Source organism: Pinus tabuliformis, chromosome 2_1 (genome assembly GCF_031772625.1).
Source record: "Pinus tabuliformis cultivar Carrire ecotype Pingquan chromosome 2_1, CPIR1, whole genome shotgun sequence".
NCBI lineage: Eukaryota > Viridiplantae > Streptophyta > Pinopsida > Pinales > Pinaceae > Pinus > Pinus tabuliformis.
In genome coordinates this window covers 133,459,664-133,531,752 of record NC_142299.1, presented here as the reverse complement: position 1 = coordinate 133,531,752, position 72,089 = coordinate 133,459,664, and positions in this window count along the sequence as shown.

Genomic DNA, 72,089 nt, shown 5'->3' with positions numbered 1-72,089 from the left:
TGTTTGAACAACTTTCAGGGTACGTAGAGTTCAAAGAGGACTTACACCACGTATACATTTGGGCACGAAAGGATCCGAAGCACAAGTGGTTCGACCTACCCTACCTTGCCATAGATGACGCTATCGAGGAGGTCATCAAGCACTTGCTAGTAGACTGAGATTCTCCTTCTGATCTAGTCGTAGGGACTAGCAAGTCCACGGAGAAGAAGTAGAAGGACACGACCAAACAGAAGGTTCAGCAGTTGGCTAAGAAAAGAAGGAAAGAGGTCAAGGAGAAGGCTCGAGTAGAAGTGGAGTGCGCTGCGAAGAACCAGGCAGAGCAGGAAGAGCGCGACTCAGAGCAGAGTGAGAAGTCCCCTTTGCCCTAGACGGAGGAGGAAGAGCAGTCAGAGCAGGGCAGTGGTGATCAACAGGAGAGCACTCCCTTTTGAGTGAAGCAGTATAGGGAGCAGGAAAAGTCAGGGTTGTGGAAGAAAACAAAAATGACCAAGCCATCACTAGATCTGATTACTTTAACGAATGGTGACCTAGATGAAATTGGAGACAAAGTGCGGGATGTTATAGTAGAAATGATGCAATAGTTTGAGCAGTAGCAAAATTAGGCGTTGAGCACCATCCAGAAGGATCTGCGCGAGCTACAAATCTAGGCCAATAGGATTCAGGTAGGCGCAGGGCAAAGCAACGTTGCATTAAGAAGGTTGGCACCAGGGACCACTCAAGCAGCTGAGATGGTCCGGTCACTTGATCTCCTAGCAGTTGCATTGCCAGATGGATCGTTAAGCATGGAGGCAGCCACTGACAAGGCTATTGTCAGCTCTCTAACAAACATTGGCCTCAACTTGGTGTGATCGCAGAAGTTAAAGCACGGGAGTAGCGTGCACTGAGCCTTATAAGCGAGTATCGAGTAAACAATGAACATATGTTCGTTCAGAGATCAACATCACTGGAGGCATAGAAGAAACTCCAGGCACAAAAAGACCATCTTGCATCCGTGATGGCAAAAGCCTACAGAACAGTGCCCGAACTATCTATACCTAAGGAAGCACCGTTGGAGGCGAAGATCAGAAAGTTGGCAGCAGACATGCGCGACGCCAAGATAGAAACGACTAGAGTTTAGTTTGAGCTGAACTTGAAGATCACAATGTTAGAGTTGAGGTCACAACCTTCAACCCTGCCAGAGGTCAGGGAACAACGCGAAGCTGCTGTAAAGGATGGAGTTGCGACAATGGATGTCGGGTGGTAGACTGCACTGTGCTTTTTGAGAAAGCAATGGAGGTAGTCATGGCTCTGCAGGAAGATCCCACCCTGTAGGCCTTGAATACACAAGCTCACGAACTCTAGCAACAGTATGATGAAGTCAGAGCAACAACGTGCACTGTTGCTGCCACACAATGCCTTGCTAAGTTGTAGGAGGCCAGGCAATTGAATCTACAGGTGAAAGCAGCACAAACGAAAGAGACAGTCCTTAAGGCCAGATTGGTGCCTTGGCTAAATCGAGCCTACATTATCTCGACCAACATTTAGGAGAAGTTGGCGAGCCTACAGAGCACGTAGCAGAAAATAAAGGAAGACAATGCAGGATCAACAATAGAGCAGCTGGTGGAGCATATCAAATAGGCAACCACGCAGAGCGCAACTGAAGTGGCAGTGGCACAAGTAGAGTTGAGGGGTCTTCGCAGTAATTTTCAAAATTAAGAAAACTAAGATGCAAATGTTCAATTACTGATTCAATTATAATTTTTAGAATGAGGACTAGAACAACAATTCATCCAAGAGATCAACAACGAAACGAAAAAAGTTTGCAAGCAACCAAGTTATAAGAACAGAGAAAAATTAAAACCAATTCTTACCAAAGGAAAACAACACAAATTCAAACCCAATGAAGGCTTTAGAGAGACCAAAAGACACTAAAGACTCAAGGAAGTTTAGCTGGAAGTAGGCTAACCAAATATAGACTCAAGAACCAAGGCAAACTTCATGCAAAAACAGTGGCCAACGTCAGTGCAAAAAAGGCACCAGTGCGTTGCAACGTTGGTGCAAAGTGGGCAAGGGTGAGGTGCAATGCTCTATCAAAGACATAGAGGGTGCATTGGGCCTGGGAAATAGAATTCCGGCACAAAAACTACAAAAACGGCTCAATGAAATCACTTCCTGGGTTTGTTCTTGGTTTGATGATACAAAAAAGGTCTTTCAAGGAGGTAATCAAACACAATGGACAAGGGTAGCACCAAGGGAATTCTATGTTCCCCAGTATGGTCGCCAATTTTTTATACAAGATTTATGATTGTGGACAAAAGTATCTCCCCTAGGTTGGTGGCTAACCTATAACATCAAAGAGACAATGAACACAATGTTTTTCCTTAAAGTAAATAGATGATAGAGTGAGGCGTACCTGGAATCCTTCGCGCACTTTTCTCCTTATTTAGCTTGGAAGTTCCAATTCTAGCCTCGATTGCCAAAATTAGAACCTTCACAGTTAGATAACACAACCCAAGAAACTACGAGATCTATGCAATATCATCTAAGTACTTCATTCAATATATATACATGGTATTGAAATAAGTGAAATAACAACATCACATATAGGAAACAATGAATTACTTTCATTAATATAAATGGAAGGAGATTACAACCATAAGCAACTGCTAATCTTGTAGAAGAGCTCGTCCAAGTTTTTGAGTTGTCCTTTCCTTGCCAAAATATGAACCTCCAATCACCCTAAATGCATGAGATGATGGCCACTCACTACAGAAGCATAAGGGTGGAATCACTCTCCAAAATCCAACCCCTAACCACATAGAAGGTTGGGAATATATAGAGAAGTATGGTAAGTTGGGAGTTCTTATCCAATTACCAATCTAGGGTAAGAGGTCCACCTTTGATGGAGGGATGGGATCAAAGGATAAGTGGTGAAAACTCCAATGTAAGGAAGGATAGGATCCAAATGTTTTATCCATGGTAATTAGTTGAAGCAACTTCTGAAAACTCATAGATGGGGAACCTTCTAGAATCCTGATAATTGAACCAATGCAGGGGCAAAGAGGATCAACCTGTTGGTGACCAACAAAGGACATAGTGGAGAAACTTGTTGGTGAGCGCACCCTAGTAGGCTTACAGGGAGCGTTGGTCCTCAAACTGGCTCAAATGATGTAATTTAGGGCTGAAATTATTGGAAATGAAAGGTACATGCTTAGGCATTTTTGCAAGATGGTGACAAAGGGGGAATAGGATGTTGATTGATCCCAATAGAAGGCTCACTGATCAGACGTGACAAAATGGACTATAACAGTAGTCGATCAAGATTGTATCTAGTGTTCTATCATCTGACTAGTATTGCATAAAAGTATTTGGAAATTGCACATCAAATCGTCGAATCATTTCTATATCAAATAAAACATCAATGAATTAAAGTTTTTGTTCCCTACTCCACATAGTAAATTTTCCTTCTCTAGAGTGCAATGGAGAAATCTTGACTCGATATAGTCCCGTCTCTTTAACAAATTCCACTGCACATAGTTTCTCCACACACCCTTTATCCTTCTATAGAGTGCAGTGGAGAAATCTTGACTCGATATAGTCCCTTCTCTTTAACAAATTCCACCGCACATAGTTTCTCCGCACACCCTTTATCCTTCCTCTGCATATCATAAAATTAGTCTTTGTTGTATATGCCTCGAATCTGCATAACCAACAATTTTTTTTTTCGCACTTCCGCATTCATTCTCCCTCCTCACAATTCTCCCACACACCTTCCTTTCACACATAATTAGTTCTTAAACCATGTTTCATGTCATCTGTAACACAATTTTTCTAAAGCTCTTTTACATCCCAGTATCCAATAATATAAGCCCATGTCGACATAATAATGCAAACATATGATATAAGGTTCGCAAGGTGTTATATTTTGTAAATATATACACATAACCCAAACTTTTCATGCCCTAACCTTTTGTAGTTATTTTTGTTATAGAAGAAGATATGCAAAAATGTATCAAGAGATACGAAACATTATGCAACCTACTTCAAACCTACTATATCCCCGTCTCCTTCAAACTTACTATATCCAGTGGCTTTGTATCTTTTAAACCCCTCTACAACTGCAGAACTGCTTCTCTGCACTCCCTTATCTCCACCCATATCCCTTCACCCACACATCCTTCACTCCACACACATTCACAACTCTATGCACATGTTCTCTCGCACAACGAAACCTGAAAATGTTTAAGATGAAAAAAACATAAAACTAAATAAGAAAAAAACGCACTAGCAATACGTGTCATAGTGTCAATGTCATTGTGAGTGTCAGAGCACTCAACGATGAAACGTCCCACCCCACTCCCCCTCTTTCACTTATGTAAAAGACCTGCTCAAAGTATAGTGTAAATGTCAATGTCAGAGCACTCACTCATAGAATGGTCACTTAGAAAATTAACTTTTTTATTTTAAAATGATCTATTAGGCACTAACAAATATTGAAAATAAATCGCCTCCCACCAGGGGAATTATGTCCCATCACAAGTTGCTCAACCAATAAAAAATTAGAAATAAAATTTCCATAAATTAAAAAAATATTTTTGAATTTACAAGAAAAATAAAAATATTCGACATTTTCCCGAAACTTTAGTTAAAATTGCAAAAAACATAACAAAATAATACAAAATTAACGACATTTTAACTGGAAGACAAATACTATAATCACTAACCAAACAAAACAAGCACTGATAAAGTGGAAAGAGATATAATATTAACTGGAATAAAAAAATAAAAAATAAAAAATAAAACATTATGATAAAAAAATAACGTTCAGTGATAAAATCACAAAGCTTCAATGTGATCTTGACCGGAAGCACACTAGGCAGCCCAACCCAAAGCATGAAGAAAACGTATTAAAGTATTAAAAAAATATGAAACATTGAGTGGTAAAATCGTTAAACAAAAAACAAAAGAAAATATTAATTTGTGTGGAATTGCGGGAGACACTATCCAATCCGGAGGTGTAAACGCACATGCATCAAGAGTGATGTGACCCCAAAGTCTGAAACTGCCGTTTTCGACGGAGACAAGGAACGCACTACGTGAGAGTTAATATTAATCTATGTTTTGATAGAGATATTCTTATTTTATTTTAGGTTTTGATAGAGATATTCTATATTAACACTATTTATTTTTTATTTCACATGGTCTATGTTATTGGGATGGGGTGGGATCCGCATTTGATTAATTTTCAATTCCTATTTCAAATGGTCTACGTTATTGGGATGGTGCTGGATAAGCATTTGATTAATTTTCAATTCTTATTATTCATTTGTCGTTGGTTGCGTTTATTTTATTTTTTTGGGATGTTGAATTTAATTTAATTTTATTGAATTTTTTTATCATTAATGGTTATAATAAGATTTAATTGATGTCATGTATTTTTATGTGAGTAATTTAAAAGTAATTTTATTTTCAACTCACTTCCACCAATGGTATAACCATATTTCAATTTATATAACAAATTTACCACTTTTATATGTGTTAATAATTGGTATTTTTTAATTTTTAAATATTTATTTTAGATATACAATTTGTTTTTCATGAGTAAAATTAAAGATTAAATATGCACCAAGTAGATAATGGCAAATGAATGTATGAATGAGCATAACACATTATTGGTTAAATGCATAAAGTTACTTGGTTTATGTGTCTTTTTCCTTCCTGTGGACTTTGTGATATTCATATTTCATATCTAATTTTGTGGGGTATCTTACATATTGCAATTAATCCAATAATTCATTTATTTGGCTAAGGATACTAATTCTTGATTGCGGTCTCGTTCAAAGTTTTATAGTCAATTCATATTCTCTAAGTCTCATCATTCTTTGTGACTAAAATATCTAAGGAATCACATGATGAGGTACTTGGTCTTATGACTCCTTTAATAATTCTCGTGATTACTTTTTCACCTTGTTTCTCTCTGATATGGATTGTGTTGTATTGTACAATGTTTGATAAAGAAAAATATGGTAGTAGCTATATCTTATTTGTGACTTCCCTTTTGCGTCACTTGTTTTTTGGTTCTTGGAATACTTATTTGTATGCATATAAAATACCAACAACTAGTACCTATATTATTTGGTACATCCTCCTCGTGTTTCCTTCACAACCACTAAATTGAAATGCCTTCGGTTATGCCATAAGAAGAGAACTACATGCTTCTTTCTTGAGCTAATCAATCACTTTACTTAGTGGGCACTCATGAAAGACATCATAGACTTCCCCTTATACACATTGATGATAAAAAAAATATTTACAACCATTCGCTATGAAGTATTGGTTTTTCCTTATAATTAAAACAATATGACTCTTGTACTTATTAGGACTACTAAACACTACATTACAAGGATTAAGGGATAGTGCATGTATTTGACATGTTGAATGGTGACAGAGGTGGTGGTGCTATGAGAGAAGGTGTATGTTGTGGAGGTGAAGGTGGAGGTGGCATAGGCGGATGTATTTGCGGAAAACCATGTCTTATCAACTGGACAACGCTTCACGATGAGGCTTGTACCAATCCCTCCTTGTCACTCGAAGGAGGTTCAATCAATGGGCTATATTCAGGACCTGTTTTTTCCTGATTTCTAAAGATTCGTCCACTTCAATTAGATCCAAACATCAAGGCAATTGCATAACCCGCTTTTCACACAAGAGCATCTTAATCCAAGTATTCAAAGATCTCAAATACTTACCTCGCGGTCCCTTGAAGAAACGTCGCTCTATTTCATTGTAGTTGACTGAGGTGTCGACTACGTATTCTGTCACAAATCTTCTTATGACTCGATCAAGCCAATGATCAACAGTGCACATGATCTTATCTTTAGAAGCTTCCAACCTCCGCACTAGCTCCGGGGTCCACACTATTGGACCGTTAAGCCTCCGCCTTCCTTGGCTGTCTGCCAATTTAGCGATCCACTCGTATAGTTCGATCGGGAAGGTGCAAAAGAAGATTTCTTTTATTTCTATGTATAAATATCTGTCCAACCAATGTTCTTTTTTCAGGCGCGAATTTCTGTTTTCTTGCACTGGGAATTCGTGGATCTTTCTATCTAACCACTTCTCAATTTCCTTCTTGGTCTGATTCCAGTGATGCGACATCACATATTTCTTTATGCATATCTCGTTCCTGGCAACGAAACCATTTGTTGGCTTAGGGGGTCTTGAACCAGGTTCAGAGATAGTTGCGTCAAACAAATCCCTACACTACTGGCCCTTTCGGCATCGATCCACGGTGCGTAGACTGAAGTCTCACCCGAAACAATATGGGGGGATGTTGGAACCAAGTTTCCGCACCCAGAGATCAGTGTGATGTCCTTTTGTGACCTAGATCTGTCTTCGTGTAGATCAATAAGCCTTTATGTCTTATTGTTTTAACTTCCTTTAATCAACCTCTAGACCTCCATGAAGGTCTACGACTAGATTTTGCAGACCCTGAATAGGCGAATTAGCTACTTACGTGCACCTTAGCTTACCCTTAGATCACTAATTACTCAGTTCTACCTAACTGTTCAATAACTTTAACAAAAAGCGTTACAGTCTTCGCGTAATCACTTAATATCAATTGCGTTTAGATAACAATATAGATCAAGTAAATTCGCACGCCAATACATCATTAAATTACAAACCCATTATTAATAACAGAATAATGTGCATTCATACATAACTGAAGTAAAGAGATAAAACACAAGAATTTATGCAACAATCTTCTTTATTGATATTAAGTTAAGCTTATAGACTCAAGACTCCCCTATGCACTTAGCTGTAGGGGTCTGTGCACTCAGCTGTAGACACTACTCTAGGCCTCTGCGCACACAGCTGCAGAGCGTTTTCCTCCTCTAAGACTTCTATCTCGATTTTCCTTCTATTGACCCATTACATTCATCATATCTTATCCATCATGTCATAGACTCTCTAAGACACACCTATTTATACAATCCCATGGTCTGCGGACCATGGGTAGATCTTCAAAAACCGACTCAAGTTACATAAAAGAGGGTAAAAACCCTTTTTGACTCTTAATTAGCTACGCACTCCGTGAACACAATTTACGGAGACTTTACATCAAAACTTGGGATTTTGCCCCAAAATTGACCGAGGGGACCCCATCCCAAGAGTTTGTGTTTCTAGGATACAATCTTTGTGTAAATTTGTGTGTTTTCCATTGTATCTTTTCTATTTTACTAAGAATTTGTTTGGGGTTATTTGTGCAAGGTTGAAACTTACAACAAACTAGACAAGCTCTGTTAACTATTAAATTTTTCACAATACAATGTCTTTCTTTTTTATAACTAAGGAAATGTATCATCACTTACACCTTATGGTCATCTTCTTGATGTTTACAAAGTAAGCATGAACATCCTTTCATGTTTATGTTTTTTCAACTCCTCATTTCAAATACTAAGAATGTCAAATTAATTTGAATTAACAAAGTAAATGTTTTTTTTTTTTGTAGTAAGAGATTTTCTCCTAAACACAATATTATTATGTATTAGAAATCTTTAAGTTGATTTCATTTTGATAAAATCTTCTTTTTAGTAACTTTTAGATCATCAATAATTCTCTCCAATTCTTAAATATTAAATTCATTTTCATACATCATTATATTCTAAGATACAATATATAATTACATTTATAATATGTCATATCCATAGTCATAGCAATTCATAAGAAATAAAATATAAAAATATATTTTGTTTATAAGATTAAAAAGTGGGAAAATGAGAATTTAATACTTGCAATTTAGTTACAATGAGTGATCACAATTATGATATATGAAGAAAGTAGAAAGAAATTATAGGTTATGAATTATGAATTGAATAAAAAGTAATATCCAATTCTATTTTATTTGGATTCATAGCCCACATTATCACTAGCATACTTTCTTATATCTCCTTTTATTCCATTGAATTGCACAACATCTCAACATATTTTTTTTATAACTCCTTTATTCCATTCTACCCTACATCCATAAATTTCTATGCATTTATTGTGATAATTAAAAATATCAATTTTTATATATAATTGAGTTTTATTTAATTATATATGATTACATCTTTGAATAATATACATTTATACTCCACATATCAACCCTTCTTTTTTCACATAGTTCCTTTATTCCATTCATACCCACGACCAGAAATATTTCTAAACACTTTCTTTATATATCATTATGATAACTCAATGTCACTTTTTTTTTTTATAATTAAATTTCCTTTAATTAAATGTAACTACTTTTAAATATAAAAGTATTAAGAATATAATTATAAATTAAAATAAAAGATAAAAAAATATTTTATAACTCAAATAAACAAACAAAAATCCAACCATGCTTCTCAGCAATTAATCGACCATACCAACTGCTTTGAAATATTAGGCTTATTTTCCATCTAGCTATGTAAATGAGCCCACAAAATTTCAATTATTGACTTTGAAAGTGCTGCGAAAAAGAATTTTAATTATTAAATTCTTGCGTCCCCACTGCCTCTTCCCACAATTGAACAACATACTTTTTCACACTTGTTCATCTCTCATTCCGCTACGTTCTTAATACATTTCATAATTTCATAAAAGTGCGCCACCAAGTATTAAATTCTTAGGTCCCCATTCCCTATTCCCACCTATTCCCACATATGATACCCTATAATTACCCATACTACTATGTTAACATCCATACTCATAATTACCTCTAATAAAAAAAATTGAAGCCCTATTACACGAAAACAATGAAAATGAGCCTATATAGAGAAAGTGTGAAGAAATTCTTGATTGAAATGAGTATTGTTTTTTTAATTAGAATTATCGACTGAAAATGAAAATGAGTTATATGAAGAAAGTGCGAAGAAATTGAATTAAATAAAAAAGAATGGAAAACAAGTAGTGTTTATCCGTCTTCCTTTCTAGAATGTCCATTAGGTTCTTAATACATTTCATGATTTCTTGAAGAATCATCATTGTACACACCATTTTCCAATTTTATTATGTCCTAAAATTATAGACATTCTGGTAGGGAATACGGATAAACACAATTTTTTTTCTCATTATTATTTTTAATTTACTTAATTTCTTCACACGTTTTTGTATCACTTATTTTCACAACAAAAAAAATTCAACCAAACGGTTATGGGACTACCTAGTAGAACTCATTTATATGGGGATTTTCACAATTTTCACCAATAGAGCATGTCTCTAGAAATTTGAACCCACCACAGTCAAAAACACAATATGAACCTCTAGAAATTTGAACCCACCATGGCCAAAAATACAACATGTACCTCTACCCCATGAGCTCAACTCTGTCTCATTTTCACTTTTTAAGTGTAACTGAGTTTTAAAATTTTTTAATTCTATATAATTATGATTATGTATCTCAACATACTAGCAATTAAACTATTGAGAGCTTTTATTGTTTTTCTTTGAATTTAATAATGCAAAGTTTAGTAAGATCATGAATTTTTACCATTTAAAATGTGTTTTTGGAGGTATAAATGAATTCAACATTCTAAAAAAATCTTTGGAATACTCAGATTGTGTACATTACAAAACTCAAACTTACTATTCCAAAAACTTCCCACATAATTTAGGACCAAATTAACCAAAACATATATATATCTACTCAACATATTATAAACGGGTATAATTATATAAATATAATTACAAATTGTATTAATGTTCCAAATAACCCATCCTAAAATATAAATAATAAACTATCCTTCTCCATAATTAATTTATCATATCAATCATTTTAAAATTTTATTAGTGTTTTAGTAATAAATATTTAAAAGTATTAAATTTCTTATGCCCCCACTCCCTATTTACACAATTAGACAATGAAATTTTTAACACTTTCTTTCATTTCATGAATTTCAAATTCCATGTTTCCAAGATTTTGATTACATTTCATGATTTCTTTATATCTTTAGAAACCTTATAAAATTTATAGACTTAAATGACGCATTAAATTACATTTACAATATTGGTGTCTTTTTATTTTAAAGATGTTTTAACTTGTCTTATTTTTTAGTAGTGTTCAAAAGCATTCTTAATATTAGCAAACTCTACAAGCTATGTGAACTACTCAAATCTTCATGATGAAATGTGTTTTATTTTTGATGTCTTACTTTTTCAAATATTTTGAAATATTCATTACTTGTGCATTATCCTCATATTTTTGTGATGTCCAAAGTATAAACATTCTTTTATGTTTATATTTTTAGATCTCATTTTATTATTCAAAACTTAAATTAACTATATATATAGAATTAAGATTTTTTTTTTTTAAATAATGTTGTTATTATGTATTAAAAATCAAGTTAACCTTATTTTAATAAAATCTTCTAACAATCGTCATTTTAACATTTTTTAAATTTCCCGCGATTCATGATTTCTTCACATGGGAAGATCTTCCTTTTCTATCTTAATTCAATTCTTTCTTTTGAAAGACCATGGAAGTGCAACCACACTCTATCATTCCTTCACATGGGTGAATCACTCTACCGAATTTCTTGTGGGGTGAGACCACCACGGATCAGCATATCCTTTTATTCAATTTATACCCCCACAGTTCAAAATTTTCTCTACATTTTCTTCAAATATCACAATGACAACTTATTGCCAATTTTCGGGGTATAATTGAATTATTTTTAGTTAAAGAATCTATTTTGTATTAAAATTAAAAAATTATAAATGAAGGATCATCCATATTCAAAGTCAAATGAAAACATACAAATCTAACGACTCTTCTCAATAATAATCGACGATATTACTGGTTTTGAAATTTTATTATTGTTTTTTTATCTAGTGGTCCAAAACATTCCACGATACATTGTTGGAAAATGTAATTCTTACTTGTTTCAATTGTGACTTTTTATGTAAAGGAGTATATTCCTATTCCTTAGGGTTGTTATATATAGATTTTCCTAGTTTGGTGTGTGGTTGAGATAATCTCTCAACCAAGTGATTGTGTGTCCAAGATAATTTCTCTATCTTAAGACAACACTTCTTGCATATATGTAATATCAAAATTAATCAATGAAAAATATAATGTGCACTATCAAATTTTATCTTGGTATCAAGCTCATTTGGGCCTGGACTTTGGCCCCTTCTGTGCGCCGAGGGAAATAAAAAATCTGTTGAATGTTGGTTTGTGGTAGAATGTTTGTGTTTTTCCATCGTCAAGAGACTTAGAGGCTTGGATTCAAGCGACATGGAGGTTTTCCCAGTTACAATGGGTGTTCAGGGCAGTGTCTGAGGCAAGACATTGGAGGCCGAGTAAGCATGGTTCAATTGTAGAACGTCCACCTATTTGAGTGGTGAGAAGTTTGGTGTGGTTCCATCATGGCGTTGAATCTAGTTGTGTGAATTTGGATCCGATCTAACATAGGCACAGAGGAGATCAAGCGATTAGGCAGCTAGACGTCGAGCCTGGTAAGGCCAAAGTGGAGCAGCGAAGGTCAAAGATCAATTGCAGGAGATATGATCCCAGGTCGCTAGTGCGTCTGTCGAGATAAGATCGTTGGTGTGGCTACTGTGAAGTGCAAATCAGTCGATATATCTGTAGTTATGAGGGGATGACGTTCATGCGGGAGATCTCGGATACAAAGATCTGTAGTAGCTTACCGTGTTGGAGTCGAGACATATGTATGGATCGCGGTACTGGAGTGCGTCTGGCACGAATTTTGTCTGGTGTGTGTGCACGTTGAGATGGAGAGAGTTATCCTGCAAGTTTACTGCGTGGAGCTAAGAAGTGGAGGAGGATGTGTCTGTTGCACAACCGAGCGACCTGTTTGTGCCTGCATTGATTCTTCAGTGTTGATGCATTCATCATTTTTTTTGATGTTGTCCATGGAGTATTGATTCTGTCTATTGATTAGCTAGATCTTGGAGCTGTTATGGTGTCTGGATCTTGGAGCGGTAGTGGGAGGATTTGAAAACGATTATTATGGGTGACGACCTGCGATTTTTGGGGCCGATGCGGCGTTCGCTGCAGGTGCAGTTGTCAGGGTTGTGCCACCAAATCCAGGCATGCTCATTTTAGGTCGCGTACTCGTGGATTTAGGCATCGGATCATTGCCATAGGGATGACATATGAGCGTGGCTCCATCTAACAGTGGCTAGAATCTGGACACAGCACATGCCCGACCATAGGAAAAACGCCCCAAAAATTCCTGTGCATTGAAGCAATGGACTCTCTAAGCCCTAAGCGATCAATTTCCGGAGGGCACAACACAAAAGAAGTCTATGTTTCTGCACAGAGTTTGCATGTTTATTGTCGATCCACGCTGAATTTTTATGGTTCTGGTTGAGTAATTTAAATCATAGTTATCAAATTCAAATTCGAATTCGGATTCGAATTCCATACGAAATGGAAAAAATTTGATTCTATAAAATTTAATATGAAAAAAATTGGACACTATACATTTTACCAATACTTATATATATATATATATATATATATATATATAATTTTTTTAATAAATTTAAATAAACAATCCTTATATTCAAAATTTTAATAAAAATATAAAAATTTTATAAGTTGATTTTTTTCCAAAATAGAAGTCACTGTTTTTTTATGTTTTATATAAGAGTTATTGATTTGCAACCAATTTGCTATTTTATAATTTCTTGTAAGGTAGGAATTATCTTTTTCTTATTTGCAATTTTGTCATTGTATAGAATTTTCTAATATAGAAATTACTATTTTTTTTTATTTTTCTATAAAAAATTATATATATTTTTTATTTTTTCCAATAAGAATTATCAATTTGTTAAGATAGAAAAAACTAGTATTTTCTGTATTCAAGCTTATGTAATCACATAATGAATTAAGCAAGTTGATATTTCTTATTGGAAAAAACTAAAAAAATAAAAAAGACGATTTTTATAGGAATATATATATATATATATATTCTTATAATTTTTTTTTATAAAAAGTAATTGATCTTAGCATTAGCTTTGCCTTTCTCTACATTATTTCAATTTTCCACTAAGGTTGCCTAGTTCCAAACTTGTTTTTCCCTTGTATTATTTTCACCAACGTTGCACAGATCCGAACTTGTATTTTTCCAATGGATCAACAAAGCAAAGCTGGAATTAAAAATTTACCTTGCCGATTCCTATTCAACAATTAAAAGGTAAGTTCAATGACCTATTTCCACTAATTCAACCATTGAAAAATAAATTTTTAATTTAATGAAATAAATGTAAATTTTATTTTTTTAACAAAATAAGTAAAAATAAATAAATCAATACTTTTAAATTTACATAAGTACAACACCATCTTCTGAATTTATAAAATATATTTAAACAATGTTTGAAAATCCCTTAATTTAAAAAATTCATATTTATTTAGTTAACCATGTGGATGTGTATATATCAAACTTCCAGATCTATTTACCGTATACCTTGTGTATGGCCATTGTTAGGTGTAACGAAGCACAGGCCATTGTTCAGTGTAACGAAACACATTACGTATTCATGTTCGGGTGCGAAACACGTTCAAGTTAAGGGACGAAGCAGGAGACAACGAACTGAGCAGGGGACTTTGACAAAAATGTTGCACCGTACCGAATTGGAATTCACCGAATTAATCGCCGTACTGAACCGAACTTGCGAATTAACATATTTTATTCGCCGATACGGACGAACTTGGTAATTATGATTTAAGTGAGGAGATGAGGACGTGAGAAACAATGGATTCTTTTAGATTGCAATATCATCTCTGGTTGCAGATTTATGAAATAAGAATGGGGGCATTGGTGTGTGGAAACAATACAACTGCAAGATTGTTCTCGATAATGCAGACTTCTCTGTGTTGTTGTTTTTTATCCTTTTTGTTTTTCGCAGTGATATGCCCTATGATGCGAGCGTACTTCGGTGTAAAAACATTGATGCCAATGATTTGTTGGATTTTGCAAGTTAAAAAGCATTCTTGTGTGTATTAATATGTCATGTCATGGTATTTCGAGTTGTCATTGAAGTGATAATGGTCTGACCAACTATTGTCACAATTTTGAGTGTGTTGTGGAACTTGTCATTCCAACAATACACAAGTTTGCAGTATAGAGACGAGAGTGAAGATAGCATTAGAAGAATTGCATCAAAGATTAAAGGATGATGGAAAACGAAGTAAGAGTTTGTTAGAGTTTGTAGAATAGACTCATGATGATGATGTATTATGAGTCACGCATTGTATTTATAGAAAATCTACATGCTATTGTTTTGTAATGGTTAGTTGTGGTCCTTGAAATGTTTTATCTAGCTGCTGTAAGACCCAGAGAGACATGCATACCCTTTGTTATGTGTTCCCTCTATTAAAGAGTTTTAACACCTTGGAAGAGTGTGTCATGCGGGATGGATACACTTGGGTGGGCCATATTGGTTTGAGACTCAATGAGGTGAAATTTTATATTTAGGGGGAGTTCATCGAGAGGTTGGATGAACCATGTATGTGAAGGACTTCCTAGTAGACTAGTGGTTGCAACGATTGGGAAGCCATGCATTCTAGTAGATGGTTGTTCCTTTATATGGACATCGACAATTGCATTAAAAAGGTAACAAGGTGCAATTACTAGACTAGACCAGATGTAGATCTTGCAGAGTGATAGTGAAACAAGTAGTCATTAAGGGGGAGTGTTGTAAAATGTAATTCCTACTTGTCTCAGTTGTGACTTTCTATGTAAAGGAGTTTGTTCCTATTCCTTAAGGTTTTTATATCTAGATGTTCCTAATTTGGTGTGTGGTTGAGATATTCTCTCAACCAACTGATTGTGTGTCCAAGATAGCTTCCCTATCTTGAGACAACACTTCTTGTATATATGTAATATAATAATTGATCCATGAATAATAATATAATGTGAAGTATCAAATTTAATTTCGCACCTCAGTGTTGAGAGTCCAGCAACACTCCATAGTTCGAAAAAAGACAAAAGACCAATAACTCGCATCAATATGCATGTAGTTGTCGACGACTGGACTCCATGTGAAAATTGGCCCCGAGTTGTCACCATTTTATCGGCAAATATAATGAAACCACAAAGGGGAAATCTAGCGATTCTTTCTTCCCAATGGATCGATCATTATGAAGAAAATCTATGATGAGTGTAAAATCATGCTTTTCAATTATGATGAATTATGGTGCGAGAGTTGTAATGAAAACTAAAAAAATAAATAAATACTAAGATATATGATTACTAATTTTTTTTTATTAAAGTTATATAAAAAATTTTGGGTACGATATTAAGTAATTTATTATACTGATTTAATTATTATTTTAAATATATATATTTTTATTGAAAATAGTATAATTTAAAAAGTGTTTTATGGAAAATTGGTATAACTTTAAAAAAAATATTTTTTTTAATATGAATATGTTATTATTTTTTAAATATTAATATGTTATTTCTTTTGATATGTTTGTGTTAAAAAATAATTTCTCATATTAACTAAAACATTTAGACATTTAGTTACCACTCCTATTATTTTTAGGGAAATATTTTTAGACATTGTGAATCCAAATATTGTTATAAAATTAGTACAAATCCCATATATTTTTAGAAATTTAGGAAAATCCTAAATATCTTTAGAAGAGATTGATATGAAACAATTCTAGATTATTCTAATTTATGTAAAATCTATTTAATAATGAGAAGGGCATGCAATGCAATGCAATGCCCAAAGGGAGAGAGCCAAAAGGCCTAAGCATATAGATATGGCTTAAGCCTCTTCACATAGTGTAGAGCTCTGCACCGCAAATAGTATTTTGAATTTTAGATCATGAAGCTTGTGAAGGAGAAAATTTGAGTGTGAGGTTTGGATAAAAGCATTAAATAGTTTTTCATATTGTTGTTGAGTCGTTGTCATTGTTAGCGAATCAAGTTGTAGCCACCACTACCAGCCATTATCATTACCATCATGAGCCCTTGCAATCTATTTTCAATTTCTTTTCTAAGGTAACTTGTGACCAGTCACAATTTGTAGAGTCATTGTGGTGCCATTATAGTTGTTGTTTTTATAACTCTTTACTATAAATCTAGTTCGTTGAGAAAGGAATTAAGCCACTGTGCATAAATATGTGTGAGAAAAAAGTTTGGATAAGGTGTTGTGGAGAAAGTATTTGTAGAGAAAATTATAGTAAAAACATTATTAAAAGTCACTTATTTGTTTAACAAGTGTGATAGTTGCATAACATCATAGTCCTTACCTCTTTTGGAAATTATCGAAACATATGCTTTGTTGTTATTCATAATCGGCTACGACAAAAAATGGTTATCGATCCCTTTGCACCTTCTTTATTCGTTTACAATTTATTCAATGCTTAAGAGTAAATGCCATTAAACAAGTGAAAAATATATCCATTTAAACCTTTTAATTGCACTAAGTTGGCAATAGCCAATGTGGCAAACATAGAGTGCAAAATGATGACATAACACTTGAAAATAGGGACACATGGTAGTTGCAATACATGATGATGCACACGGATTTGCGTAAAATAGGTGACAAGTGGTAGTATAGACCATGAGGTGCCATGTGGAGTACAAAAGCTTGTACAATTTGTTTATTTGTTTACAATTTATCTAATGCTTGAGAGTAAATGTTATTAAATAGTTGAACGATGTATCCCTTTACACCTTTTAATTAAGTTGAATTGGGAATAATCATTGTGGCAATCATAGTGTGAAAAATGATGACATGACACTCGAAAAAATCAACACATGACAATTGCAATACATGATTTGTGCACAATTATTTTGGAAAAATAGGTGACATGTGGTAGTACAGACAATGAAGCATGACATGCATTACAAAATTCATGTCACGCTCAAGTCATGTATCCATAGTGTATCGTTTAGAAGTCATGATTATGTTCTCTCCCCAAAACTTTGTTGTCTGATGAGAATTCTACCGTGAATTGTTGGTAATTTTATTTTGTGAATCAACACAAAATACAAACAATTTCCATAACACTCAACTTTATGAATTCCCCAGTCTATGTGATTTTAGAAGCTTTTTTACCAAGATTCAATCGTTGCTCTAGTTCTACAAAGTTCCAACTAAATTTCTACCCTAGTTATCAAAACTATGGTAAGATGCATTTTATTGGAACTGTGAGGAAGGAACCATTAGTATGGGTCCTTTCCAGTTGACATGTGTAGTTGTGGCATGGGCTAGAACAACTCATCATATGGACACACCATTTTAAATGAACTTCACATACACACTCAGCAAGATGGAACTGGAGCAACATTAGTGTTAAGAATTAACACTGCTAATTAAGAGTAATCACATTTAGTGTTATACAAGTTCGTGATGAGCTTGGAGGGGTTGGGGTGAATGTTGCAGCAGATGACATGGTGAGCCTAGCTCTTCTAGGCCTTCCAAAATCTTGGCACAACAACCAGGACTCTGTGAATGGAAGGGACAAATTACCAAATTAAGAAAGGTTGTGGTCTGATTTGGTTCAAGAAAAGTTTAGGAGAGATACCAGAGATGGGACATCATCTAGAGCTAACGATGAAGAGACTTTTGTATTGGTTGGAAAGGGGAAGAAGGGAAAAGGGAAGAAGACCCAAAGAAAACTTGATTCCAGCCAAAATAATGGCAAGAAGAAATATTGGAGAAAGATAAAATGTTTCCACTGCCATGAATTTGGGCACTACGCAACAAAATATCCACACAAGAAGTCTACGAAGAAGCCTTCAGGAGGAGCAGGAGGTGAAGCACTGGCTTCACAATTCGAATTAGACTTCACCCTAATAGCATGGATGGCCAACACTATTGTGGGGAGTGTGTGGTACCTTTATTTCAGTGCCTCCTTCCATATGACATGTTGTAAGGAGTTTTTCAACAACCTAGAGGAGAAGGATCTCCAAATGCATATTGAAATGGGGGGTGATGGGAGATACAATGCTACAAGAATTCGTATTGTCTCATTTGGGAGGGGGAAAGCCTCTCCTCTTCACCTCAAATGTTATATTTATACTTGGGCTAAATAAGAACTTGAATGTTATAGCATTTTTGGAGGATCATGACTATGATGTTATTTTCAGTAAAGGGAAAGTCTTTATGAGACACATAGCTACTAGGAAAGTGAAACAAATTGGGTTTTGAGTGAAGAACTTATACAAACTTGAGTTAGGATATTGCATTGCATTGAGTAGTAGGACTGAAAAAGTGCAGAGTCGAGATGTTGGAGAACTATAGCATAGGGGATTGAGTCATATACACCATGGTGCCTTAAAAATCATGCAACAAATTACAATCGGTCTCCCTAAAGGCTCCCTTGACCAACATGATGTCTGTAAGGGTTGCACATTGGGGAAATATGAGAAATACACTTTCCATGACCAAGATAGTAGAGCAGATGCAATCTTGGGGTGAGTCCACATTGAATTGTTTTGAAACCTTTTCTACAACCTCCACAATAAAACATAAGTACTATGTTATGTTTATTGATGATTTAACTAGAAAACGTTGGATCTTCTTCATGCAAAAGAAGGATGATTTTTTCTCAAATTTTTTTGAATTCAAGGCATTGGTTGAGAAAGAGATGGGAAGAAGGTGAAGGATTTTAGGAGTGACAATGGAGGTGAATTTGTTTTTCATTCCTTCAAGGATTTATGTGCCAAAGAAGGTATTCAAAAAGAAATGATAGCACCCCATAACCCACATTAGAATGGGGTAGCTAAAAGGAAGAACATAATCATAATAGGAGAAACAAGGGCCATGTTGCATGATTATGGGTTTCCTTTACATCTATGGGTGGAAGCATGCAACATTGCAGTATACTTGCAGAACCAAAGTCTTCATAGAATACTTGGTATGATAACACTGGAGGAAGTTTTCTCTGGGATAAAGCCTGATGTCTTTCATTTTAGAATTTTTGGAGATTTATTTTATTGCCATGTCTCCAAGGATTTGAAGAAGAGACTTGAGCCTACAACAAAGTTGGGAGTTTTTGTAGGATACACCAAAACTCCACACAATTACTGCTTTTATTTACCTTCACTAAGGATGATAGTTGGGGGGAGATATTTCAAGTTAGATGAGGATAAGGCTATGAGATCCTCTTTGCAATGAGAGATGAGTATCCCATAGGAGAAAGAGATTCTAGCTCCAAAGGAGGACCCTCAGGAGGTTGTGGAGTAGCCACATTCAGCTGAGCAGACAAGAGGAACAGTGGAGGCACCCACTTAACCAGAATATTCTTGAGAAGGTATAAAGATAACTAGAGAAGTTGATGGATTGTTACAGGATGCAAGGGAGAATGTGGGAGCCCTCACATCATAGCGTAGGTAGGAGAGGTCACCTGGTAGGTACATTAGTTACATGACTCTCATGATAGAGCTCATTGAGACAAATCCTTCTTCATTTGAGGAATCCATTTCTCAACCTGTTTGGGTTGATGCCATGGTGGAAGAATATGAATCCATCATGAAGAATAGTGTATGGGAGGTGGTGTCAAGACTAGAATGGAAATCAGTGGTTGGTTCCAAATGGATCAACAAAGTGAAGCATGAAGTTGCTGGGAGCATTGAGATGTACAAGGACAAATTTGTGGCCAAAGGATTCTATTAGATATAGGGAGTAGACTATGAGAAAAATTTTGTACCAGTTGCAAGATATTCCTCAATCAGATCCATTCTAGCATTGGCTGTATAGATGGGGTGCAAAATTCACTAGATGGATGTGAAGAAATCCTTTCTCAATGGTCTTGTTGAGGAGGAAATTTACATAAAGAAGCCATAAAGATTTTAGACATATAATCGAGAGTCACATGTGTGCAAACTAAAGAGATCATCATTGTATGGTCTCAAATAGGCGGCACAAGCATGGTACACTCGGATCGACAATTATCTCAGTGGATTGGGCTTCACCAAAATTGAAGCAGATGTGAAAATCTATCACATTGTCATAGATGGTAAGTTGCTTATTCTTGTTTTGTATGTTGATGATTTAATATTGATAGGTGATGAGAAACTGATCCACTCTTGCAAAGAGGATATTGAAAGAGAATTTGAGATGAAAGACATGGGCCTAATGCATTACTTCCTAAGGCTAGAAGCATGTAAATGTGATGGTGAATTGTTTGTCTCTCAGGGGAAGTATGCCTCTGAAATACTTTAGAGATTTCACATGGAGAATTGTAAGCCCATGGACACACCTCTAGCTACAAACTGGAGGAAGGAGAATGCCACTTCAGGTGAAGAGGTTGATGCTGCCATTTATAGGAAACTTATGAAGTCTTTGATGTATCTTGTGAACACAAGATCCAACATGTTATATGTAGTATACTAACTGATTCAGGCTATGGTGAGGCCTACCAAGCTATATTGGAAGATAACGAAGCATGTGTTACGGTGCTTCAAAGGCACTACAAAGTATCGATTATGGTACAGGAGGACGAAGGGAGTGAAGCTTCAAGGTTTCACCAATACAAACTGGTTATGGAGTCCATCATAAAGGAGAATTACTTTAGGTGTTATCCTTAGTGTTGGGTCCACAACTATTTCCTAATACAGATGAAGTAGAGGTTTGTGGCACTTAACTCAGTAGAGGCTAAATATATGGCTGCAAGTCAAGGAACATTTGAGACCATATGGATGATGGAAATACTCCTCGATATTTTCAGTCACAAGATGGATCTTTGTGAAAATCATAGTTGCATTAAGCTCTCTAAGAATCTAGTATTTCATGACAGATATAAGCACATGGATATTTGGTATCATCATTTGCAGGATTGTGTGTAGAGGATAATTATGTTGCTACAGTAAATTCCAAAGGAGGAGCAAGATGTTGACATCTTGACAAAGGAATTTTCAAGAGTAAATTTGAATTCCATAGGTGCAGGATACGGGTGGTGAAAAATACCTTTCTTTCTAAGAGGGAGTGTCAAAAAAAAGTAGCAATAAAGGCTCAATTTGAATTTAGCCTTAGTCAAATTGAGTAAAATTGAATTTCCACATCAAAAGGACAACTTGGAGGTAACTAACTAAAGTGGCATGGATCTTTTCACTTAGTTAGCTCAGTAAATCTGAGTTAGAAGGCTTGGAGTTTATTTATGCATGTGTGATTGCTAAATTTGAGTAATCCAGTTCAATTATTTTCAGTTGTATTGATTTAACTGACCTCTAACTATTGATAGAGTCAGTTGAAGGTTAGTTGCGGAGTGGGACAACAATATAACTCATAGATCTATCATTTAATTGATCAATAATCCCAAAATGGCTAATGAATGCAAGGAATTTGAGTTCCTCAACTGAAGTGGAGATGAAAAATGTAGTGTAACATGAGTTATATACTAGTTTGAGTGTACAATTGTTGCATGAGGTCAGGAGATCTATCCTTGGGAGTTGTACAATCAATTTGGAGGAAACTCATATCTTTTAGGTTCTAATTTCCTCATGGTTTTCACAAGAAAATAGGATGTTAGATGAGAAAATAATTGGCTAAGTGTTGGCTAGTCATTCAATAGAGAGAACAAGTATTCTTTTGTAGGTTGAGCTCAGAGTTGTAGCTAGAAAATGTAATAGTTTGTCTATTCAACAAATTAATGCAAAGAGGCTTGAGGGGTTTTTACCATTTGGGTTCCCCTAGAAATCATTGTATATTTGTGGTTTTTATTATTGCATGCATATGCATGTTGTTATAAATTTTGATTTCCATTTCGCATATTAGTAGAGTAGAATTTGTGTGTGTTGTTTTCAGTTCTAAATCTTGAGTAGTTGCAATTTCTATTAAATTTATACAAATCCTATGGATATCGCCTAGACCCCACCACATCAAAATAAGGTAGTTGAGGGATTCAAAATGGCCCCAAAAATTCAACACATGAAAAACTATAGAAAAATTGCCAATTTGGAGAACTATGTTTTAAAATAGTGGAATGGATGGGTGGCCATCGATATGCACATGGATCACCTCAAAATTTAACTAGAGTTAAAATATTGACTCTTATAGAGTCTTATTCATCGTGATCATGTGGCTAGCCTCTTTTCCATGGATAATGGGGGCTGACACATCATCTTTTTGAATTATGGTGTTCAAAATAGGAAGGTCAACTTCTTAGTGGCATAAATTTTTCATACATACTCTGATTGAGATGATCCTTACACCATTAGAAAGGTCTCTATGTAAAATAACAAAAAATGTTGTAGCTCTTAAGCGACAAAATTTTACCCCAAAAAAACATCGTTTTACACCTCAAACTACTCCCAAAAGGTTTAAAACCCTAATTTTCCAAACTGGGTCCCACCAACAAAAATGGTAATGTGAGTTGACTCCTTCACTTTTTGCACTCTAAAAGAATTAAGGTGGTTGAAAAACAATATAATGATCCAATATGGATAAAAAATATTAAATGCACACATTTTCTCATATAGTCAGGTGGGGTGTATGGGTTAGATTGAAAGCTACATGTTGTACCCTCTACCTTAACTACCCAAACCATTTTTTTGTGGTATAAAAGGATGACATGGTTGTAACGCCACCTCCCACATTTACCCAATTTCACTGATCTGCTAGGGTAAGCATGAGACAAAGAGTTACTATGACATGACCTAACATCCAAACTTCATTTATGGAAGTGGGGTTGACAACTAAGACTTACTATTGGGATAGGGTCCCTAGGGTTAGTTTTGGGGTTAGGTTAACCATTTTTTGTAAAAATTTTGTAAAGATTGTAAATTCTCTGCGAAATGTGGATGCAGAGTGCACAATTAATTAGGAATCAAAGGGGCTTTAGCCCCTTGTTTGGGTAAGTGATAGGTCAATTTTTTAGACTCACCCATGGTTCGCAGACCATGATATTGTATGGAAAAAGCTATATATAGTTGAGTCATAGCGATTCTAAGGGGTAACGAGGTCAAGATATATATTTTTTTGGGAAAGTGCTAAGGAAGGAAAGCTTTGTTTCCTGTACTTTGGTGAAAGGGGAAGGCTCCTGCAGCTGAGTGCACAAGAGGCCTTGGTAAGTCCATAGTTGAGTGCGCGAATCCCTGCAGCTGAGTGCATAGGGTATAAGAAGTTTGTAAAATTGAACGCTGAACTTAATAAAGACTGATTTTGGAGAAATACCTTGCCTTTGAGTATTATTCTTAATTCTGTTCATGTTATGCTTTATCGCTCAATGATATGTGGTTTGTGGAATAATGTATAAATGTTGCGTGAACCTACTAAATCTTTAATATTTATGCATGAACTAAGTAGCTATCTATTTTTGCGAAGACAAATGTTGAATCTATTATCATTTCTGTTGAATTGGGTAGATTTGTGTGAAGGAAGATCTAGGGTTACTAATTAATGTGTGAAAGTGGATAAATTGCTTCTTTTAAATCTATAAAGTTTGATAAAAGACCTTTCTGAAGGTCTAGAAGCCATTTCCTTATAGTTGCAGTAGGGGGCCATAAAAGGATATCGATTTGTGTGAAGGCCGATCTAAGCGACCAAGGCTTAAGACCACTTATCACACTATCTCTGGATTCATAAACCTAGTTCTAGGATCCCCCAATACTGCTAGAATTGAGACTGTAGCTTGTGCTATGCAGGTTTTTTCCGAAAGGGCCAACAGTTAGGGTTTTGTTGGTTGGCGTGAACAACTTTGAACCTGAGTCAAGCCCCCTTAAGCCAACAAATGGTTCTGTTTCCCGGACCGAGATCTATCTAAGAGATGTGCAGTAAATGGTTTCCTATGAAGAAAGAGATTGACAAGTGGATTGATCAAAACATGCACATGTTTGTGGCTCAGGAAAATAGGAGCCCTAAATTATCCAAGGAACAGTGGTTGTAGAGATTTTTGCACACAGATGAGACTAAAGCATTCTTTTGTTTCTTCCCTGATGAACTACATGAGTGGTTGTCTAAATTGACCAATAGCCAAGGGACGTGGAGGCTTGACAGTCCTATAGTGTGGACTCTTGAATTAGTGTGATGTCTGAAGGCATCAGAAGAAAATATTGCATGGATTGTGCATCACTAGATTGATCGCACATTGGGAAGTTTTGTGACTTATTTCACGATTGATAGAAATATCAGCTATAGCGAAGCAGAACAAAGGCTCTTTAAAGGACCATGAGGTAAGTATTTAGAATCATTAAAAACTGGGAATAAAATGTTGTTATGTGAAAAGAGGGTTATGTAGTTACCTTGATGTTTGGGGCTATGCGAAGTAGAATATTCTTTAGAAGAAACATAGGATCAAACCCAGAATATAGTTTGCTCATTGGACCCCCTTCAAGCGACGATGAAGGGACTGTGCTGAATACACTGCGAAGTGCAGTTTAGTTAATTAAACATGGTACCCCGAGGATACCTCATCCATCCACTCCATCTCCACCTCCACCTCCACCTCATACACCTACACCTTCACCCCATCCACCTCCACTTTCACCATTCAACATGGTGAATGCGATGAAGACGCTGAATTTTAAAGGAATAGGGTGTGAGGATCCCAAAAAATTTAGTTTTTCGCGGGAGCTATATGGAAAGCACAACATATTATGGATGATAACATCAAGAAAGTGCAACTAGTTACAACCTTCATGATCGTTCATTAACATGGTATATCAAGTATTGCACTGATTACCCCAAGGCGACATTGGCTGTGACACAACAAGATTTGAATAAGGAGTTCAGTAAGCCTAAGTCAGAGGTGCAATCAGTAATTAAGTTTAAGGAAATCCGACAGAAGGTAGATGAGACACCTTGGGATTTCGATCAAAGCTTAAAATTCCTGATCAGGAAGGCCAATATGATAATCACGTATTCCCAACATCATGATTGGTATATAGTGTCACTCTTGCTGCATTTGAGAGTGCCTCTGTCACAACAAAAGATAGCAACACAAGCTGAAGCTTTGGAAATAGTGATGAGGTTGGATGCCTCACCCATACAGGATACGAACCTAGGAGTGCAACAGATTCACTCACAGCTGGAAAGCCTACACTTGGAGTTGCAGAGTCTGAAGAAAGGAAAGGAGGCCCAGTCGGAGGTGCATGTTGAGGTCTGGTGTTTGAAGTGTAAGAGCCATGGACATGATAAGGACCATTGCCTAGTCTATAAGAACTATATTATTAGGGGAGGGCATGTTCCCCTGAAACTAGAGAATAACGTTGGGATGAGCGTGGGAGTTGTGCTATGGTGCACTATTTGTCAGGTTAGAGGACAACACGCCTGTTGGGGTGCAGGAATTGCACATAAGCAAGATCCTTCAACACTTATTTGTCAACCCGGGTGTTTTGTAAACTTAGAGATGAAGCATAGGTAATGAAAAAAGTGGTATGAACTTTTCCTATTTCTATTCCTACTTCTCAATTGAAATATTACAGAATCAAACAAAGAAATCTCAAAGGAAACTAACACCAAAGTAATTATAGTGTTGGAATGTAAAAGAATGAATTTGTGAAGAAATAAAATAAAGGAACTTTCACACTACTATAAAAAATCTTAACTGTTGAAGTAAAACTCTATGTTTATCCTCATTATAGATGGTGGCAGTTTAACAAGTGGGTCTTTGAAAATATATTCCTGATAAACAATTTTCCTCCTCACGCTAAGCGTTCATTCTTGTACTCTTGCAATTTGCTTGCACTAGTATAGGTACAAAACTTATGTGAGAAGTATATTTTACACTTATACTGAAGACTTATGTCTTCATGTAGGGGCTCTAAGCCTCAAGGCTTGGAGCATTATGTTCCTGTAACAAGACATCGGTTCTTGTACATGAACAGAGATTCCTACATCAAGTATTCCAATTTACTTTTAGGAAAATAAAAGGCATGTTAACTATAAAAAGAATTGAAAATGCAAGCAAAATTTGAAATAACTTGCACACGAAAAAGAATGCTTTAATCAATTGAATCTCACAAGTAGAAATAACTTTTAAGATGAAAACAATCTTAAAAAGTTAAAGCAGACTTTCTTCAGTCAAAGGGTTTTACATGCAATCAAATCTAACTCGAAACAGGTTCACTATAATATTTCATATTACTTTTAATCCTTTTCCTTAAATCATGAGGTGCGGACATAAATTAAGATATTGCAACAACGCTCTTTCCTATCTCATGAAGTCATCTTTAATCTTTAGAAGTTTAATTTTTAATATTAGAATTGCGTATTTTTCTCATGTGTATGCTCTTTTCCGTTGCACCTTAGTGTGATCTCGGAAAATCAGAAACATTGAGGAAAATGTTTAGTTTCTGACTAAAGCTAACTTCAAGCCGTAAGTTTTGTTTTTTTTTTTGTATGTTTGTGTTGGGTTTTGTGTTTTTTGTTTTGTAGGGAAAAAAGAGCTTTCTCAAGTAAGCACGCAACCCAAAGCTTCAAAAAAAAAATTCCTTCCTCTTTTCCAAAAATTACTAACCTTTTAATCTAGCTCACTTGGTCCAAAGCTACTTTATGAGAATAGAGGTCTTGAGTTCAAGTCCTTCATGGTCCAAAGCTACTTTATTAGATTAAGTTTGGAAAGGAGGTAGATTTTTTTTTAATATAACATTATCATTCATTTCCACACATTCCCGCACTTCGTCAGCACCTTCAACAACTTTTCTTCAAAAAGCCATAACTTCCTCATTCGGAAGCTGTTTTCAAAGCCATTTTTTTAATCAACCTATTTTTTCGAGATATTTCCATTGGAACACTTAGTTTTAGCATCTATAGCTTTAGTTTCTATTAAAATGGAAAGTCCATGCCAAGTTATTCTTGATAGCACCAGCGACTTCCAATGGTGGTCCTACATTGTGGATTTACTTAGAAGTAAAGCTCTTTACAGAATAGCCTCAGGCCAAGAAACCAAACCGAAAGATGAAGATAAGGAAGCCAATAGGAAAATAGGCAAGATCAAGAACGTGGGTTGATAGGGATGTCTATTTCTCCGAACCTTAGATTCCATATCGCAGAACTTGATACTCTTGATGAACCAATGAAACAGATCACTAAATTTTTTGGAATTAAAAATGAACGTAGAGCCCATCAACTCGAAAATGAGTTGCTTACATTGGACCCCAATAATGTTTCTTCCATTGAAGATTTTCTGTCCAAGTTCAAGACCCTTAGACTTCTCTTGGAAGGTATTGGGGTTAAGAAAGAAGATGGTAACCTTATCTATTCTATTCTTACTAAGTTGGGACCAGCCTACTCTGTGTTTGTTTCCACCTTCCATTCTACAATATAGGCTTCATTTCTCAAGGACAAGCCTACTGTTGGAGGGAAATGCTCCCCTAGGGATTTTTGGGTTGAAACCCTAGCAGACTGAAAGTTGTCTATTCAAAGAAGCACACATTCACACAACCATTATGCTATTATAAGCAAATTCTATTGTAAAGGGTACGTACCTTAGGTCCTACATTTGAGAAGGCCCTTAGGGTCCAAACCCTTCTTGGAGTTCCCTTCTTCTCTTTTGTCCTGCAAAACAACCAATTCCAAAGAACACAACAGTATATGGACAAAACCTTATAAAGAAACCATCTTCATGTTATAAATAAAGGTAGTTAGTTATGAAATCCAAACAACCATCTACATATGAATTCTAAACATGAATATCATTAACATAAAGAGGATTCATTTCGGGAACCAAGACATGTGTTTCTTTTATTATAGACAAATAAAGTACATAAAAAGGAATGATTTCACCTGAGTCACCTTCAGCAGGCTCCAAGCAAAGCTTCCTTCCGGATCCGTTCCAGCCTCAAGCCTTTAACAAACTCCTTCCATGACTCTCTCCATGATGTCACAAGTAATGGATGAACATCAACACACAAGGAAACAAGAGTTTCCTGTACAAATGGGGGAAGTGCAGAAGGCACAAGGGACTTCAGACCTGGTCAGGGGAAAAATCTCAGCATAATAACCTTTCTCTCTCTTCTCTCCTCCCTTAGGCCTTCCCTTTGAGGTCTTTTTATACCTCTCCCAAAGTAGTTTTTTAGTTGGGAGTTGGTTGGGAACAGTTGGGCCACAGGCACTAACAGGTGATCAGCAGGTAAAACCCGCGATCTCCGCCCGAAAATAAGGAGTTTTATATTTTTTTAAGTGTTTTAATACATATACACGGGTTGGGTATACACAGACCCGCGTATACACGTGTTTAACTCAGGGCAATGTCGCGTATAAGGGATAAAACACTATTTTTTAAATTTTAGGACTAGGTCTAGAAGGAGGGGTTGCCCTAGGCCATGGGTGCAACATCACAAACCATAAGAGTGAGATTTGGAGCTATAACAGATGCCCCCTAATATATGAGGTCAGAAGGGGTACATGATGGCCGGAATATTTTATGCAAGTACATGGAAAGGAAGTCTGTCAAAAACCAAGGAGGACTTCACCAGAATTCAGCCTGCCAAGCCACCAAAGGAGATCCGAAAGAAACACTGCTGAGGTGGGCATACCCATGCTAAGAAAAAGTAAAGCATGTCCGCATAACAAGTACAAGTGGATCCACTAAGTATACAAGTATAAATGACTGAAAGATACATAATGGATCATCTGATCATGATGAACAAGTACATGTCTGAATATCACATATAAGACTGTTAATGATGCTGAAAGATGCAATCGGATCAATGATATCAAAGAATGATCCCAAAAGTTACCAACTGAACATGATGGAATAGGATGGTACTACACTAAAAACTCGGGTGCCAACATATAGAATGTCGCCATGACTGACTGCAACAAATAAAGTGGAGTGGTATCAGCTAGCAGCAACATGAGCAGCTGTCAAGTGAACCAATGAATGCTGATACAACCTGAGGTCTTCACCGACCGTCGTGGTACATTTCTACACCATGGGAATAAATGATCTGAAGTCGACCATGTGAGAAATCGTTTGATTACCGGTCATTGATGTATACCATTAACAAACGCGAGACTACTCACCGATAATGATAATGAGCGTCAAGGTAGCCAGTACAATCTAACAAGTGTGAATAGATGAGCTGGAGTCGAACACCTATAAGAATCTATCGATCAGGAGACAATGATGGTTTCCCACTGTCGATAGCAAAGGATCTACCACTAATGATTGCAAACCCCAAGGTACTGCCAAATGGACTCTAGATCTTTGCCCCAGAGCAATGAGTCAGAGTCGATAGGGAAAGATCCGCTAGAAGGAAGGCATTAAGGAATCCTTCATCAATCTAGCGCGAGTGTAACCCGTAGGCCAATAATGTGGAAGGAATCAGACGAAAAAGATATAGTAACCCAACCGAAGTACGTTTCCGACGTACACAAGATGTGGGTAGCTCACGACAGAAACCCTCTGAACCAACCAATAATGAAAGCTGACACAGAGGCGAGGTATCCACCAATAGGGTCAAATGGAAACCAAGGTACTGCACGAATCCCAATGTGTGATAATATAAGTTGATGTCGAACACAAGGGAAACCACTAAGTCAAAGACCCATAATACTGATCGATGCTGAGCACAAGGTGACCTAGCAATAATGAAAATAGGGCCAGGGTGCAGCTCTAGGCCTGTCCTCAGAGCAAGATGTCATCGTCGATAAGGACAAGACCTGCCAGCAAGAAGTCAATGGGGACCTTCTCAAACCGACATGAGTAAAGGACCAATATAGCTGATGTGATGATAGACATGAAACTGACAACTAGGGATGGCCGACTAAAAAATGAGTCAAGAGACATCGCAGAGAGGCCGAATCAGGCTAACTTCCCTTGAACAAAAGTACGACTCAATGTGACTATGTGGCAGCATATGATGACTCTGTATAAGTTCGCCATGCAGGAGGAATGAACGAACCCTCCATATAATTGGAAGAGATAACCAATCGAGGGAGAACTGACTCAATAACAAGGTTAAGGCGTACCTAAGTCAAACTAAATCCCACCCATACAGAGGAGACTTTGTTCTGAGTGCTTTGTTCAAGGGCGACACGAGTGACTCTGGCTGCCAACAATAAATGGAAATACTATCTCGTTCCCGCTCTTTTTGGAATATTTAATTTTTTTTTATCATTTGCTGTTAAGCCAGAAAAAGAATAAAAGAATGCTATGGCACAGTGGAAAGAACGAGTGTCGGTGAAACAGATGATCTAGTTCCTGGGAATGGAACGTTCCTATGCTCAATGCAGGGAGGTGAAAACTGGTCAGTGACACTCAAAGGTATGTTCCTTCCACGGGTCAAGGTGTGTCAAGCTTCAAAAGTCAAAGGTATGCAAGTTTGATTTTGCAGACGTCATGGTCAAAAGTTGGCTTAAACACGAGTCCAAGTGAAGTCGGCTCTAGGCCAAAAGGTGCAAGTGGTCAACATGCAATGCAGTAGTACAACTCAACACAAAGGAGCCTCTAGGGTATAAGGCCAGAACAAAGCGGAGAAGCTAAGAGGAATGAGTCTTCAACGCATAAGTCATGGCAGGACTACAGAGGACTCCCAAGCCTACTCAAATCGGAGCAGCATGGGCAACAAATGTAAGTGAGGTGCTAACTACGATGCCCATGTAAAGGATGGCTCTACCATCGTGTCATGTTTTAAAGAATCGGCGAGTGAAGATGGATTACGAACCATAACATGATGGGATCGACCCTATGGCATATGTATCGGCAAATGGAGGCTAGTATGCATAATGCAACGGAAAAATGGTATCCCTAACCTATATGCCAGTGAGAAAACAATACCTGCCATGACGGATCAGCAGTCATGGAACCGTCTCGAAACTGAAAATCGTCCAAAATGTCCTGAAAAACAAACCAATTTCGACATTCCAAGCTCCCAAGTTAAGAGTCACATGAGGCCAAACAAAATAAAATTTTGAAAAAAAATTTGCATTTTCAAAACTTATAAAAAGAATTTTGGACTCACCATTTTTACCATTTGAGTTTGAGAGCAAAGGATTTGGAGCAAAAGGAGCAAACTTCCCACAACCAGATTCAACCGTTCAAATCCGTCAAAAACCTCCACGTAACTCTTATACTTAGTTTGCAATTTATTGTGACTGGTTTTAAGATTTTTGATTAATGTTTCACAGTTGAATTTTTGTCAAAAATTTCCCCGCGGCATATACGCGGGTTGGTAATATGAAACCCACGTACACGTGGGCCCTATACACGACTGTGCACAGGGACCCGCGTATACGCTGTGAACCATTTTTAAACAAAAAATAACGGTTACAAATCATTTTTTTCTCAGAATGCCTGTCACATGGCGTGAAAGAGAGCACGCAGCGGTGGATAATGAAGTTATGAACAGTCCAAAAGCCTTAGATGCCCTACGGGGATGCGGTTTGCTTAAAATTTTCAAACTGGCGAATTTGAAAGCGAACACGCGTCTGCTTGAGATGCTCATTGACTATTGGGACATCGAGGAGGAAGCCTTTATGATCGATCAGATGCTGCTCAAGGTTGAAGTGGAGGATATCTATTTTATCACGGGCCTTTCCCGAAGGGGTGAGGTGGTACATTCCCGGGGCAAGACACGGAGTAGCCTCATGATAGAGGACTATGTACAGATATACTGCCCGAGACATCCCAAGAAGGTTGGGAGCCAGATTTCCATCACACATGTGGCGAGTTTGTCACTTAGGATAATCCTGTTCACCATAGCTCGAGTGAACGGATCATGCTCTCTGCATCAGGCGTCACGGGTCACCATGAGTGTGGCAGTTGACTGTCTCACTACTGTGTTCGACTGGTGTACTTCTCTTCTGGCCAACATGAAGAGCCAACTCACTTTTATCAGGAGGGTACAGATCAAGAACTTTGGATGTGGGACTATCCTGTGTACTTTCTTTTTCGAGAAGTTTTCCGCACTCCGCCCCAGGGTAGTAGTTTCCATCAGCACTCCACGTGATCCACGCATGGGCCGGTGGGCCGATTTGATGAAACGTTTGGGGGGTGGGGAGGTCCCAAGGACTGCCTTCGATGATGATTTCTTCACCTGGTGGGATCAACAGATCATCGCCGTGGATGAATACCCCTATGCTGGGATGGATTTCCGAGGAGATCCTGATCTAGTGTTACCACCGAACGTAGCATGGGGCGAGATTGGCAATTTTTTTTTGATTTTATGATTTTTTTTGGATTTTTCAAATATAATGATGCATTTTGAAAAATATTTTTGATGAGATTCAAATGACTGATATGATGATCATGTTCCAGACATTGGGCCAGTACGACTAGATGGATTCCCACGACATGGACGGCGTGGCCGAGGAGCCGAAGAGGCGGCTGCTGATATAGAACAGAATCTAAAAAACGCCAGCGACACTTGGCGAGACTGCGCTGCCGAGTATCGATGGCCGCCATAGAGGACCTTCCTGAGGGTCATGTGGTTGGCATGCCACGTGACTGGGTTCACACTTTTCGGCGTGTGGCCAATGCGATAGTTACATACTTAGCCGGTCATCCCGAGCCGGGGCATTAGATATGCCGGACATGATTATGGGCATTTGAGTCCCAATTTTGTATATTTTTGGACACACATATGTACACTCAAGACGCTTTATGATATATATATATATATATATATATATATATATATATATATATATATATATATATACAGTTTGACTTTTTGATGCTTGATTTTATTGTGATGAATGATTGATGTGCCAACCTAATGCTTGATTAGCGATAGAATCAGCTAACCGATTATGAGATCTTGGAATGTGCAAATAATTAATATAATTAAATGATCTTTGCAACAACCTCACCCTTAAATACTGGCGATATAAACATGGATCCCTTACCCGATAAATGTTATTTAATTGTGACACTGTCAATTGAGAATCAAGATACACTACCAATGAGTCGATCCCATGAGAGATTGCCTTGGATAATAAATTAATAACAGTAGTATACTCTGCCATATTGTTTGAAGCAGGACCGATACATACGCCTCTTGATGCCATCAATTGACTAGTTGGATAATAGAGTACCCAGAAGCGAGATTCCGAGTGTGCCGACTAGCACCATCGGCGAACCCAAAATAGACCAAATCATCCATCAACACCTGCCACAGCAGACCAAAAAGTGCTGATATCAAAAACTCTTGATGATATATGTACAAATATACATAGAGTATAAAGAAGCCATTGCCTGGCCAAAACTAAGCAAAGTACTTCTTTAGGTAGAGCCTGTTTCGGGGCTCCGCCAGCTTGTTTCCCTCAAAATCGATTAACTCATACGACCCTTTTTCTAAAACTTGTTTAATAATGAAAGGACCGTACCACATAGGCTTAAATTTGCCTGCCCCCAAGGTGTCTATCTTGGTCATAGACCAAGACAAGGTCACCTTCGGAAAAGACTCGAGGACAGACAGATTTATCATACTGTGTTTTAACCCTTTTCTTATGAGCCTCATTCACCGTGGCGGCATCTCAACACTGCTCATTGAGATGTTCCAAGTGAAGTAGGCGCTCTTCGAGACTCGAAATCTTTGGAAGGAGCTCAACAACCAATTTAAGAGATGGAATTTCACATTCAACCTGAAAGATAGATTCCATCCCATAAACCAACTGAAAAGGTGTAAAACCAGTAGCCGTTTTCACGAAGGTTGGGTATGCCCAAAGAGCCGAATACAACATAACGTGCCAATTGGACCGATTTTTATCGATTGTCCATTGGAGTATCATCTTAAGAGTTTTATTGACTGCCTCGACCTGTCCATTGGCCTAAGGATAATAAGGAGACGAATGCTCCTGCCGGAAACCTAATTTGAGTGCCAATTCAGACATCAGTTGATTCTGGAAATGAATACCGTGATCAGTGATGATCTCTCTCAGGATACCGGATCTCGAGATAACCTGATTGAAAAGAAACAATGCTGTCGTGTCACTATCGTTCTTATAAGTAGGCATGGCCTCAACCCACTTCGTAAAGTAGTCTACAGCCACGATAATGTACTTGTGATTCGCCGCTGAAGGCGGATTACAGGTCATAAAATCAATACCCCACTTAGTAAAGGGACTGACGGTGACAACGGGAAAAATAGGAGCTGGATGCGTGCGCATCTTCTGAGTAAAAATTTGACACGGGTGACAACGTTTGACCGCTTCCACACAGTCTTTAAAGAGTGAAGGCCAAAAATAGCCGGCACATAAGATGTGCTGGGCTGTAGCAAGCCCTGATAGATGACCACCACAAGCTCCACTATGGCAGTCATTGAGCACTGACTCTACTTCCTCTAAGGTTGAACATCGCCGAAGGATTGAATCAACCCCTCGACGGTATAATGTGTCACCGATGATAACATAGTTTTTAGCCAGGTGACATAATTTTCGACGTTCATCCTTGGAGAAAGTAGAGGGAAACTTCGAAGTCTGGAGATAGACAATGATATCTCCATACCAAGGGTCGAGTGAAGAGATGAGGAATAAATGTTCGTCGGGAAAATTTTCCTCATAAACAATATCCTCTCCACAAGGTAGCTCAGAAATTAGCTCCGCAAAAACCATGGATTTCTTAGACTTGGCGGACAAGAACTCGAGATCAAATTGTTGCAAAATGACTATCCATCGATTATATTTGCCCCCAATCACTTGCCTACTGAGGAAAAATTGAAATGGATTGACCACCACTAAGACAAAAGTTTTGCGTAGCAGGATATAATGACGGAGCCACTGGACAGCATGGACAGCTGCCAAGGCCAACTTCTCAACCAGAGAATAGCAAAGTTTAGGACCTATTAAGCCTCGACTCAAATAATAAATCACATGCTCTGCGAGAGCATCGTCCCTGAACAAGAACCATACCAATGGTTGATTCTGCTGCAGCGAGATATAAAAGGAAGTCTCTACCATAATCCGGTGGACTCAAAAGCGGGGCAGAGAGTAATGCCTTTTTCAAAGCATCAAATGATCGTTGTGTAAAGTCATCCCATACAAATGGGACTCCTTTTCGTAGCAAATGCATGAACCCTTTAGTGATCTCGGCATAGTTTGCTATAAACCGTCTTAAGAAATTAGCCTTCCCTTGAAGACTTTGAAGTTGTCGAATTGAGGACGGGGGAGGCAACTGAACTATTGCCTCAACCTTGAAGGGATCAACTCGAATCCCTTCATTGGACACGATGAACCCTAACAACTGACCGGACATAACCACGAAAACGCACTTGTTGGGATTCAACCGGATTTTATAAAAATGACATCGCTCGAAAACCAATCGAAGATGACTAGGGTGATCAGTTCTCTTTCGAGAACGAGCAGCGAGATCATCCAAGTATGCCTCGATGACATGTTTGATGTCGTGGAAAGCATATGGCATGGCCCGCTGGAAAGTGGCTCCAACATTTTTAAGGCCAAAAGGAATTTTTCTATATGCAAAGGTACCCCAGGGACATATAAAGGATGTCTTATGTTGATCTTCAGGACGGATAGAAATTTGATTATAACCCGAAAAACCATCCATGAAGGAAAAAATCTCATTACCCACACACTCGTCGATAATCTGATCAATGAATGGTGTGGGGTAATTATCTTTCGGACAGGCCTTGTTTAAATCCCTAAAATCGATGCATACTCAGATTGTTCCTTGATTTTTATCCACAGGGACTGGATTAGAAACCCAATCAGTAAGAGGAACAGGGTATATGAAACCCGCCTTTAGCAACTTCTCAACTTCAGCTTTGATAGCTGCTGCATTCCTAGGGTTAACCAGCCGAAGCCTTTGACAAACCGGTTTGGCGTTCTCATACGTCTTGATCTCATGTTGAACTATAGAAGGATCAATGCCAGGCATTTTCTCATAATACCAAGAAAATACATCTTGAAATTCCTTAAATAGGTCGATGTAAATTTGAATTTCTTCAGGGGAACACTCAATTCCGTTGAAGAGATTCTCGATGATGTTAGGGTCCCTAGAGATGTTTATAGGTATTGTTTTTGAAATTACTGACATATTACCTTCGACACGAATGTGTGCTGGAGCCAAAGGATTTGACACCGTACAAACATCACTAGTAAAGAGCTCGGAGAATCTAGATTCTATTTCCTGCAATGGAGGAAGAAAGTACGAACAATGGTGTAAGTCTTCCCAAGGTCGATCTATACCCATCATTGATTCGAGGATTGCTTCTTCAGAAGGTAAAACTGTATCTAAGCAGTCCAAGGCAGAGGTAGAATCAAGGCTCCAAGCCGGGGCCACATCACCATCTAACTCCTCTTCGGAAAAAGGAGCAGGGTGGTTGTCTGCAGTGTCTACGATAGACTGATATCTAAGCTCAACTGCAGATATAGGGAATGCCATTCCATTTACTTTTCCTTCACCTAATGTGGTCGTAGGTGAAGGCAAGGTCCAAGGGTCTAAAAAATAACGAGTTTGAAAGAACTCTTCTCGAGGAGACTCCTTAGATGATGAAATAGCATTGATTTTAGCGAAAGGAGAGGGAAGATCAAATGTACCCATCAATGAGGAATACATCCCTACTCCTAAATTCTCAGTAGGAGGGCGAGGGTTATCCACTAAAGGAACAGTAGAGTCAGAGCTTGCTTGAGGATCAACTGGAAAATAGTCTAATTGATCAACCTTAACGATTTTCCCCTCATGGGGAAAGCAAATGACATGAAACAAAGTCGAAACAACGACATCCATTTGGTATACCCAGTTCCTTCCTAATAGGAGATTATAGTCTAGGTTAGCATCTATGACTTCTACTTCAATATTGACGACCTTCCCCCCAACACATATAGGAAAGGCTGGGATAATCCCATGCGGCTTATGACAATGGCCATCAAATGTAGTCAAGACGGTGAGTGAAGGAACAACCGAAGGCGATCCAATAGCCTTCCAGCATGACATCGACATGATGCACGTGGAAGCTCCTTCATCTATAATGGTATGAAAAATATTGATTTTCCGGTATGTAGACTTTATTTGGAAAGCCATATGATGAGGGAGTCGCTTTTTGACATTTAACATGTCAAAAGTGAGCACTAAAGAGTTAGTTGGATCGACTGCCCCAATCGCGGAAAGTAAAGCACTTCTCTGAGCCGGACACGACTGGAGAACCTCTAAAGTGGACATGGTGCACGGACTCTGAGCCAGATCCTCCACAATGGAGTAATTCTGGGCGGCCCTAGCATTAGGATTAATAGTCGCGCGTTTAGCGGAACCTTTCGGTATCCGTGGTATAGTCTCGACAGGGGGTCGCTCAATATGAAGGTCAGTACTTCCGGGAACAGTCTTGTCCTTGGAAGTTTCGGCTTCACCATAATCACGTGACCGAGTAGCCACATGGACGTTAGAACCCATCATAAAAACATTTGATGATTTTTCCCCTTCCTGGTTGCCCCCTGCGGAGGTACTAGGATTTGAACTTGCGCCAGCAAGAAGTTGCTACCCTTGGGGAGAAGGGTTAGTTAACACAGCTTGAGAAATAGAAGTCCCTTGTTGTCCTAACAAGCGCTGAGCGTCTTCAATCTTAGGGCAGAGATGAGTTAAATGGTCTCCACTGCACAACTTGCATGGAAACTTAACTTTCTTTCTAGACTCATTTCTACCACCACCAACGTTGTTGCCGAACTTATTTGCATCAGGCTTCCCATCCTGGTTCTTTTTCTTACCTCGTCCTTTCTTTTTCCCATTGGAATTTTGATTTCCATTGGGGTTGTCAGATTGGATGGCATTAATTGAAGAAGTTTGGGAAGCGGGGGGATTAGACGATGTGACTTGGTTGTTAGAAGCAGTTTGTAAGGAAAACTGCTGCAATTGGTTCAACAAGTTCACGGTAGTTGTGTCTACTGACCCGACGATACCATCCGCGTGCGGACCTGGCTTCGACTTAGCTATGTCACCCTTAGACCCAAGAGCATCTGGTAAGAATTTTTGTAGGATCCCAAACTGAGAGTAGATCAATTCTAATTGCTGGGCCCTAAAAATGGCTTGCTCCTCAGAATAGACCCCAGACATGGAGACAATCTTGGAGATCTCTTGTTGTAAAGATTTCAAAAACCACTCGAGATGGTACTCCGGAGGGATTTTGGCTTTAATGAGCCTCTTTCTCTGTCTCCATTCCTGAATATGGTCAGAAATGTGAGTTGCCTTATCCTGACGAAAAGTGGCTAGAAGTTCAGTTCCGGCATCATAGCGGACAAGCAACTGGAAATGATTTAAGAAAATATTGGCTAAGTCAGCGAAAGATGTGAAGCTGCCCCCTGGCAACTCTATATACCATTTGGCCACATTACCAGTCAAGGTGCGTGTTGAGTCCCAAACCTGCACTTCCCTATATACCCTTTCAGCATTCTTTTTCCATTTACATCATCCACCAAGCTGTCAAATCGTTGCATATTAGTCTAAAAAGAGCTTATGAAATGGTTTCCTAACTATGTTTATGGATGTTGTTTGATTTAGATTTTTGTTCAAGCAGCTGCGGAAACTTGTCACTTTCCGTAGCCAGCCCAAGTTTCCGCAGCCATTTTGTTAAAGTCTATGCTACAGGTGTCCAATGGAGAAACTGGCCACATGGGTAAGCTGCAAGTGACGTGTACATGGAGTGTGTCCCCTCAGATCAGCCAAATCACTCATAAATAGTCGCGGTCAACGATGGTCAAAGGAAGGGCCAAATGAGGAATTTTGCGATGGCACGGCTCTGTTTTTCCCACGTGAAGGTTTTCATGGCACGATCCTTAGTTTCCAGAGGTACTGGTACACCTAGAGAACAGCCTGTGAACGGAACCAAGCAACCACCACTCCATGAATTCATGACCATCACGCTAGATCTCAGGTCAAGGAGATTTACTTGTCTCTTGGCAGCATAAATCTAGGAATTAGTTGCAGCACCTTTTCTTATAAATAACGCGTTGATATACGCTGAATAGCTTAGCTCTTGTATTGTAATCTTGATTGTTGTCGCCCACTGTACTGCATTTCACTTTGCTTTAAATACATGAGAAGACAGTTTTTCTGAATCTGATTTGTGACTAAGTGATTGACTGGCCGAGGTTGTAGAGGGCCCCTGTACACCAGAGCTTTGTATAGTTTCTTACTTGCTTTCATTTACTGTTTTTTTAAATCATTGTTTGTATATATATTGTGTTGTTCTGATGTTCATTTGCTGTCTATATTTCCTTTATGTTTCTTTTATAACTGTTAGCTGATCAGTGCTTCTTTTACAGGTTTTGTTGTAGGTAGCCCGGGCAGATTTACATATTTTTTTGATAACTACTGACATGAGATCATCTTGTCCTTTATGCTGATTTTCATTTCCTGAAGTTTAATTCCAGCACTGTCATTTTTTAAATTGCATTTTGCTTATTTATTTTTCTGCTACTTAGACATCATATTACTCATCTGTTTATGATTCCCTTTCTATAGTCAAGTGACTCTATTAGTAAGGAATCATAATATTACTTATTGTAGTATGATTTAGTTTGCTTTCCTGCAAGTTAGAGATTGAATTACTTATGTCATTTTCAAGAGTTGAAATATGATTGAGTAGTTAAATCTTAGTTTCCTTTTATGCAATTTAATTTCCTACAATTTAGATATCATATTACTCAGCTTGTTTATGATTACTTCCTATAGGCAGATTGAGTTGAAGGGTAAAGGATCAGGACAGGGGTTGAAGTAGTGTGATTTAGTTGCTTTGCTTTCAGTCTTTGAGTTGCTTTAAGTTCAGTTTTTACTTTCTTTTTCATACAGCAGTAAGGATACTGGGCCATTGTCACTAGTTCACTGTTTGGTACATTTACTTCCTCTTGAGAATTGATTTCATTACAGTCAGTTTAGAGCTTTCTTTTTGAAAACTTTTAAGTTTGGAAAATCACTGTAGAAATCACCATTACCATCCATACTTAACTTTCAATTTCGCCATCACACACTAGGGAATCCATAAAAGATAAACCCAAAAACAAACTAAAAAAAAAAAAACTGAAAAACGACAAAAGACTAAGAAAATGGTTATCTTGTACATATAGTACACCTCAATTCGTCAGTTTACGAATCCTGGATTGAAATTTAAATTAGCAATTTAGAACACACTAAATTGACCAAATATTTTGGCGCCGTTGCCGGGGAAGTGAAACTAGGTAGCCAATTTCTTAAAAAAAAAAAAATAAAAAAAAAAAATTTAAAGGAAGGAAAATTGATAACCTCTCAAAGTATGCTCTCCTCTTGCACTTAGCGTGATCTGGAGGATCAGAAAAGAGAAAGTTATTGTTTTAATAGTTTCTTGAGTATTCTCTCTTCTTGCACCTAGAGTGATCTGGAAGATCAGAAAGAGAATTATTAGCCTGACTTGAAGAAAAATAAAAATGATATGCACAGAGCAAGAGATTCTAGGGGAAGGTTTTTAGCTAGAGCCAAGAGTTCGATTTTCACAACTCCATCTACTTCAACGAATAGACAAGAGACACCTCCATCATATCCAACCCACACTCCTAGCCCTAGGATTCCTGGAATTCAAGAGGCAGTAGTTGAGTTAGGAGACTCTTCCACACCATCCATCGAATCTGAATTAGGAAAAGATCCTTTCTTTCCTTCTACAGGGAGACACATTGTAATTGAAGAAGTAGAATCACCTGAGGAAGAAGAGGGAGAAATTCCTCCTCTTTCGCCATTAGTAGAGGAACCAGAGGACTCTGAAATCTCTGAGGAAGCTACCATGACATAGGAGGGAGTTAACGGATTTGGTAGAGGTAGAGGTAGAGGAGGGGAAGGAGGAAATAATGGAGGAGGTAGAGGTAACAATGGGGGAAATAGGGATGGAGATAACTCATTTGGGTTTCCTATAGTCGATGAGGATTCTCGAGAAACAATGAAAAATATTTCACCATTTGTCCTCCCAAACTTTAATGGGTTAAGAAATGAGGATCCTGAAACATTTCTATTTGAGTTTGAGGTCGTGTGTCGAACTTATGATTATCTGGAAGACTCTCAAAAACTCAAACTGTTTCCTTCAACATTGAAAGGAGCTGCTTTGAAACGGTTCATGGGATTACTCACTCAATCCATTAGGACTTGGAATGATATGAAACAAACATTTTTGGATAGATATCTGGACTATTGTATGCTCACCAACCACAAGGATGAAGTATTTAAAATGGTACAAAGAGAAGATGAAAACTTGGAGGAATTACTTGAAAGATTCCAATACAATATGAAAAGAGCAAAAATGAGTAACTTAGATGAGGAAACCTTGAAAGCCCTTCTATTAAAAGCCATTAGAGATGAATGGATAGATATTTTGAACATGATGGGAACAGGAGACATATCTCAACTTCCACTTCATGATATAGCAGAGCTGTGTGTCCATCTCTCAAGAGGAAAATCTAAAACTGGAAAAAGGCCTAGAGATCCTTCTCTCATCAGAGCAAACAAATCTGCAACTGGATCAGTAAGTAGGGTTGAGATTGGAAATATGCTTGATGAATTCAAAACTGATATCTTAGGGAGTCTTAGTGAGCAACTAGACACTCTTAAGATCCACAATAAGCAGAAAACAGAAGTTGAAGCTTTAGCCATCTTTTGCCCAAAATGTAGAAAGAAACATGCTCTCAGGGAATGTCTGTTGGATGCAAAAGTTGTAGAAACATGTGCGATTTGTTCAGAGAATCATGAGACCAAGGATTGTCCTTCAATTCATGGGCTCAAAGCTGTCTTCCAAGAAGATCCAAATACAATTGAGTCTCTCTGTTTTGTTGCAAGGAGAGCTTGGAAGGGGCAACAAAACCAAGGGTTTAACAACTCTATGAACTTTCAAACCCCACCAAATTGGAATCCTTGGCAACAACCTTGGTCCCAACCTCAAAATCCTTTTCAATCATGGGTACAAGGCATGCAAAATCCTTATGGGAGATTTGCTCAATTTTATCAATATCCTCCATCTTTTCAAAACCAACAAGCTCCACAACTTCCAAATCAAAATCCACAACTATGATTGCCATTTCAACAACAACAACAACCTTCTCAACAGAACCCAAATTCTCAACTCTTGCTTCCATTCCAACAGAAGTCAAATCAACTTCCTTCCCAGCCATTGCCAAACCCCAATAATAAAAACCCTCAAAATGCTTACATGGTAGAAGGTCAACAATTTCCTACCTATATGATTGTTCCTCTCAATGATGTACAACTCAGATCTGGTAGAGTTTTAGATAAACCTTCTATAGATGCCCAAAAACAAAGCATTTCTAAGGAAGATTCTCTTGAAGCCAATAAGGGTTCTGAAGCATCTCTTCAAAACCCAAGCACTCAGAAAGAAAAAGAAAAAGAGCTAACCCCCACAACTCCTATAGTTGAGCAACCTACATCCTCATCCACACCTCCTTTTCCTGAAAGATTACAAATTGACAAAGGGGTGGAAAAACAAATCTTGTTGCCTGACTATGATTTTCTAGATGAATTGAAGAATGTCTGTATCAATATTCCCTTGTTACAAGCCATTAGAGAGATTCCTATTCTAGCAAAAACAATAAAGGAGTTGAGTCTTAAAAGACTAGGAAGGAAACCTAGAGATACAAGAAGAATCCACTTGGTAGGAAAAATTGCAGATATCATGATGGGAAAAATTACTATGTAGAAGTATGTAGATCTCGGTAGTCCAATTTTCAAAACACATATCAATGGGGTAGAAATTCCAAATACGTTGATTGATTTAGGGGCTGCTATCAACATTATGAGTAGACAGACAATGGAACAACTGAAACTTCCTAATCTTCTTTTTACACCTACTTTACTGCAACTTGCAGATCTATCAATTATCAAACCAGATGGTGTATTAGAAGACATTTTGGTCTCCTTAGACTCTTGGGAATATCCAGTAGATTTCATGATTTTAACCACCAAGAGTAATTTAGGAGGACACCCTCTCATCTTAGGAAGACCTTGGCTAGCCACAGCCGATGCTTTCATCAGTTGTAGGTCTGGGGATATGTATATTTCTGATGGTAATTCGACAAAGAAATTCAATCTGTATCCTCCAGCAAAAGAAATTACAGAAATAGGAGATAATGAGTGGATTGATGATGAGGATACTATACAACCTGTCTTTACCACTTCTGAAGTTAGTGAAGATAGTCAAATTCTGAACACATTAGAAAAATTTGAAACGTCTTCAGAATATGACCACACACAATTTCAGTTAGATTCTGACATTGAGTATCTATCATCTAGACAAATGTCTCTTTTCTCTATGGAAGAGTTTGGTAGTTCCACCATTGAGATCTTTCTAGGTAAAACATTGAATATCAACAAAAATTTGGAAAGATCACAACAGGAAGAACTAACCAAAATCTTGCAAAAACATTCTACTGCATTTGCATGGGAATATACTAATATGAAAGGTATTGACCCTAAGACTTGTATTCATCACATCTACATTGAGGAAAATAGTAGACCAATCAAACAACCTCAGAGAAGGATGAATCCAAACCTTAGGGAGATAGTGAAAGAAGAGCTCCAAAAACTACTTAATGTAAACTTCATTTACCCAATTTCAGATATCCGATGGGTTTCTCCTTTGGTTATAGTACCTAAAAAGAATGGTAAATGGAGGGTATGCATTGATTACGGGGAATTGAACAAAGCAACTTTGAAGGATCACTTTTCTTTACCCTTTATCAATCAGGTATTAGATACTTTAGCAAGCAAAAAGTATTTTTCATTTTTGGATGGTTTTAGTGGCTATAATCAGATTCAAGTAGCACCTGAAGATCAGGACAAGACCACATTTACCTATCCATGGGGAACTTTTGCTTACCGAGTACTTCCTTTTGGATTATGTAATGCACCTGCAACATTTCAAAGGGCAGTACTAGGAATCTTTTCCGATCTAATCCATGATTGTGTAGAGGTTTATATGGATGATTTTACAGTTTATGGTAATTCGTTTGAAGAGGCATTAGAGAATTTGGAAAAAGTCCTTATAAGATGTAAAGAAACAAACCTATGATTGAGTCATGAAAAATGCTTTATGATGTTTAATGAAGGGATTGTTTTAGGACATCATATTTCAGGGGATGGGATTAAAGTTGATAGATCAAAAGTTGAAGTCATCTCCAAGTTGCCTATTCGAAATTGTCAAAAAGATATTAGAAGTTTTCTTGCATTTATTGGATACTATAGAAGATTTATTGAAAACTTCACCAAAATAGCATCTCCACTCTTCAAATTACTTACAAAAGACTGTGAATTCAAATGGGATCCTAATTGTCAATCTGCATTTGAAACTTTGAAAACAAGAATATCTGAAGCACCCATTTTGAGAGGACCAAATTGGAAACTTCCTTTCCATATTTCCACAGATGCTTCAGATACAGCTCTAGGAGCTGTGTTGGGACAAAAGGATTTACTTCCTTATGCCATTCACTACACCAGTAAAAATTTGACTCCCACCGAGTTAAACTATACTGTGACTGAAAAAGAGTTCTTAGTTGTTGTTCATGCAATCAATAAGTTTAGACACTATATAACTGGCTATGAAACTTTTGTCCATACTGATCATTCTGCAATTAGATATCTCATGAATAAACCTATTACTAATGGCAGAGTTACAAGATGGCTCTTACTTTTACAAGAATTCAATATTACTGTGTTGGATAGACCAGGGAAACAAAATATAGTAGCTGATTTCTTGTCTAGAATCCAAAATACTAATGAAGATTCTCCTGTAGAGGATAAGTTTCCAGATGAGTATTTATTTGCAATAAATACTAAGACTCCTTGGTATGCAGATATTGCTAACTATTTGGTTACAGGAAAGCTACCTCCACATTTATTTCCTGGTGAAAAAAGAAGAATTATTCAGGAGAGTTCAAGTTATTCATGGATTTCTAATGAATTGTTTAAAACAGGGCTAGATTGTGTGATCAGAAGATGTGTTCGGGAAGATGAAATGCCTGACATCCTCAAGGCATGTCATGATGAACCATGCGGTGGACACTTTGTTGACAAAAGGACGACCTATAAAATCCTTTCTTTAGGATATTATTGGCCTTCCCTTTTCAAAGATGCAAAACAATATGTTAGAAGGTGTGACAGCTGCCAACGAGTTGGGAGACCGACTCTTTCAAATGAAATGCCATTACAACCATAGGTACTCATCGAACCCTTTGAAAAATGGGCTTTAGATTTCATTGGACCTATTAATCCACCATCTAAACAAAAAAAGTATATATTGGTATGCACTGATTATGTCACTAAATGGGTAGAAGGCAAAGCATTGCCTTTTGCCACTGAAAATTCAGTTGTTCAATTTCTTTTTGAGGATATTTTTACTCGTTTTGGTGTCCCAAGAGAAATTGTGACAGATTAGGGAAGTCAATTTACATCTAGCTTGATGGAGAAGCTAATGGAAGAATACAAAATCAAGCACAAAAAATCTACTTCTTACCATCCGCAAGCAAATGGCCAAGTGGAGTCTACAAACAAAGTTCTTGAGAGCATCATCACTAAAACTGTTCATCTACATGGAAAATATTGGGCAGAAAGGCTTCCTGAAGCCTTATGGGCCTACAGAACTACATGGAGGAATACAACAGGACATTCTCCCTCTGAACTTGTTTATGGGAAAGAAGTCCTGCTCCCCATTTTACTTTCAAGTCAAGACTTTCAAGATGGAAGTCTAGTTGGGGATGAATCTATCAGAAGCCCAAAAGCACATAATGGAGCAGCTGAACGAGCTAGATGAGATCAGACAAGAAGCAATTTTAAATACTGATCTAGTTCAACATCAAAGAGCTAAGTGGCATGACAGATACATCAACGAGAGAAAGTTTCAAGAGGGAGATTGGGCATTACTGTTTGATTCCAAGTTCAAAGACTTTAAAGGTAAATTTCAGACCCATTGGCTTGGGCCATATGAAATTGACAAAGTCTTTAACAATGGAGCAGTAAGAATCAAGACCATTGATGAATTTCAGATTTCTTTTCTTGTGAATGGCCACCGATTGAAAATTTATCATAAGCCACTCTCAAAAGAAGAATTTGTCAAGATGTTCCAAGAGAATTCTGCAATAAGGCTGGTGGAGAAGAATCCTTCTTTCCCACCAGCCTAGCCTTTGATTTTTTCAGTTTAAAAAAAAATAAAAAATAATAAAAAAAATAAAATAAAAATTGTATAAGCCTGAAAACCAATCATAGATTGGCAGTCTTATACAGAAAATATAGAGTGAAAATCAAGGACACTTGACACTCTATATTTTCCAAAAAAATCTCATCTCCTTCTCTTTCCATCTTCACTCCACCTCATTTGCCATTCCACTTCATCTCCATCTCATTCACATTTTCTCTTCACTTCACCCCGCTTCATTTTCATTCCATTCCACTCATTTCATTTTCATTTCATCAATAAAAGTTCCTTTCAGGACCATTTTCACTTAGTTAGTTCTTTTCTAACTATATTTGTTCAGCTAAGTGGGTGCTCTCCTAGTTTCCGCAACTGGAAGCAGTTTCCGCAGCCAGAAACAGTTTCCGCAGCCAGAAATGATTTCCGTAGCCACCACCACTCTATTTTTCAAATTGACAGTCAAAATGTTAGTGCAAAAATCATGAAAATGTAGGTGTAAGTGAGCAAATTCCATGAAGACATGGAGCATCTCCAAGACATCAAGAAAGAATAGTTGGTTAAAAGCTATGGGCAAGAAATGACAAAGTTTCCAAAGGTATGAGCAATTTTTTTATCAAATAGCAATTAAAGTCATGATTATGCATAGTTATCAAACCATGAAAAGTTCTACTATGTGCAATGATTCGATATGATAGCTCCATTACCCACTCCTATCCCACGATATTACTCCATACACCATGCATTCATTTCTTAATGGTCTCATGATGGGTTTTTTGGGTTTAAACTCAAGATGACTGCACTTTCATTTGCCACCTGCGCTCATAAGATGTGACCAATCTCTTTACGGCTCTTCTTCACCGTATTTTCCGCAGCCATCTATTAAAACGTGTGATCTCCTGTACGCAGCTGTTAATTCAAAAAAAAAGATCTAGCCTCCACTACCGGTCACTTACCATTTCATTTAAGACCTTCCTTTCATACACACGCACTTCAATTTGTAAACCCATTCACTACTGTTTATCCTTTGTTCCGCCTGTAATCCGAAGCATTCCCGTTACCTGCTATCGATTGCAGCCATTGCCTTTTACCATAAACCTTGCAACCGAGCTACTTTCCTTTGCTAAAATCCTCATACACAATTGCATCCTCAGTTGAAATTTGAAACAGGGAAATGAATGGGAAAACTACTAAGGGCAGAGCCAGAAGGACCGAAATATCTAGAAGGTTACCCTCAAGCCAAGGATTTACTGAAGAAAGCCAAATGGTTACGATTCATTCAAAGGTTTAAAGGCTATAACAAAGAAGTAACCAAGGCTTTTGCACGGCCATTTGATGGTCAGAAAGTGGATATTGGAGATTTGAAGCTCACGGTGACCGAAACAACAGTAGCAGCTGCCACAGGCTTACCTCAGGAGGGTGAGAGATGGTTCAAAAATAAAAGCGTGGATGAATAGGCATGGATAATTATGCTAAGAAACCCAGGTATGGACACCACCGTGTTTACTAAAGGAATTCCTGTTCATGCATTGAAGGAAGAATGGGCTAGTCTGCTGTTAGTTATCCAAAAATTTGTCACCTGTGAAGGACGCTTTGGTTCGATGTATATGTACCATGCTAGACTGTTGATGAATTTCGTAGAAAATTAGACTCTTAATTTTCCTTATTTCTTACTCTTGATTTTGAAAAAGATGAGCATTACAGTCCAAAAACACAGGCAATATAGACCCTCATCGATACCATCATGGACTTATAAAAATTATTATTGAAGACCACTTAAAGAAAAACAAAGATACATGGGAGAAATTCTTGATAAGAAACTACTTCCAAGAGCCATCTGAGGCCTCTGAAAGTAGCACACCGAAGACACCAAGAAAAAGTAGGAGAAGAGAAAAGAGCACTACAGTCCAAGACTCCCCTACTATAGAAACTCAAGAAACTGGTCAAAAAGAAGAAGAAGATAAAACTAAAGATAAGAAGCAGAAGAAAGAAAAAGGCAAAAGGACCATCCAAGAAGTCTACCAATCCCCTGAGCAATCCATAGAGGAGGATTATCAACCACTGTCAGAAAGATTAGTACATCTTCAGGCTGCTGCTATAGCAAAGAAAAAGGCAAAAGGAAAACATAGTATACAAGAAAAGAGTACTAGTCCACCATACTTAAGGAGAAGCACAAGGTTAAGAGGAAAAGGGAGTAAAACACAAATAAAATGGCCCCACTTCATTGACTTGGGTGGAGAGACACCTGAGAAAACTCCAGCTGGCCGTAGTCCACCTCATCCTCAACCAAGCATTGAAATCAGCCCTCCACATGATGAAAGCCCTTCTCGTCCAGAGTTAGAGAGCAGTCCTCCTCCTCCACCAGATTTTGAACTCAGTCCAAGAAAGACACCTGAAGTAGACCCCAATCAACAGGAAGTATATGACTACTTGGAATCATTAGAAAAATCAGCTGCAGGTCCAAGTACCACTCTGCCACTAGATGCACAAGTTCAGTCCTTAAAACAGGAGGTATTTGAATTAGAAGTCCTAAATAGGCATATCAAGCAGGAAAATGAAGCACTCAAAGAGCAAAGCAAAGTAGATAAAATTATTCATGATAACACTATGCTCCATTTAGGACTATGGAAAAAGAAAAACAAGAAACTGAAGAAAAAGTGCAGAAAGTTGAGCAGAGCATTGATTAATCTCAAGTTCAGATGTCTAATAAGGAAACCAAGAATGGTGGTAGCACCAAAGAAGAAGAAAAGAGGGCTAGATGTCCTAGCAGAGGCATCAAAACATATGGATTAGAAAGGGGTGACTAAATTTTGGTTGCATGAGGACATGCAACACCTTCACAGTGGGGGTATGTTGAGTCCCAAACCTGCACTTCCCTATATACCCTTTCAGCTTTCTTTTTCCATTTTCTACCAAGCTGTCAAATTGTTGCATATTAGTCTAAAAAAAGCGTATGAAATGGTTTCCTAACTATGTTTATGACTGTTGTTTGATTTAGATTTTTGTTCAAGCAGCTGCGGAACTTGTTACTTTCCGCAGCCAGCCCAAGTTTCCGCAGCCATTTTGTTAAAGGCTATGCTACAGGTGTCCAATGGAGAAACCGGCCACATGGGTAAGCTGCAAGTGACGTGTACATGGAGTGTGTCCCCTCAGATCAGCCAAATCACTCATAAACAGTCGCGGTCAACGATGGTCAAAGGAAGGGCCAAATGAGGAATTTTGCGGTGGCACGACTCTGTTTTGCCCACGTGAAGGTTTGTGTGGCACGATCCTTAGTTTCCGGAGGTACTGGCACACCTGGAGAACAGCCCGTGAACGGAACCAAGCAGCCACCACTCTATGAATTCATGACCATCACGCTAGATCTCGGGTCAAGGAGATTTACGTGTCTCTTGGCAGCATAAATATAGGAATTAGTTGCAGCACCTTTTCTTATAAATAACGCGTTGATATACGCTGAATAGCTTAGCTCTTGTATTGTAATCTTGACTGTTGTTGCCCACTGTACTGCATTTCACTTTTCTTTAAATACATGAGAAGACAGTTTTTCTGAATCTGATTTGTGACTAAGTGATTGACTAGCCGAGGTTGCAGAGGGCCCCTGTACACCAGAGCTTTGTATAGTTTCTTACTTGCTTTCATTTACTGTTTTTTTAAATCATTGTTTGTATATATATTGTGTTGTTCTGATGTTCATTTGGTGTCTATATTTCCTTTATGTTTATTTTATAACTGTTAGTTGATCAGTGCTTCTTTTACAAGTTTTGTTGTAGGTAGCCCGGGCAGATTTACATATTTTTTTGATAACTACTGACATGAGATCATCTTGTCCTTTCTGCTGATTTTCATTTCCTGAAGTTTAATTCCAGCACTGTCATTTTTTAAATTGTGTTTTTCTTATTTATTTTTCTGCTACTTAGACATCATATTACTCATCTGTTTATGATTCCATTTCTATAGTCAAGTGACTCTATTAGTAAGGAATCCGAATATTACTTATTGTAGTATGATTTAGTTTGCTTTCCTGCAAGTTAGAGATTGAATTACTTATGTCATTTTCAAGAGTTGAAATATGATTGAGTAGTTAAATCTTAGTTTCCTTTTATGCAATTTAATTTCCTGCAGTTTAGATATCATATTACTCAGCTTGTTTATGATTACTTCCTATAGGCAGTTTGATTTGAAGGGTAAAGGATTAGGACAAGGGTTGAAGTAGTGTGTTTTAGTTGCTTTGCTTTCAGTCTTTGAGTTGCTTTAAGTTCAGCTTTTACTTTCTTTTTCATACAACAGTAAGGATACTGGGCCATTGTCACTAGTTCACTGTTTGGTACATTTACTTCCTCTTGAGAATTGATTTCATTACAGTCAGTTTAGAGCTTTCTTTTTGAAAACTTTTAAGTTTGGAAAATCACTGTAGAAATCACCATTACCATCCATACTTAACTTTCAATTTCGCCATCACACACTAGGGAATCCATGAAAGATAAACCCAAAACCAAACTAAAAAAAAACTCAAAAATGACAAAAGACTAAGAAAATGGTTATCTTGTACATATAGTACACCTCACTTCGTCAATTTATGAATACCGGATTGACATTTAAATTAGCAATTTAGAACACACTAAATTGACCAAGCAGTGCGCTGAAAGAGTCTCAACCTAATCGAGTCATCGATAAGGGAGTTAGATGAGCACCACAAATGGAATGTGGTTACATGGTCGCTTGGGTCTTCATCGCTCTTCCCTTCGAATTTTGGAATGTCCGAAGGGAGTTTGGTTGGGACCGGAGGCCAGGCCGGATTGTATTTGATTGGGTCATTTGTTAACTTAGTGAGATTAGGCAAGTTCAACGTTGCCAGAAACGGAAGCCTAGGAGGACCTTGGGGATTCCACCCAGACTGGGCAGAACTCCCAAAGTTCTGAAAAGATTGTCCTGGATTTTGGGAGGCACCAGGCTGCCTGAAGTAACCCGTAGAATCGGCTGAACCAAAAAGCAAGCGTTGTGATCCAGCAAAATTCGGAGTTTGACCAACTCCGACCGCAAAACCTCCATAACCAGCAAAGTTTCCTCCTAAAGGATTATAAGGAGTTGATAACCCCTGATAAGGATTCCAAGCCGAAGCTAGGGGAGGAATACTTTGAAATGAACTAACCGTGGAGTACGGCCTATTCCCATGTTGGCCGATAAACGGATTCCCAGTTCCTGCGCCACTAACCCCAGGGTTAGTCCAACCTTGGAAAGGATTACTGCTTTGTCCTACAGAAGAAAAAGGCATGGATCCTATCGTCGGGTTGGAATGTGGTATATGACCACTTCCGAAAGGAAAACCCTGGAATGAAGTCGATCCGCCCATCATGGACATAGCGGCACTAAACGGAACCGATGGAATACCCTGTGAGTGGGTGCCAAATGGGAAGAATCCAGTACCAAAAGCATTGGTTTGGGCATTTCCACTCGTGGACAGAATGGAGGTAGACCCAACTAAAGATGTGCTAGCAAAAGATCCAAACAAGGAAGCAGAGGAGATGGAAATCATTCCTCCCCCTTGCACCGATGTTGGAGTTTGCATAGTCGTAGCACTTGTAGAAGCCATGCTTCCAGTAGTGGTCATCGATGGTAAGCGCGTAGCGTAACCTGGACTTGACGGTCTATGCATCAGAGTCCCAACGTATTGTAATACATCTGGATGACTAGATGGTAGTGGAGAATTTGGAGCCACTAACGACTCTGAGAGTTTTTCTACCTCTATGTTATTCTCCGCTTGAAAGAGAACTCGAGAAAGGACTGGAGTGTCCCTCTCTTGTTCAGAAGTGCCAGGCCTTTCTTGAACACTAATGCCCCCGAGAGGAGGATCAATCCCCGATGCATCAACCGGTGTGGGACGGAACCCACCGGTAGTATTACCTCTGCGCCTTCTAGGAGAAGGCTCTAAACTTGGTGGTGAAAGACCACGAAGTCTTCGAGACCGTCTGGGAGATCGGTCAGCCACTTTGAATTTTTTGTTATGATCTAACTAAAGACTCAAAAAATTGAAAGCTAGGCCAACTAAGAGCACAGAGCACACACTATAAAGTCCCTAAAGATAACAGCCAGTAAAACAACTTCCAAGTATTTCTACTCCGGGTGATTAGGACTGGACACCAAAATACAAGAAAGTGAAATAAGGGGCCTTCCGAAGATAGTCTGGGATGATGAGGGCCCAGTCCTATCAGCGAAGGTATCAGAGGAAGTTACGCTGACCTCCTAACAACAACATGCGCCGGTGCAAGCCCCCAAGCTTCGCAAGGGTGCCCTCCAGTAGTACTGTCGAGAGTGATGCAACGTCGACCTCAGGTGCCACGAGATTCCCCTCCGCAGCCACTTGTGTAGATCCCTAGGAGTAGCAACTATGGATACCAAATCGTCGCAGAAGCCAGGCGGAACAGTCGTGAGGTAAGTTCGGACAAGTAGGAGAGGGGGTATCTCTCTTCCCTGTCTTCACAGACCCTCGTGCTTAACTCCCAGATCCGGAGCTTTCATGGTCTTCCTAACGCTATTGGATTTTCTCTAGTTATTCAAAATCCTACGTTTGACATTTAAATGGCCTTGGAGAGTTAACTCTCCACTCGCCTAAGCCAAGGCCCTAAAATCCTAAACTTGTTGGTGTAACTGACTTAAACAAAAAGTTCTAGTGAATTTTAGTTAGCACTTGATTTTAAAATAGGTTGTTCTTTAAGTCACAAGGTAACAGAAGTGAAACTAGTGGTGTTTTTTGATGCAAAAGAAATTAATAAAAACTTAACTACATGCACATGCACTTTTTCGGTTTTTCGATGAAGAGCAATTTCTATAGGGTTCAGAGGAACTTCTAATAAAACAAATTTTTCTTTTCTTTTCGTTAATTCACGCTTCACACTCACAAAAGCTAACAAAGCTATATATGCCTAAAAAGGTATGCAAATCTATCCTAATGCAACAAATATATGCCGATGCAAGATTCGAAACTACTCTAACAAAATGAAAGTTGCTTGCTTATCAATCTTTATCTTGCCACTTAAAATGTCTAGATGGAATATGAGATGCTACCATTCATTTCGTCTAAACACTAAAAACAAGTTCTAAGACAAACATAAAGCACTTTCATTCACTAAAAGGAAACCAAATGAAAACCAATCTCAAGAAAGCAAAAACTAAGCTTTTCAAAAAGATTTTCTTCAAACGCAACAACAAAAGAGTCTTTTCAAAAATGCTCTCAACAACACTGAAACTTGTGATTGAAGAATAGGCAATCAAACACTTTTGCAAGTTGACACCACACAATGGATGAAAACTCAACAAAAATAAATTTGTTTAAAAGTGCTCTTAACAATCAAAAGAAACAATGAAAGCTTTGGCAATGAAAACCAAAAAGATCAAAAAGACAAATTCCAAGAAAGTGTCAATCAACAACTTTCATGAAACAAAGAAGTGGATGGTCACAAAAAGCGGTTTTTGTCAAGCAAAAAAAAAGTCACCAAAAGCAATGTTAACACAAAGATTGAGATCAATCTTCCTACCCTGATGAATCAGAGCAGCCAAGATTCCTAGCAAGAAATCTTGCGTGCTTTAGCAAAAAACAATGACACTTGCAATCAACAAAAAACAAGACCAATACTTCTTATAATCAGAGAGAATTCGGAACAAGATGCTCGCTGTAAAACAAATAACTGATACTGGAAAATGACTGTTTCAGACCAAATCAAACCACCAGACAAACCTTCAGAGACAAAAAGATTTACAAATCTTGAAAATTGCAAGATATACGCGACTGTACTTATGTACAGAATGCGTGTATACGCTACTGTAACTAAGGAAACCTGCGTATATGCGGGTTCACTTAAAGCAACATGCGTACATACGCCTATGTAACTAAGAAAAACAATGTATATAAAAGGTTTCAAGAAAAATAAAAAACAAACTGAAGAAACAGGCAAAACTTAAAGTTCAAAAACAAACCAGACAACAACAACAAACAAACAGGCAGCTGAGCCCTGATTGGCTTGAAAAACACCCAAACTAGGAACAACAATAGTGTTGTCCCCAATGGAGTCGCCAATTCTGTTGGCGGGAAATGCTCCCCTAGGGCTTTTTGGGTTGAAACCCTAGCAGACTGAAAGTTGTCTATTCAAAGAAGCACACATTCACACAGCCATTATGCTATTATAAGCAAATTCTATTGTAAAGGGTACGTACCTTAGGTCTTACGTTTGAGAAGGCCCTTAGGGTCCAAACCCTTCTTGGAGTTCCCTTCTTCTCTTTTGTCCTGCAAAACAACCAATTCCAAAGAACACAGTAGTATATGGACAAAACGTTATAAAGAAACCATCTTCATGTTATAAATAAAGGTAGTTAGTTATGAAATCCAAACAATCATCTACATATGAATTCTAAACATGAATATCATTAACATAAAGAGGATTCATTTCGGGAACCAAGACATGTGTTTCTTTTATTATAGACAAATAAAGTACATAAAAAGGAATGATTTCACCTGAGTCACCTTCAACAAGCTCCAAGCAAAGCTTCCTTTCGGATCCATTCCAGCCTCAAGCCTTTAACAAACTCCTTCCATGACTCTCTCCATGATGTCACAAGTAATGGATGAACATCAACACACAAGGAAACAATAGTTTCTTGTACAAATGGGGGAAGTGCAGAAGGCACAAGGGACTTCAGACATGGTCAGGGGAAAAATCTCAGCCTAATAACCTTTCTCTCTCTTATCTCCTCCCTGAGGCCTTCCCTTTGAGGTCTTTTTATACCTCTCCCAAAGTAGTTTTTTAGTTGGGAGTTTGTTGGGAACAGTTGGGCCACGGGCACTAACAGGTGATCAGCAGGTAAAACCCGTGATCTCTGCCCAAAAATAAGGAGTTTTATATTTTTTTAAGTGTTTTAATACATATACGCGGGTTGGGTATACCCAAACTGTTGAAAATAATACTGAGAGGGGGGGTGAATCAGTATTATCAAGTTCTTTTACCAAATCTTCCTTATTTATACTTTGAATTATTTTTGCATATCGGTACCATAAAATAATGAGCATGAACAAGAAAAACAAATAGTCACACCAAAGAACACCAGATATAAGGTGGAAACCCAATGTGGGTGAAAACCACCTGCTGCAATATGTCTCTATCTTCTTTCAAATTAGAAACTCCTTTTACAATGATTTTGTACTGGTGCAGTCCTTTACCAGTACACAGGCTGCAACCTGCAGAGAGCTACAACTCTCTCTCGTTTTCCAGTCTATCCTGGAAGGGAGCTGCAACCCCCTACTTCTTTTCTTACAAGGACCACTTTTCATGAATTTTCAAACTAGGTCCATAAACATCAAATGATCATCAAATACATGTAAATTACATAGTCAACTGCAGCAACCAGATCAACAATAACATAACTAAACCCAGAACACCTTATCAACAGAAAAATTCAGTCAACAGAAGATCTTAAGACAGATACACAGTTTTTCTTTCAGTGGCCTGCGTCGCTACGCACTTCACCTTCTGCTCCCCTGCGTATACCCGCAGAGAGCCTTCTGCTTCACCGCGCACCCATGCACTACTTCTTCAATCGCGCTGCGTACTTTTACTGTTGGTACGCACCCAGAGACACTATTGCGCCGCGTACTGCTACTGAAACCACGCATTGATAGATACTATCGTGCCGCGTACTTTTACTGTGCGTACACACCTGAACCTCTGTTGCGCTGCGTACCCACGCAGTTATTCTTCTTCTGATCTACGTACCCACGCAGTGCCCCTTCTTCTTCTCTGCGTACCCACGCAGCTTTACTGTTTCTCCTCTGCGTACCCACGCACTTGCACCGTTAATCACCTGCGTACTTCTGATTAGGGCCGAATTGACAGTTCACCAGCGTGCTACAGTTGGTCGGATGCCCAGATCTGATCATACGCTCAAGAGATCACCCTTCATAGATTCGCCTTCAACTTCACTTTCATATAGATCAAGCTTTTAAAACAATAACCCAATATTTCAGATCTTAAGATATTCAATTTCAAAAGATACTTAGCCAAGTGATCTTGTTCGCTTTATATAGGCAAGCTCCTCCTAAAATAATGGATCAATACCATAGATAACTAATACCAGGGGCCCAAAAAACATGGGGCTCAATAATAATAATAATATAAAACAATACCACGGGCCAAAACCATAGAATCAAGAGCGGCGGGCTAAATACCACGGGCCAAACATAGGAAACCGCACGTGAACGCGCTTCTCTGCCTTGAAGTAAGTGAAACTGGGGGCACGCACCTCTTGAATGGGTGACCTGCGTGTCTGGCCGCGGTCCCTTCACGGTCTACCTGCGTGTACGCATCTTCTGAACTGTTCTCCTGCGTACTTCTTAATTTTCAACATTTTGAGAGCCTGATCAGAGCATTGCCATGGGTGTTGCCATCAAGTACAACATCTGTAACATAGAGCCATACCAGAATCATAATGCCAACAATCTCCCCCTTTGGACTTGATGGCAACCTCAAAAATCTTCAGCTTCATTCTCCCCCTTTGACATCAAGGGCAAAGGGTTATGCTCCCCCTAAGAATATGAACCAGATCTGCAAAGAAGAGCCATAATCCACCTAACACCATAAATGACCATGAAAGAGATAGAGACATATTACAGCTATATTCAGACCAGCATCCATGAACTCCTTCTGTACATCCTCCATAATGCCAACAATGCATTATATGCTCCCCCTGAACCTATGCCATTCGATCTTTGACCAATCCGCAACCCAGCACATGTATGCATATACCCCAGATGAACCATACGTACAACCATTAATCAGAAGAGTTTCAACAATACGATGATGCATCAACTACCCCCAGCTTTTGCCTGAGGTATTCAAAAGTCTCCCTGGGCAATGGTTTGGTGAGTATATCAGCAACTTGTTCCTTAGAAGGAACATACTCCAACTTGACCTTCTGTTCAAGCACTTGTTCCCGGAGAAAATGATACTTGATTGGTATGTGCTTGGTTTTTGAATGCATGACTGGGTTCTTTGAGATGCTGATTGCACTTGTGTTATCACATAAGATGGAGATAGGTGGAGTACAAGTGATTTGAAAATCCTGCAAGGTCTGCATCATCCAAAGGAGTTGAGTACAGCAAGATACAGCAGCAACATATTCTGCTTTAGTTGTAGACAAGGCAATCGAACTCTGTTTCTTGCTGAACCAAGATACTAGTCTGGAACCCATAAAGAACGCACCACCACTTGTGCTCTTCCTGTCATCCACGCTTCCGGCCCAATCTGCATCTGTATAAGCATGAAGTGTGAGATCTGTATCTCTAGGATACCATAAGCCATAATTTTGAGTCCCTTGAAGATATTTGAAAATTCTCTTCACTGCCTGAAGATGAGTCTCCTTTGGATTTGCCTGAAATCTTCCAACTATTCCAACTACATGCATGATGTCTAGTCGGGTACCTGTCAAATAAAGTAAACTTCCAATCATAGATCTGTAGGTTGGTTGATGCACTGCTGCAGATTCATCATTTGCACTGAGGCTACATCCTGTGACCATGGGTGTGCATACTGGTTTTGCATCTTCCATGCCATATTTCTTCAAAATCTGTTTGAGATACTTGGTTTGAGACAAAAATATTCCTCCTTCTTTTTGTTGGATTTGCAAACCAAGAAAATATGTCAGTTCTCCCAGCAAGGACATTTCTAATTCTTTCTGCATCACCAAGGCAAAGCATTGACTCATAGCTTCTTCATTGCTGCCAAAGATAATGTCATCTACATACACAACAAGTATTAGTAATTTGTCATTTTCAACTTTTATATAAATATTGCTATCTGCTGATCCTTTTGAAAAACCTTGTTGATGAAGATATTTGTCCAAACGATAGTACCAAGCTCTTGGAGCTTGTTTGAGACCATAGAGAGCCTTTTTCAATCTGCATACAAGATTTGGATCATTTCCAAGAATAAACCCATCTGGCTGTTCAATGTATACTTCTTCTTCCAAGTCTCCATTCAGAAAGGATGATTTCACGTCCATTTGAAATACTTTGAAGTTTTGAAAGCTTGAGAGAGCAAGGAACATTCAGATGGCCTCAAGTCTTGCAACAGGAGCAAAGGTTTCTTCAAAGTCTATTCCTTCTCGCTGCGCATACCCTTTACAAACAAGTCTGGCCTTGTTTCTAATTACTTCTCCATTTTCATTCAATTTATTTTTGAAGACCCATTTTGTTCCGATAACATTCTTATCCTTTGGTCTAGGAACCAGCTCCCAAGTGTTGTTCTCTTCGATCTGCTCAAGTTCTTCATCCATTGCTTTCACCCAACATTCATATTTGCAAGCCTCTTTCACATTTTGTGGTTCAGTGGAGGAGAGTAGTGCCAAATAGCTTGAAGCTTCTGCAATTGTTCTTCTTGTTTGTACACCTGCTTCTTTCTGCCCCACAATCTGAGATTCTGGATGATTCTTCTGAACATATCTGGATGGAGTCTTCTCTTCTATTCTTGTATGCTCCTTTGGTTCTCCTTGAGGTTCTTATTCTTCATCATTCTGTCTTTGATGGTAGCCTTCATCTTCTTCGATGTCTTCATGATGTACTTGCCTAGGAATGTATCCCTTCTCATCAACCACTACATCAATGCTGTCAAAAATTCTGCCAAGTATTTTATTGTAGCACTTGTATGCTTTGCTATGTGGAGAGTAACCAAGAAGAATGCCTTCATCTGCTCTAGGTTCAAGTTTGCCAAGTTGCTCATCAGTATTCTTAATATAACATTTGCTCCCAAAGATTTTGAAGTGCTTTACCGAAGGAGTCTCACCACACCAGAGCTCATGAGGGGTTTGAGTGTTGTTTACCCGGACATTTTCTTTGTTGAGAATAACAACTGCAACATGTGCAGCTTCACCCCAAAATGTTGCGGGAGTTCCCGACTCATCAAGCATAGCACGAGCCATTTTTTGGACTATTTTGTTCATTCTTTCCACAACTCCATTTTGCTGAGGAGTTCTAGCTGTAGAGAATTCTCTTCTTATCCCATGTTCTTCACAGAAATCGAAAAATTCATTTGAGGTAAACTCCCCACCTTTGTCGGATCTGAGGCACTTAATTTTGTATCCTGATTCATTTTCAACCAAGGCTTTGAAGGATTTGAATTTTTCGAATTCTTCATCTTTGTGCTTCATAAGTCCTAACCAGACAAACCTGGAGAAATCGTCAATGAATAATATCAAGTATTCTTCTCCTCGAGGTGTCCTTTTCCTGAATGGACCACATGTATCTGTATGTACTAGCTCAAGAGGCATGCTAGCTGATCCTTCCTTCTCTGGAAAGTTAGTTCTGATTTGCTTTCCAAACTGACATGATTTGCATATGGTGTTGTCTGGAATTTTGATATCTGGAAGATCGCGAACTGCTTGATATTTGCATGCTTTCCTTATTTGTGAAAAGCTTAGATTCCCCAACCTCCGATGCCATAACCAGTGTTCATCATCCTTGCTTAGATAGCATTGTTGTTGTCCTTCTTCAAATATGTATAGATTATTTGGAGTTCTTCTACCTTTGATCACTGTTTCACCTGTATCAAGATCACGAACACGACATCCGTTTGATCTAAATATCACCTCGGTTCCTTGATCACACATCTGGCTGACACTTAGAAGATTATGTTTCAATCCATCAACATACAAAACATTTCCAGCCTTGACCTTTTCTTTTAACTGAGCAATGCCTTTTCCTTTTATAGTTGCAGGAGTATCATTTCGAAAAGAAACTTTGTTTCCTTTTTCAAGAGAAGAATATGACTCAAGTTTTTCTTTATCACCTGTCATATGCTTCGAACATCCACTGTCAATGTACCATAGATTTTCTTGTCCCTCTGCATAAAATGCTATCCCACATCTTTCTGTTTGTGGTTCCTTTATTCTCCATGTTTTGGTGCTTGATGCTTGTTCCTTTGTCCGCTGAAACCTGCTCCTGCATTCAGAATCTTCATGACCAAAATTATTTCAAATAGAACATTCAACTTCATTTTCAAGAACCGAAAATTTGTTGTGGGTCCTTTTTGTAATCCCGGTCATACTTCTTTGTTTTTGAGCTTCTCTAGTCATGATTGTTTTATATGCAACACATTGAGTTGCCTTGTGACCAAAGTTATGGCAAGAAAAGCATTGTCCATTGAAGAAACTTCTGCGGTTATCAAATCTTCCGTCCAAATGATTGTAATTTCTATTGTCATCCATTCTTGAACCAAATTGAGAAGATTTTACCTGTGGCTGGTTGTAGCTTTTGTTCATCCTTAAGATGGATTTCCCCTGATAGTCTCTGTTTGCAATTCGTCCCTGCTTTACCTGATGGTCTTCATTGTGCTTTTGCTCATTCCTTCTTGCTGCATCAAGATAACTTTTTGAGGTGGATGCTTGAGAAGTTCCTCCATTATAGCCCAGACCTGTCTTGTTTAGTGGAGAACACTGTACATTGATAATCTCATCCAATGTTTCAGATCCTTTAACAAACTTAAGATTAATAGCTTTTGTTTTCTCAATTTCTTTTCTAAGACCAAAAATTTAACCTTCTAATTTTTCAAGATGTTTTTCCTTTTCATCAATTTGAAATTGTAGAGTATCAATGATCATATTCTTTTCTTCTACACATCTCTTGATTCTAGTAATTTCTTCATAAAGGCTATCCACATCTATAGCATCCATATAATCATCATCTTCAAATTCCCTTAACAGTTTATAGTCATTACCTCGTTCATCTTCATCACTATTTGATAGACCATCACTATCTTCATGAGTGTAGTGCTTTTCTTATTTGCACTTTGTTACTTGTTCCATCTAGCAGGTTCCTTTCCTTTATCCTTATAAGGACATTTTGCAGCATAATGACCTACTCTTCCACAAGCAAAGCATTTAAAAGGTAACTTACCTCTGAACCTTCCAGATCCCCTTTGAAGATTTCTAACAAAATTTGATTCTTCTTCTTCTTCTTCTGGCACATGACTTGCTTCATAATAATCTCCTTTGCCTGAAGCCTTGAAAGCAGCTTCTCTTCTGTCTGATGGACCTCCCTTTCTCATTTCATAAGTAGTTAGAATTCCGTGTAGCTGAGACATAGTAAGAATTCGTAGATTTTCCTTTTCTTCTATTGTGGACACTTTAGATTCAAACCTGGGGGACAATGATCTTAGAACTTTTTCAACCACAATAGCCTCTTTTATTTCTTCACCCAAGTTTTTCATGCAATTAACAATCTCATCTACCCGAAGAAAATAGTTAGCCACACTTTCATCATTATACATCCTGAGATTCTCATACTGAATCCTGAGAGTTTGAAGTTTAGCATGCTTTACCTGTTCATCTCCTTCGTAGCTCAAGACAATCTTGTCCCATATTTCTTTTGCGGATTTATATTGCATAACCTTTACGAATTCTGATTGAGATAAGCATCCCAGCAAAGTATTGACTGCTTTAGCATTTGTTTCATATTTCTTCTTTTCGGCCGTATCTGTAGGAGTAGCTGAAGGAAAAGTGTATCCTGTATCTATGATATCCCAAACTTCTGTACCAAGAGATGTAAGATAGGCAGTAACTCTTACCTTCCAATAATTGAAGTTTGTCCCATCAAAAATTGGTGGCCTGATTGATGCTTCCCTCTCGTAGTTGCTCATGATGAATGATCTTCCTTCAAGTGATCAAGCTTCTCCGAAGGACCTGCTCTGATACCAATTGTTGAAAATAATACTTAGAGGGGGAGTGAATCAGTATTATCAAGTTCTTTTACCAAATCTTCCTTATTTATACTTTGAATTATTTTTGCATATCAGTACCATAAAATAATGAGCATGAACAAGAAAAAGAGATAGTCACACCAAAGAACACCAGATATAAGGTGGAAACCCAATGTGGGTGAAAACCACCTGCTGCAATATGTCTCTATCTTCTTTCAAATTAGAAACTCCTTTTACAATGATTTTGTACTGGTGCAATCCTTTACCAGTACATAGGCTGCAACCTGTAGAGAGCTACAACTCTCTCTCGTTTTCCAGTCTATCCTGGAAGGGAGCTACAACCCCCTACTTCTTTTCTTACAAGGACCACTTTTCATGAATTTTCAAACTAGGTCCATAAACATCAAATGATCATAAAATACATGTAAATTACACAGTCAACTGCAACAACCAGATCAACAATAACAGAACTAAACCCAGAACACCTTATCAACAGAAAAATTCAGTCAACAGAAGATCTTAAGACAGATACGCAGTTTTTTCTTTCACTGGCCTGCGTCGCTACGCACTTCACCTTCTGCTCCCTGCGTATACCTGTAGAGAGCCTTCTGCTTCACTGCGCACCCACGCACTGCTTCTTCAATCGCGTTGTGTACTGTTACTGTTGGTACACACCCAGAGACACTATCGCGCCGCGTACTGCTACTGAAACCACGCACTGATAGATACTATCGCGCCGCGTACTTTTACTGTGCGTACGCACCTGAACCTCTGTCGCGCTGCGTACCCACGCAGTTATTCTTCTTCTGATCTGCGTACCCATGCAGTGCCCCTTCTTCTTCTCTGCGTACCCATGCAGCTCTACTGTTTCTGCTCTGCGTACCCACGCACTTGCACCGTTAATCACCTGCGTACTTCTGATTAGGGCCGAATTGGCAATTCACCAGCGTGCTACAGTTAGTCGGATGCCCAGATCTGATCATGCACTCAAGAGATCACCCTTCACAGATTCGCCTTCAACTTCACTTTCATATAGATCAAGCTTTTAAAACAATAACCCAATATTTCAGATCTTAAGATATTCAATTTCAAAAGATACTTAGCCAAGTGATCTCCTTTGCTTTATATAGGCAAGCTCCTCCTAAAATCATGGATCAATACCATAGATAACCAATACCAGGGGCCCAAAAAACATGGGGCTCAATAATAATAATAATATAAAACAATACCATGGGCCAAAACCATAGAATCAAGAGCGGCGGGCTAAATACCACGAGCCAAACATAGGAAACCCCATGTGAACGCGCTTCTCTGCCTTGAAGTAAGTGAAACTGGGGGTACGCACCTCCTGAATGGGTGACCTGCGTGTCTGGCCGCGGTCCCTTCACGGTCTACCTGCGTGTACGCATCTTCTGAACTGTTCTCCTGCGTACTTCTTAATTTTCAACATTTTGAGAGCCTGATCAGAGCATTTCCACGGGTGTTGCCATCAAGTACAACATCTGTAACATAGAGCCATACCAGAATCATAATGCCAACACAGACCTCGTATACACTCGTTTAACTCAGGGCAATGTCGCGTATAAGGGATAAAACACTGTTTTTTAAATTTTAGGACTAGGTCTGGAAGGAGGGGTTGTCCTAGGCCATGAGTGCAGCATCACAAACCATAAGAGTGATATTTGGAGCTATAACACCTACAGGTCCCCTTCCTTTGATTCCTTTTGTGATTATTTAATAAGAGAACAAGAAAAACTCTTACAGGGTAAGTTCCTCAGATAGAACACCAAAGGGCACCGCTCACAAACAGATCATAGATCAATACACCAGTATTGTTGATGTGGTTAAAACCCTCAAATAGGGAAATAGTCCACGGCCTGAGCCAATGCGGCCACTTTAGGAAATTTATTAATAAAAGAATGAAAATTTACATAAGCTTATCTCATGAACGGTTACCCTGCAAATGACCCTCCATGCTCTTTAAATAGAGATCATGGACCAATTGGGTGTTAAGCCACGGATTAAGTGTTGGTAATACCGAGGGGAGAATGAACCGTTGGATCACTACATATCGTGACCATTGGATTGTAAGTTACAAAAGTACATAGTAAAGAAACACACTTTACCTAACTCTACACTAGACCAAGTTATACTTAACTATTTCCTTTGTGTCGGAATATCCTAACACCTCCACTACTACCTTGGGTGAGACTTTAGTCCACGCTCCGTGGACTGTTGCCGAAAGGGACGGTAGTGCAGGATTTGTTTGGCTAAAACTCTTCCAAACCTGGGTACGAACCCATCAAGCCAACAAATGGTTCTGTTTCCGGGACCGGGATCTGCCTAAGGGATGTCTGATGTCGGAACGTTGGAACCCTACAAAGAAAGAGATTGAAGATTGGTTGGATCAGAAACTACACAAGTTCGTGGTATAGGAAAACAAAAACTTGCAAATATCTAAGAAGAGGTGGCTGGATCGCTACATATATACGGAGATCCAGGAGATCTTCTTTGTGACCTTCTCATTAGAACTATATGAGTGGATCGCAAGGCTAGCTAACAGTTTGGGAAGGTGAAAACTTGATCCACCTGTTAACACCCAAGTTATTCCCTATGACTCCCAAGGGAATACGGCCGGGGTAACCACTAACCAGTCTTTGGATTTCAGCTTCTGGCCAAGCTGCAATCAGAGAGGGCTCTCTCTTTAAAGTTTAGCTCTGTTTTGATAGTATTTTAGGCCAGCTATGATGTTCAGGGTTTTGTTTTTGAAATGTGTTTGGTGATGATTCCAGTTAATATATATATAGGTATTACTGGCATGTCTTATTCCATTGGGCATGGAGTCAGTGGTCCTTTAGTTTGTTTGATACTGTGTGATACCTTAGTGATGCTGCAGAGCCAGATTTGTGTCTGAGAAACAACGTTAAAAATAGTTATTAAGTGGGTGTATTCAGTTTATGTAAGGCAATTAAGAATCTCACAGAAAAATTGCTGAAGAAAGGACAGTGGGAATGTCAATCTAGAAGCAATGAAGAATTTCTAGTTAACATTAACACATATAGAATTAATAGACACATGAGCAGTTAAGAATTCATGTATATCGTTAATCCTGAAGACAAACATTCATAGCAGTAAAAATTGAGCACAAGGTGTAGTGAAACAAATCCTGTACTATTCTTTTTCTTTACTGCTAGCTTAGTACAACATAGGTATGGTTTGATAAACATAAGAAGACAAGAAACAGAGATTTGAGAAAACTTGTTATTTCATCAGACATCACAGGAATTCTACATCAACACATCTAGCCTCATCCATACATCAAATACTTCAGGAAATCACTGAGCTGGTCCAGCCCTCTGTATTAGATAAAACTGAAGGTATACAATAGATTCTCCTTGGAGTCAAAAATCACCAACCCCTTATGCGTTACTAAGGGGAGTATTTATACAAAATTTACATGTAAAAATATCAAGAAGAGGAGTTAATGGCTCATAAATGTTTTATGCCAACTCCTGGATCTTGGTAGCTGAGGAAGTAAAAGCTGTAGTAACTTTTATTGCTTTAGTTGTCAAAAATAGTCAGAAATTTATGACTTGGTGGGTGTCAAAGTCGGCTGAGGCTAAGCTGTCCAAATATGCGCATTTTCTTATCCTTTAGGCTAGCTGTCATTTGTCTTTATGCTGAGTCACCCTTTGAGCTGCCTTTATTTCTGACTTTGTCATGCTGTTTGTCTTGTAGTGACCTGGAGCTGGCAGTGGCCGAACAACTGAGGCTACCGTGGCAAAATCTGAAGCATCGCTTGCCACCAATCCTCCTTAGGCATTTGATGTCTCCGAATTTTAATTAGGGTCTCATCTGCCTCTGTATACCTATAAAACTTAGGAGGAGTTTCAAACAGATGATTTACCTCTTTTCAAAGAAGAACATGCCTTCAAGTTTTTCATACAAGCTCTGGCCTGTGGGGGGCCCTGTTTGCTCAGATGTACTGCCAGATGCAACAATCTGATTTTCAATAGTGGTTGCCATTCTGTTGGCAAATTGATCTCGAGAGATCAGTCTTCCTGCACCACTTAGGAGGCTGGGCAGTCCCTTTGATTGCAGCACTGCCATCTTGACTTTGTATTCTTCCACCTCAGCTTGTATCTCATAGCACTTCCTCTCCACAGTTTGTACATAGCTCCTGAGAGTTAGTACCTTCTTAGCAGTGAGGACAGCCTCGGTTCTGTTGGCAATACCTATGGCTGCCAGTTCCTCCTTTTCTTGCCTGTTCAGGAAGTCTATCATCCTGTTGGCCTGTTCTGGCTTGTCTCCCAGTGTTGTCTTGGCCTTATGGATTTCTGCTTGTGCTTGGCCCATTAAGTCCATCTGTTCATGTATTGTTTTGATTGACCTCCATTGTTGATTGATGGAATGGCCAATTTTGGCCCATAGAATCCTCTTTATGTCGGCCATGGCAGTCTCTAGATTCAGTTCCTTCTCTAAAGCCTTGATCTTGTCCTTTAGGGCCTTTATTTCTCTGCCCTGCTCTGCTACAGTTACTTTTGACTTGTCATATTTAGCATCCAGTTCTGCCAATTTTTCCTTGGCCTTCTTTATTTCATTGGCCTAGAGCTCCATTTCCTTGATGGCCTTGGTCAATTCTTATACACTTGTGCCGGCATCTGGAGTTGCTGTTGTTCCTGCTGCTTCTGTTGTGGGGGCCACTGCTGCCCCTGAAGTTGTTGTTGTTGTCAAAGTAGTTGGAGGAGCTTGGGAAGTGGATTCTCCCTGTTTATCTTGTAATGCTCCTTCTAGCTCTTTCTCCAATTCCCTGATCCTCTGGTCTTGCTGCATTAGGAGGTCTAATTGGTCATCAGCCTGTTTTTGCTTTTGAAGTTCTGCGGTTTGAGGGTGCTCTGTGGGCTGCAGCTTCAACCTCTTATTTAATGCATTCAGGTCATCATCTTTCTTCTTCATAAGGGCCTTCACACCCTTTGGATCACTAGGATCATGTCCTAGATCAATGATGATGTCCTCAAGAGACTTTATTCTATTGTCTTTGGCCAAGGAGGAAATTCTCTCAAAGTCCAGCTGGGTATTGGTGTTTTTCAGGGACTCTTTCAGCTCATGGGCCATGGTTGCCCTCTCCACCAAGGTTGCATAAACCATTTCTCCAGCTTGCTTGTGGAGTTCTATTTGGTCCATGGGATGGATGTCTTTGGCCATGACCTCCACCCTTGTCTTCACAAAATCTGCAGCTGACTTAGGCTGCGGTATTGTAAGCTTATTGTGACTTAGGATTATTTTTTCCTCTTTAATGTCATACACAGACATTAGCCTTTCTTGCTGGGCTGGTGTTGCATCTATGAATTGCTTGTAGACCTCAGCCCTTAGCAGATCATTCTGAGCTTTTATTTGTTTGAAAGAAGCCTTAGTGCTCTTGGGCTTCTTGCTCTGCTGGGAGGAGGAAGACACCTCCAAACCAAGTTGCAATCCTTGCTCCTGCTGAAAGGAGCTTGTCCCTGTGTGCTGGCTTCCTTCCCTATTTTTCCTTGAGCTGTCAAGGAATTCTTCAGTGGTGTCTTCTACTTCTGGGGAGTCTAGCCTTTGCCTTTTGGCCCCTGGTTGTTGGGAGGATCCACTAACTAGAGTGGACTCTTCTCTGTCTCTTTTCATACCCCTTTCTTCATGTGCTGGGGTCTGCAAACTAGGAGCAGTCAATGGCTCAGTCTGTGGAGGTGGAGTTTGCATTACTGGGGCTGCTGGTAGCTCCGTTTGTTGAGGGGCAGTCTGCTCTTGCTGTTGTTCTGTTTGCTGCCCTTGTTGGGGCTCTTGATGCTGCTCACTTGTAGGGGTAGGCTTTTCTTTCACTGTTTCCTCCTCTGCCCCCATTATCCCTTTGCCTTTGTCTACCGTCGGTGCTGCTGTGGAGGGTGCTTGTGTTACTGGTGCAGTCCTTGAGGCCGAGGTCCCTTCTCCTGTTGAATAAGGCCGCTTGAAAGGTACCTGCTGCACAGAGTCTAGGTCAATGGTTTTTTCAAGCTCCTTCATATTCTTTAGCATTATCTCTTCTTCAGTTAGATTTTCTACTAGAGTACCCTGCAACCATTCTTGCTGGTTGGCATATCTCTCAATGTGTGGGTATTGACAATGCCTATAACCTAGAAGCCTGTATTTGTTTCTTCTGGCAGTAATGAAGCCCTCAGGGTCATAAGGGACCCACCGGAAACTGTATGATAGTTTATATTTGTCCTTGAGGATGAGGTCAGCATCTTCCCATCCTTCTTTTTTGTTCATGATGAAGGGGCCCAACTGGTGTTTGAACTTGAGGTGGGCCTTCTTTCTGGAGCTGTGGAAATGGGTGAGGTCAGACTGTATCAACTGCCTATAATATTCCAAGGCAAACATCCTCATGGGCACATACTTTGGGAGTCTGTAAGGACAGAGCTCACAGCCATAGACTCTGATGACTGTGTGATCCTCATATAGGTAACAATCAGCTATTTTACATTTTTTGGAAAGCTGCAGAGCCTTCTGTATCTCAGTTGACATCCTGGGAGGAGGGGACCTCATCAATAGGCAAGATACTGGATACACAAATTGGTCAACAAACTCACAATAGGAATAGGGTGAGTTTGTGACTTTGTGGTAGACAGAGGTCCAGAAGATAACAGACCTTCTTTCCCCTCTATAATCCAGCTTTTTAATATAGCATGGAAAAGCCTCAGACTGATAGTACATGAAGAGGTGATAGATATAGGCCGAGTATTTGAAGACCCCCTGCCTATCCACTGCACCCAACTGATCGTGGATTTTGTTAGCAATGAACTTGGCAAAATTATATTTGCGGGCAGGGGGTTGGCCTGGGCTGTAAACAGCTAGTAATACTAGCATTGTCTCATCCACATGTTCACTGGTTTTGTATCCCAGCACATAAGCAATCATGTCCAGGAGCAATCTGCCTACTTCAGTGAAGTAGACATCCAAATAAGGAGGTGACCCTGCAGGCTGGCACTCAGGTCTCATGAATGTCCTGGTGACCTTTTGAATCTCCTCACTGGTCATCTTGGCACCAGTGTCCAGCAGATAGTTCATGGAGAATGGGATTAGCAGCTCTGTCTGATCAAAATGTAGCATTTTGTTGATGGACTCTGGATTAATGTAGAAGAGGATCCTCCCAGATGGGGTGCTGATGGCTCTGTGCTGTACATCATAGTTTTCAGCACATAGGCGAATGATTTCAGGAAATACATTTACAGAGGGGAGACAATAGTATGGCAGGTTGGACTCCCATATGCCATATGTATCATGACCATTCAGGTAGTCCTCTCTCAACTGCCTGAAGGTCTGCAGAAAATCCCTGTCTCCCACATAGTCTTCAATAAGGTAGTCCTGGTCAGCAAGAGGCAAGGACTGCAAGTCTTTGTTGGGTGGATTTAATGGAGCAACAATGAGAGCTGTGGGTGCAGGGGCAGCCATTGTATGATTTGATTTTGAGTGAGATGAGTGCAGTGGTTTGCAGACCTCCTAAGAGCTCAAATGATAGGCCAACTATAGACAATGTCCGAAATGTTCTTCACAGTGAAAAATGCAGGTTTAGCAAGCGTGCTTATGTAGTTTTTAGTAAATTCACAAGGATTGTGAACTGCCAGGGGTAAATTGCAGAGGGTATGTGAGGTCTACTTAGGAAAGCAGTAGCAGTTGGTCTACACCCGACAAAAGGGAACAATGCCGGGCCCCTCGAGGATAGATTTAGAATCTTGGGCCACGTTTTTAACTGTTTTAGTGTAACTTCTGGTTCCGGGGTAATGCAGGTTACCTTAGCTTACTTTTAGGTAGTAGGCAGAGCTTGTATGGAATTTTGACAAGTGCTTTTAATGGTGATTTTTACAGAGAAATGGTATGCATGGGCCAAATGGAAGAATTATAGTGAATACCTGGATAAAACGCTTGAAAAGCCTGCGGGCCGGACTGTGGAGGCGTAATTGATGAGTTGGTACGGTTGAAATTTTGAATTTGCAGGTCCGGAGGCGCTTTGGCAGTGAACCAGCTACAACGGCTATGTCTTCTTTTGCGCGAAAATGACATAAAAATGGCTTAAACTGTAAATTTAACGACAAATTCGGAAAAAATAGGTAATTGGAACCTTCCCGCCGATGACGTCAACATGACGTCATGGCGGGGCCGGGTACGGGGGTGACGTGGCTGCTGAGGTGTGGGCCAGGGTGGCAGGACACGGTGGCGAATGGATAAGGTGGCAGGACTACGTGGAGGGCCACACGGCGCGGGGGCGGGGAAGGGCGCTACGTCAGGATGACGTATGCATGTCGTAAGGGGGAGGTGGTAACGGGATGGTGGTAAGCGGTTTCCCCGCACCACCTTTGGGGAAAGGCAGTATCGGGGAGGGGGGCTCCGAACAGCCCCGCCGCCTGCCACGCTCCCGTGTACGGGGTAGAAAACCATCGTTCCCCGGACGATAAAGGTCGGCAGATCCGACACTGAAAATGCCCGCCCACTGTTGGATCGTGGGTGGTAGACGATCGACGGCTGGCGGGCCTTCCGATGGATCGTGCAGGTTGGGGGGGCCCCGCCAGCATATTATAATATTCGTTTAAATAATCTGGGCGGAGAACCTTAGGTTTAGTGTTTTTTGTGGGTTTTTTCGGGGTAAGGTCAATCCAAGGGGGGAAAAAGGTTTAAAAGTGGGTTTTGAGCAGAGGGAGGGGGTTCTGGTGGAATTTATTGGGCAGAGGTGAGGTGATGGCTTAGGGGGAGGCTGTCACTCCAACCTGAGGTCAGAGCAATCCCATGACAGGGTTGACCATGGTCCCTGGTGGACTAATGTCTCCCTTGACAAACTTATTCAGCTATAGTGCTAAAGGGAGGATATCTATACAATGCTGGGATTTATACACCATAGTGTTATTATAGTAGGGAAAGGGTAACATAGGGGAATTATATAATAGAAGTTAGAAATTAATGTGGATGAAAGAGTAGATGAGGGGTGATATTACCAAGTTTATTTGAAAAATAACTTAGCTTAGGGAGTAGATCAAAATGAAAAGAATTTTAGACAAGAAATGTGGCTTTTAAGGGACTAAGAACCACCATAAAACCACCAGTTCTTCCATGAATTTCAACTGATGAGTGGATGTTAGTAAATGGATGGAAAAGGGGAAAATTGGGAAGTTAGACATGCTTCTTTCTTTTGCTGCAACTGGATGGAGAAGAAGACCTTCTCAATCCACTGATTTTGCTTTGTGAAAATGGATTAGCATACCTTCAATTGTAAGGAAGGACAGTTCTGCAACCCCATCTTCCTACCCATCTATTTTCCTAGCATTTTTTTGTTTCTTCTTGGAGGGTGAACTTAGACTTGCAGACCCTTATTTGCCTT